We start from the raw sequence: 72089 nt of genomic DNA on the forward strand, positions 1-72089 counted from the left end.
GGAACAGTCTAAGGATGTGGGTTATATTCACCAGGCAGTGGACTCACTGATGAAACTCATGTGTCTTTGATGAAAGTGCCAACATGCAGGAGGATAGAACTGCTCAGTGAATGACAGCTGCTTTAGCACTGACATTGGCCCACAGTCAAATCTTCTCACTTCACTTTTCAGAGGTGAGAAGTTCAGAATCACAATTGAAAGAAAAAGGTCAATGTTTTATTGCATTGATAATCAAGCAGAAAAACTATACAATCCCTGAGGGATTTAGCACAGAGACAGCAGAGGGCTGACAGCCAACTACACAAAAAAAAATTAATAGGAACAGAAAAACTCTCAACCCAGCTCTGTCATCCTGCAAGTGGATGACTGTAAGACTGTCTCTGGCCTCTCCTACTTGGTGAACTCTTGCCCTTTTTCCTCTCTTTGATGGTCATCCTTTCCAATCTCAAAGTCCACACCCTCACCCTCCTCCTCAGAGGTTTTCTCAGACTCCTGTAAGTCCTCCTCAGCCAACAAGCTTCCACCTTCTAGTGACCGTACAGACTGGGAGGACACCAGCATGATGTGAGACCTCTGTCTGGGGTATACAGCATGGAATTCCTGGACTGGTCTTCAGGAGGACCCTATGGTCTGTTCAATAATTCCTCTGCTCAAAGTGTGGGTAGTGCCAGTACCTCTACTAAGGGGCAATCTGAGAGTTCTGAGAGGTCACGTTAGCTATTTATAGAGTCATACAGCACAGGTACAGACCCTTTGGTCCAACCAGTCTGCGCTGTCCAAAATCCCAAACTAAACTAGTCCCACTTATCTGTGCTTGGTCCATATTCCTTAAAACATTTCTTATTCATGAACTTATCCAAATGCTTTTTAAACATTGTAACTGTATCCACACCTATCACTCCCTCTGGAAGTACATTCCACACACGTGCCACTCTCTGTGTAAAATAATTGCCCCTCATGTCTTTTTTAAACCTTTCTCATGTCACCTCAAAAATATGGTCCTCTGTTTTGAGTTGTGGAGGGAGATGTCTTTTGTTGCCCAGCAACCATCCTTAAAATTGGCTGAGAGCTTTTGATAGAGGCTGGCCGTTGTGAGAGCTCCAGAAGGTGGGAGTCACAGCAATTCCCTGGATATCTGGCACAGACCTTCCAAAAAAACCCTAAATCCATGCTGGAGGTTTACTGGCCATAGCCACTCCCAGGAGTGAGCTAGCAGCTGGTAGGAGTATGGGATGAGGAAGGCAGAGAGGGATGGGGGCAGTTTGTTGGAATACCAGTTGGAATCACCTGGTAGGTGCAGTTGTCTCCCCTGTGCTACTTTGATCTTATCAGGAGGAGAAGGCTCACATCGCTTGTTCCCCCTCACTCAGATGATGCCCTGAAGTCACCAAAACGTTACAGCTGTCTCCCACTGCTGGGGTGGGTGGTGGGGAGAGGGGCAGGGATGGGGGGTGGGGTGTGGGTGCGTGGGGATGTGGGGGGGGGGGGTGGAGACAGGGTGCAGGGGGATTGAGGGTGTGTGGGGAGATGGGGGTGTGGGGCCAGAGTGGAGGCACAGTTTGGGTGCATGGGGATGTGGGTGTGTGGGGGCGGGTTGGGGGCTGTGGGATGTTGGGGTGTGGGGGCGTGGGGGTGGGGTGTGTGGGGGAGATGGGGGTGCGGGGGTATGGAGGCGGGGTGTGGGTGCATTGGGAAGTGGGGGGGTGGGGTGTGGAGGTGGGGTATGGGTTCATGGGGGGGTTGGGGGCTGGAGGTGGGGTATGGGTTCATGGGGATATGGGGATGGGAGTGTGGAGGTGGAGTGTGGGTGTATTGGGATGTGGGGGTGGAGAGGTGGAGGTGGGGTATGGGTTCATGGAGATGTGGGGGTGGGGGTGTGGAGGTGGGGTGTGGGTGTCTGGGGATGTGGGGGGTGGGGGTGCAGGTGGAGTGTGGGTGCATGGGGATGTGAGGGTGAGGGGTGGTGGGGTATGGGTGTATGGGGATATGGGGGTGTGGGGGGTGGAGGTGGGGTGTGGGTTCATGGGGATGTGGGGGTGGGGGTGGAGGTGGAGGTGGTGTATGGGTGTGTGGGGTGTGGGGGTGTGGGGGTGTGGGGGTGTGGGGGTGTGGGGGTGTGGGGGTGTGGGGGTGTGGGGGTGTGGGGGTGCGTGGAGCAGGGTGGGGTTTTGGCCGTGGTGGGTGGTGGTGGTGGAAGGGTGGAGATGAAGCTGACTGATGAATCCTGGGGCTTGTATGTTCACTCAGTTTGTGGGGCTGATGGACTTTGGACATTTTTATTCTGGTGGTACAGCCTCCCAGGGAAAAGGCCTTGCTGATCGTGCAACCGGCCTTCCACTTGCTGCACTCCCACCCACGTACTCGTACCTCGAGCCTGCCTGCCTGACACTGGTCTGTGTCAGTCAGGGTCAGCAGCTCTTGGTGACAACTGTGGAAGACCTGACCTTCAGAAAGTAATTGTGTGATCACTATAAAATCCAGACATAGCGTCCAGCGATGGAGAAGGCAGGAGTCCCACTATCTCCCCATATGTCAGAGATAACATTAAAACAGATCAAGACAAAGAACAGGAGGAGGCCATTCAGCCCCTTGAGCCTGTTCTGCTATCCAATGTGATCATGACTGATCTGTGGCCCCAGTCCATATACCTGCTTTTGACCCTTATCCATTAATGCCTTTGCTCAATAAAAATTTATTCATCTCAGATTTAAAATTAACCATTGATCCAGCATCCACTGCCATTTGCGGAAGACAGTTCCAAGCCTCTCCCACCCTTTGTGTGCCGACGTGCTTCCTCCCATCTCTCCTGAACTGTCTGGCCCTAATTCTCAGACTATGTCCTGAATTCAAGAATCTCCAACTTTCAGAAGACAGAAGAGGAGCTTGTGTTAATATGTGCGGAACACTGAGTGTTTGCAATGAAAATAGAAACTGTATTACTTAAAGTTGGGAATGTACCATGTTACATTGATAATCCCCTTCAGTATGAATTAGTGAACACTGTACTAACAATGTGTAGGCCACTGGTCAGACTACATCACAGTCCACTGGCTTTGATCTCCTGACAGAGTCAGTGATAAATTGCTGTTTTGGCAAAGGTTCAGAGAAGAGCTGCTCAAGGACTTTGGTCTATTTACTTTAAACCATCCTCAATTCAGGGGCAATCTTGTAATGATGCAGATAATAAAGATTAGATTACATTCCAACTGACAGACTATTCAAGTTTAACAGCTTTGATAGAATGAGAGGACATGAGTTTAAATTCTTTCAGAGTAGCAATAGACTGGATGTTCAGCATTCTTCTTGCTGTAGTAAATTATGGAGTCATAGAGATTTACAGCATGAAAACAGACCCGTCAGTCCATTTTGTCTATGCTGACCAGATATCCTAAATTAATCTAGTCCTATTTGCCAGCATTTGGCCCATATCCCTCTAAATCCTTCTTATTCATATACCCATCTAGATGCCTTTTAAATGTTGCAATTGTACCAGCCTCCACCACTTCCTCCGACAGCTCATTCCATACACGTACCACCCTCTGCGTGAAAATGTTGCCCCTTAGATCCCTGTTAAATCTTTCCCCTCTCACCTTAAACTTATATCCTCTCATTTTGGACTCCCTGACCCTTCCTTCAGAGTCGATTATGATGGTGTCTCCCCAAGGTCCCCATATGCAATTCCTATCGATGTTGGGATTAACTACTCTCTGGCCACCAGGAATTCAGTGGTGGAGTTAGCTGCTGTCTGTACTGCAACAGAAGCCAAGATGTCAGTCAAATGCTGCACTATGGATCATCCACAAATGACAACACGAGATTCCACTGCACTTGTTAGCTTGGATTCTAACTAGGAGAAAGTGAGGACTGCAAATGCTGGAGATCAGAGTTAAGAGTGTGGTGTTGGAAAAGCACAGCAGGTTAGGCAGCTTCCGAAGAGCAGGAGAATCGACATTTCAGGCATAAACCCTTTATCAGGAATGCCTCATTCCTGAAGAAGGACATTTTCCCGAAACGTCGATTCTCCTGCTCCTCGGATGCTGCCTGACCTGCTGTACCTTTCTAGCACCACAGTCTCAAGCTTGGATTCCAAGCTGTACCCAAAGCCTTGTCCCAAGGACTCCATCATTCTCCTCACAGAGGAGAATGTTAGCACTGCTGCCTCACAGCACCAGAGACCAGGGTTCAATTCCTGTCTCAGGCAACTGACTGTGTGGAGTTTGCACATTCTCTCCATGTCTGCATGGGTTTCCTCCCACAGTCCAAAGATGTGCAGATTAGGTGAATTGGCTATGCGAAATTGCCCGAAGTGTTAGGTGAAGGGGTAAATACAGGGGAATGGGTCTGGGTGGGTTGTGCTTCAGCGGGTCGGTGTGGACTTGTTGCAGGTAATCTAATCTAAACTGTAAAACCAAAGAGCAGACTCTCTGGAATGTCTGTTGATACGCCAAACGTCCTCTTTGTGCCTTCCCTTTAACAACACCCTGCTGCGACAAAGATCCCTCTCTGAATTCTCAAGTGTGATCTCACTCTCTGATTTGCTGACTCCTGCACTCTCCTTTCACTGGGTCCTGTCTGCTCACCACATGCACATGCTGCCCTATACCATCTTCTAAAGTTCACACAGTGCAAGGATCTGAGCGGCTAAGTGCATCGGTGAAGGGCTTCCCCTTCTTACTGGGCTCTCAGTGCTGCTGTTGACCAAGAGGCAAACCAAAAAGGTAAGAAGAGAGCAAACAAAAACCACAAATACTGGCAAACAAACGTACTGGCCTTTTTGATCCTCCACTTTGAAGTACACGTGGACAATGTCAGCCTAATATATCTAATTTACCAATTTAACAATTGTTTGTTTCCTTCTAGGAAGTCCTGTATCCAAAAGCATCCTAAAAGGATAGAGACGAGAGTTAGAGGTGATTGATGAAAAAAGTGACTTGGAAAATAACAGATGCAAGGTTGCTATTTGTAGATTGTGAATCACGTTAGATTATGGGACGTGGGGTTAGCAAACTATAGGAAACCAGATGAAGTTGTCTTCTTCTGTGGCTTAACCCACCTGCACTGTACTGCTCTGAGAAAGGGTCACTGATAGACAGAAAGAGAGAGAGAGAGAGAGAAGAGACGAATCAGTGAGTGACATGAAATGCATGTGGGTGATATGACTGTCATAGCTGATGAGCTGACCACACATGTAAGTTGAGAGATATGGGCTGAACCTTGAAGCAGAGCCAAATGAGTGACAGTAAATTAAAACAATAAATCTAAGGTTGAGTCATAATGGATGGGAATGTTGGTATTCAAATGAAGGGAATGTGATAAACAGAATAGTTTATTTGTAAGGAATGGTATGTAAAGCTGCAGTCACTAACTTTGACCACTCAAAAGGAGATCATTGAGCATCGTTATTCAGGCCTTTGGTGAATCTCTGCTGGCGTTGACACCTTCCCTTTCTCATTGTCTCTTTCAATTCACCTAAAGGACCTTCAAGCTCCCTGACAGAAGAGGACCTCATTTCTCGGTACATATCCTGAACCAAGGCCCCCAGTGTTGCAGTGAACAACTTGGTGTGCACCCTCTGGCCTATGGTTTTCATCCTCATTAGTCCACTTGTTTTAATAAATGCAGGCTAGTTTTAAGAGGTACTGCACAGCCTTTTAGGATGTGCAGTCACTCAGTGAGTCTTGGCTGTTTGCCACTATTCTATAATTATTCTGTATGCTGCCAGCATTAATTGGAACAGCTGCACATTAAATTGTGCATCACACTTGCTGTTCCAGCTTTTGGTAGACAGTTAGGTTTCTACAGCCTTTTAAATTCAATAGAACTTTGCTGTTGTCTGTAAGAAATCGAGGCAACCTTTCCAAAAAAACAAAAATGCAACATGCATATCCTGTTTGGTGTTTAGACTAATTTAATAATAATATTTAATCAGAAATACACATTTGCGTTCCCATGCCTTCCTTTTTTAACGTAGCTGTCTTAATTGGATTCAGATGTATAAACATGGCTGTTTAAAATAATATAAAATAAATTAAATTAAACTAAACTCCGGTACACTTATTAACAAAATAATAATTCTTTGGAGAAAAATTAACAAATATCATAATTCAGTAATAAACATCATAAAATAATTTTGAAAAATTATTGAATTTGGGAATGTGAGAAACTCACTTTAGAGTTTGTGTATTCAATAAGATAAAATGGAAAGAAGAAATTTGAGACTTCTTCCATAGAAATTAAGGATTTGGCTGACAAATGTTAATTAATTTTCCTATAATTATCAGGAGACCAATGTTCAAGAGATAAATAAATAATCTTCAGTAAAATATACATTATCAAAAGGCCACACAAGTTATTGCAGCAGGTTTCCAATTCAAACACAGGAAGGAGTTCACTGACATTGCTCCATCCCGGGGTAACAGCAGGGATACTGCAAATGACCCGCGTGTACTGGAACTGGGAAGGTGAAAGGTTAGCCACTGTTCCTGGCTCTTATCACTATGTAGTGAACTTTACTGAAATCTGTGTCTGTGAGTGTGGGATATTGGATGAATGATGAGATTTAGCTCTTCACAGTTTAACCAGTTATCTCATAACCTAAGTTGTTTCTTTAGTTTTAATCCTGACAATTACAAATTGACATGCAAACCTGTCAGAGTGACCATTATCGCAAGGCAAGACAAAATCTGAAGGGGCAAAATTGCTTATGATAGAAATTTAAGTGTCAATCCAGGAAAGAGATTGCAAAATATCAGAATGGATTTCAAAACTGTAACAGGATTAACACCATAAATACAAATAAAGGATCCACTAAGACCAGAGCAGATGTTAATGTTCATTACTGTATTCATTCCCTCCACAAGGTCCAGGAAAACTTATGCAAATAGAGAATTATGATGAGGCAAAGCCACAATTTTGGCGCTGCATAAAACATTCTGGTTTAAATATTGATATGAACCCTTAATGCTCAGTAGAACAGGGAGGATAGCAGCTTAAACTTCTGTTTTGACCCTGCCATTTTGAATCATCTTTGGGACAGGTGTCCACTCCAAAGAAAAACAGGATCCTAAGGTCAAAGTTCCATCCTGATGACATTATTTTATCCTCTCTCCATTTTAAACCAAAATCAGTCAAGGTTTGCACAGTCATGACAGTGAGCCTGAGCAAAATAGCTGATTGAAAATGTATCTGCCGAGTGCCTGAATGATGATAGGAGAGTCACACAAGATCAGCAGTGAGGAGCATCCTATCATTGAGAGCAAAGGGTCCCACTTTCCGAAGCTTTGAATGGAGAGGGAAGCTTGTCAACAGCGAGTGGTAGCAGAGCTCCTGCATGTCAGTGTGTTTTAACATCCTCATTATTATATCACCTGGTCTCACTGATGTGCAGCTGCCCACTCTCCCACCTGCCACACAGAAACCAGACGGCAATAATTCCTGATGTGAAAGTTGGGACAAAACCAGGTGACTCCAGCTCACCGTTTACTCCTCTGGAGTCACCATTGTCACAGAGTGTGCTCCACTGGCAGCAATTGCATGCTCCAATGCCTCTCCCAGTCCCTACTGACCAAGCAGGATGCTCATTACATTCTGTCGAGGTAGCTGCAGATTGTCAGCATGTCACCAGCCCCACAGCTGGGCAGCACGGTGGCACAGTGGTTAGCACTTCCTGCCTCAGATGACTAACTGTGTGGAGTTTGCACATTCTCCCAGTGTCTGCGTGGGTTTCCTCGGGGTGCTCCGGTTTCCTCCCACAGTCCAAAAATGTGCAGGTTAGGTGAATTGGCCATGCTAAATTGCCCGTAGTGTTAGGTGAAGGGGTAAATGTAGGGGAATGGGTCTGGGTGGGTTGCGCTTTGGCGGGTCGGTGTGGACTTGTTGGGCCAAAGGGCCTGTTTCCACACTGTAAGTAGTGTAATGCAATAACACTGTGAATTCCCCAATGTCGTGGCAGTGGTCAGTACATCCACCCTGTGGAGGTTGTGAGAATAGAAGTGTGGCACCTTAGGGGTGTGCTGCATGGTTTTAAGTTGAGTCTCGAATGACAGCACAAGAAACCCTCCAACAAACTCACCAAAAGTGTTAATAAGACAAATTTGATTAAATTCAATCCAATCTAAAAGAGGACTTTGAACCCCCAGCTCACTGTATCTGAGGAGAAACTACAAGGCCATGGGTTTGAGCTTCCACTTTGCTATTACCATCTTTTTTAGTCTTTCCCTACTTCAGGTGCTATTATAGATTTTCAATTTGATCCAAATGACGTAAAACTTGGAAGAGGAGGATCAGGTTCAGTATACGCCACCATAAACACCTGCCTCTAAGAAATAACAGGTCAGGCAGTCCACATAGTTGAGGTTGTAACAGTGCCGACAGTCAACAGGCCAACAGTCAATGTCTCTATCCTCTCTAGGCAGACTCAGTCAGAACTCTGCAACCTCCTATGTCTGTTGGTTTTTCAGGAAGGGGTTGGCAGGGAGTGCCCCTCAAATTCAGAACCCTAAATTTGGAAACACTCTGGATTAGTGAGGCCAGTTCCCACTCTGCTGTTTACAGCTGCAATAGGCTAGTAATTCCAAATAGTACCTTTTCCACTGACCTCAGCAGTCAATAAGAACAAACAATATTTCATTTCACTTTGAAGTGGGAATTGACATGGAGCACACAGACACAAGATGGCTGCTGAGCTATTCCATGGAAACGTACAGTGAAGCACACATAGATACTGCCCGAGGCCAACAGAATACCAGCTCAATAGACAGAACATAGATAATTAGTTTAAGGTGGGTGGGGGAAGAGAATACACATCAGTAATGTCTACTGCCTGCCAAAGTGTCTGAGTCCAGCCACCACCTTCAATAGAAATGTTAACTACTCAAGACTGTTTTGTAGTGATGGAAAACAATCTTACTTCTCAGGAAGAATGATCACGAACAATTACTGCAGTAATGGACTTGTGTAGCAGCTGAAACTGACAATGACTCAGTAACATTCCTCTGAAACTGACAATGACTCTGCAATGTTTTCTGTCAACAAACCATGCTGCACAAAGACCTGATATCTGGACCATTATACCATGAAATGTACAAAATACCATGATCTGTGCTCTGAGGGGGAGAGAAGGCCCACAGCTGACACTAATGCTGCCAGACATCTCTCTCCCCCTGGAATTCCAGTTTCTTTGTTGAATCCCGATTCTGACTCGGAGACTGGTGATTTTCTCCACAACAACTTCCTAATCATTTGCTGTACCTGCTCGCTAATCTCATGTGATTACTGTACCAGAACAGCTTGCTCCCTCTGTACCACAAGAGTTCAGCAATCTCCCTGCATTTAAAATGAATTTTTTTCCCTACCAAAGTGGGCACATTCACATTTTTCCACATTACATTCCAATTTTTGTTCATTCTTCAGCCAATTTAGTTCACTCCACATAATATCAACAATTAGAGACACTGGATACTGCAAAGTCTATGGGCCCTGACAACATTCCAGCAACATCACTGAAGACTTGCACTCCAGAGCTTGCTGCTCCCCTCACCAAGCTGTTCCAGTACAGTTACAGCACTGGTATTAACCTGACAATGTGGAAAATTACCCAGGTATGTTCTGCACATAAAAATCAGGACAAATCCAACCTGGCCAACTACTACCGCATCAGTCTACTCTCAATCATCAGTTACAGTGATGGAAGATGTCATCAATAGCTCTATCAAGCAGCACCTGCTCAGCAATAACCTGCTCAGTGACACCCAGTTTGGGTTCCTCCAGGGCCACTCAGCTCCTGACCTCGCCTTGGTTCAGATGTGGACAAAAGGGCTGAATTCCAGAGGGGAGGGGAGAGTGATAGCTTTTGATATCAAGGCTGTATTTGACTGGGTGTGGCATCAAGGACCCCTAGCAAAACTGGAATCAATGGGTGTTACTGGCTTGTGTCATACCTGGCACATAAGAAGATAGTCATGGTTGTTGGAGATCAGTCATCTCAGTTCCAGGACATCTCCGCAAGAGTTTCTCAATGTAGTGTCCTAGGCTCAACCAGCTTCAGCTGCTTCATGAATGACCTTCCCTCCATTATAAGGTCAAAAGTGGAGATGTTCGCCAATGATTGCACAATATTCCACACCATTCCTAACTCCTCAGACATTGAAGCAGTCTGTTCAAATAAAACAGGATCTGAATAATATCCAGGCTTGGGCTGACAAGTGGCAAGTAACATTCACACCCCACAAATGCCAGGCTATGACCATCACCAATAAGAGAGAATCTAACCATTAATATTCACTGGCGTTACTCGTACTGAATCCCTCATTATCAACACCCTGGGGGTTAGCATTGACCAAACTCTCAGACTAGCCACACAAACTAGGCTATAAGACGAGGTCAGAGGCTAGGAGTACTGTAGTGAGTAACACGCGTCCTGACTCCCCAACACCTGTCCACTATCTACAAGGCATAAGTCAGGAGTGGAATAGAATATTAGCCACTGCCTAGATGAGTGCAGTACCAACACTCTAAATTTCACACCATCCAAGAGAAAGAAGACCATTTGATTAGCATCATATCCACAAGTTTCCTCTCCCTCCACCACTAATGCTCAGTAACAGCAGAGTGAAATATCTACAAAATGTACAGCAGAACTTCACCAAATATCCTCAGATAACACCTTCCAAACCCACAGCCACTTCCATCTAGAAGGGCAAGGGCAGCAGATACATGGGGAACACCACCCCCTGCAAGTTCCCCTCCAAGCCACTCACCATCTTGACTTGGAAATATATCATAGTTCCTTCATTGTCACTGAGTAATAATCCTGGAATTCCCTCCCAAAGGGCATTGTGGGTTAATCCACAGCACATGGACTGCAGCGTTCAAGAGGCAGCTCATCCCCACCTTCATGACAGCAATTTGGGATGGGCAATAGTGCTGGCCCAGCCAGTGACACCCACATCCCACAAATGAATTAAGCAAAAACACTTATTTAATGTATCCAAATCGCTTTGCAGATTCCTTATGTCTCTTCAAAACTTACTTTCCTGGTTACCCTATCAACAGCATCCTTTCATCGAAATCGTTGATATATATTGTCAACACTGAGGTCCCAACTTTGATCCCTCGAAATGTTAAATCTCTACTGATGCATCATTATCTGCTGAGTTTCTCCAGCACTTTCCATTTCTGTTTCTGTTTCAGATTTTGAGCATCTGCAGTTCTTTGTTTTGATTCTGGCATCAGACAAATATGTTCAAGGCACTCAGGAAGCTGCCAAGATGCTTTTTTGACAGACAATCTACCACACCCTCCTCCATTTCACCTACCCGCCCAGCTTCACCACCTCACAGTAATGAGGGCAGTAAACAAATAGTTGCTACAGGGCAGGAGATACACTTTGTAAAAGAAACTTCACACAACCATGCCACACCTAGCAGAATGATACTTTAGCACCCAATAAGAATGTTCAAGCAGTGATTCCCATTATCTGTCACACTAAAGAGATGTCAGTATTTGAAATAGGCAGCACAACATTTGTTAACGATTTTCATTAGGCAAGGAAGAATAAAAGGAAGAAGCAGAGGAGGGAGGGCCTTGTTAGTTTATTGCTGTGGTGTTGAATATCTAATTTACCTCAGAACAATGCAAAGATGACTCCACTTCTAAAATCAAATAACTTCAAGAACTTTAAAGCATCACTAAACTTACAAAGGTTTCAACAAATGCAGATCCACGACTCAAAGTCCAGAGCCATTCTGGAACATGATATGAAGTCAGTAACTTGACTTTGTAGTTCTACTCACAGGCTTAAGCAATCAACCCAGTGAAACAGATTAACTAGTCAAACATAGAGCAATTAAAGCATTGGACACTGCTGGCTCAATTTAAAATTTTGCACATACAGTGATCAAGTCATAGCTTAACAATTTCAGTCTGTTTCTCACAACTGTAACCCGAGAGCTAACAAAAAGCTCTTCTAAACAAGTCTTTGTTACATTCTACACTCTCTCATCAAAAGGATAATCAAACAGTTCAGACAACTTTTATATCAACAACCTTCTGAAAATGCTGACTCAGCAGATGCTGTGACACAGCACTAAAAACCCAAATGAATCTGAAAAATTGAATGAATTTTATGTCTATCATAATGTGCTCAATACTGTTCTTACTCAAGTAATCAGCACTTTCTGTCTTTGTTTTAAAAATGCGATCAGAATAAAGATCAAATCATAACACTGTGAGAGACAATAGCCCAGAGACTGAATGTGGTCACCCCTACAATTTTGGCCATAGTGTCCAAATGCCCTGAGACATGATTAAAGACCTCACACAGCTGCTGTGGAAGATCAGCAGTGCTCATTTTATGCCTGAAGTTTTAACACATTCATCTTATTCCTTCTTAGAAAAGCTGGAGGCATATCTCAGTCTCTGGTGAAATGTCTCTTTGGATGTTCCTGTCATTTCTTTATTCAAATGCTGAAAATCACAGCCTATACCAAAGCTCATTAACTGTTAGGAATGGAATGCCAGTGTATGAGCTGCTACATGGGAGGGGTGGGGCACGTGAAAGAGCATTGTCAGTAGGATTGTGTCCGTTTGAAGCCTGTTTTTCAATGCTGTTAAGAAGGACCTATAGAAAGAGAAAAGGATAATGATAGGATAGAAGTTACATAAGGCAAGGTCTTGAGAAAATAGCTGAAGATGTGAAGCTTGCCGCATGGATTCAGAATTGAAAGACAAGATAAAAATGTAAGCACTGTTACAAATATGAGGTTTAAAAGATTGTTACATTTTGGAACTGTTTATTTAAAGTAAATTTAAGGTAAACATAGTAAATAGAAGCAGGAGAAGGTCATTCAGCCTATCAAGTCTGCTGCATCATTTAACATGATCATGGCTGATTCTCTATCTTAACATTAGACTTCTTGACACCATAAGCCTGCAGGTATCTACTTCTTCTGAAGTATATTCAGTGACTTGTCCTCCATAACCTGCTGTAGTAGAGAATTCCACAGGTTCACCACCTTCTAAATGAAGAAATTTCTTCCTATTTCATTCGGAAATGGCCTACTACCAATCCGGAGATCATGACTTCTTTACACCATGCTCAGTTTCAAAGAACCTCATTCATGGAGATTCACAGTGAGCCTGGAAGATTTGCCTAGCTTGAGCTACTGGGAAAATCACCAGGAAAAAATAGATCAGCAAGAAAGACAGTTCTGGGGTTAAAATCAGGCTGGGAAAGGAAATGAACAGAAATGACTTCTTAAGAGTTAAGCTTCACTTTGTGATAATTCCAGGAGAAGTGAATATCTAGTAAAAGGACAGTGTGAAGTATAATCACGATATTTTTCATTCATGACAGTAACAGGGTAAATTTTGTCTGCAGTTCAAAGTGTACATGCCTATGAAATAATATTTAATGTTGCTCTTTATTTGTGCGTCTTAGTTAAGGTCTTCAAATGTAACCCTGTTGCATCATCCTTTCAGCTATTCATGAGAAGTTCAATCTTTTAGCGAGTTTTGAGAAGATTTGTAGCTCAGGTTGAGGTTCTGAATGTAGGTTTGCTCGCTGAGCTGGAAGGTTCATTTTTAGACGTTTCGTCACCATACTAGGTAACATCTTCAGTGAGCCTCTGGACAGAGCACTGCTGATGTTTCCTGCTTCCTACTTGTCTGTTTGCACCAACCTAAAAAACCCAAACATGTAAGTAGAAAACAGGAAACATCTGCAGTGCTCCATCCGGAGGCTCACTGAAGATGCTACCAATATGGTGATGAAACATCTGAAAGTGAACCTTTCAGCTCAGTGAGCAAGCCAACATCCAGTTAAATTTTTCTTTGATATAAGAAACCTGTCTCTGTGGGGAATTGAATCAAAACAGAAGATGGTAAAAAATATTCAACATATCAGGCATCTGTGAAGAAGGAAACAATTAACATTTCCGATTAATAACCTTCCATTTGAACTCAGTAATTCCCTTTGCACAGATGCTGCCTAACTTGCAGAATATTTTGAGCAATGTCTGATTTTATTACAGATTCGCAGTATCCATTGTATTTTGCCTTGTAGGAAAGAAAGGCAAACAGGGAGCATCTCTTTCCCCAGAGCTCATGACTGTCCCTGACCCAAACTTATCTGGAGCTGGTTGTTCTGCCTGCACAAGGCCAAAATGTTAGGAACTTTTGGCAGTCTATTCCCTCTCTCTCGCATTGTTCATTGCTTTGTCACACACAGAGAAGCTGAGTTTGATGAATATGTGCTGAGAACATGGCTAGAGATTTATGCATTTGGTGTTCACATGTTCGGAAATATAGAAGAAACGAGATAGGTTTAGTTGGTGAATACAAAAGGTAAAGTGTGTGAGCTATAAATGAGGGAATAGTGGTTGGTCATTGTGCAAGAGATGTTTGAAAACAGAATTATGTTTATGAGGGAAGAGGAAAGGAAAACATGGATCTGATTGAAACATCTTGTTCATTTATTCCTGTTGGATGGTAATTGAAAGATGTTCTGGAGAGGAGTTAATTATTAGGATGGATGGATGGAATGCTGGGGGTGTCAGGGAAAATTGAAGAGCTCCACTCACCCTTCAGCTCTTCTGTGTTAAATAAACATAGAACATAAAACAGGCCCTTTGGCCCACGATATTGTGCCAAGGATTAATCCTAATCTAAAATATAATAACCTAATCTACGCACCCCTCAACTCACTGCTATCCATGTGCATGTCCAGCAGTCGCTTAAATGTCCCCAATGACTCTGCTTCCACCACCACCGCTGGCAACGCATTCCATGCATTCACAACTCTCTGTGTAAAGAACCTTCCTCTGACACCTCCTCTATACCTTTCTCCTAATATCTTAAAACTATGACTTCACGTACCAGTCAATTCTGCCCCAGGGAAAAGTCTCTGGCTATTGACTCTACCCATGCCCCTGATTACCTTGGATAGCTCGATCAGGTCACCTCTCTTCCTCCTTCTCTCCAGAGAGAAAAGTCCGAGCTTAGTCAACCTCTCTTCATAAGACAAGCCCTCCAGTCCAGGCAGCGTCCTGGTAAACCTTCTTTGCACCCTCTCCAAAGCCTCTGTATCTTTCCTATAGTAGGGCGACCAGAACTGGACACAATATTCCAAGTGTGGTCTCACCAGGAACTTGTAGAGCTGCAGCAAAGGGCTCTTAAACTCAATCCCCTGTTAAAGAAAGCCAAAACACCATATGCTTTCTTAACAACCTGATCCACTTGGGTGGCAACTTTGAGGGATCTATGCACTTGAACACCAAGATCCCTCTGTTCCTCCCCACTGCCAAGACTCCTGTCTTTAATCCTATATTCAGCATTCGAGTTTGACCTTCCAAAATGCATCACTTCGCATTTATCCAGGTTGAACTCCATCTGCCATTTCTCAGCCCAGCTCTGCATCCTGTCTATGTCGCGCTGCAGCCGACAATAGCCCTTGATACTATCAATGGCAACCCCAATGTTTGAGTCATCTGCAAATTTATTAACCCATCTGTCAACCTCCTCATCCAAGTAATTTATAAAAACTACAAAGAGCAGAGGCCCAAGAACAGAGCCCTGTGGGACCCCACTCACCACTGTCCTCCAGGCAGAATAATTTCCATCTACAGCCACTCTCTGCCTTCTGTCAGCCAGCCAATTCTGAATCCAGATAGCCAAGTCTCCCTGTATCCCATACTTCCTGACTTTATGAATGAGTCTACCATGGGGTACCTTATCAAATGCCTTGCTGAAGTCAATATACACCACATCCACTGCTCGACCTTCGTCGACCTGTCTCGTCACCTCCTCAAAGAACTCAATAAGATTTGTGAGGCATGACCTGCCCTTCATAAAGCCATGCTGACTGCCTTTAATCATGTTATGCTTTTCCAAATAGTCCTAAATACCATCCCTCAGAATTCTTTCCAAAACCTTGCTGACTACAGACGTAAGACTGACTGGTCTGTAATTGCCAGGGATTTCCCTATTACCCTTCTTGAAAAGAGAAACAACATTCACCTCCTTCCATTCCTCCGGTATGACTCCCGTGGAGAGTGAGGAGGCAAAGATCTTCGCCAGTGGCTTAGCGACCTCCTTTTTCACTTCCTGGAGCAGCCTGGGATAAACCTGGTCTGGCGCTGGGGACTTATCAATCTTAATGTTTGCCAAAATTTCCAGCACATCAACTCCATCAATCCTGATCTGTTCAAGCCTGTTTCCCAGTTCCTCAAAGTTCTCATTCACCACAAGCTCCCTTTCCTTAGTGAAAACCAAAGCAAAAAACTCATTTAGGGCTTCCCCTATCTGCTCAGACTCCACGCACTAGTTCGCTACACTATCCCTGATCAGCCCTACCTTCTCCCTGATCATTCTCTTATTCCTCACGTGCGAGTAAAATGCCTTTGGGTTTTCTCTAATCCTTCCTTCAAACCTATTTCATGACCCCTCCTGGCTCTCCTCAGTCCATTTCTGAGTTCCTTTCTACCAAGCCTGTAATCCTCTATAGCTGTGCTAGATCCTTGCTTCCTCAACCTTACGTAAGCTGCCTTCTTCCTTTTGACGAGAAGCTCCTCTGTTCTCGTCATCCAAGGTTCCTTAATCTTACCTCTTCTTAACTGTCTCAGAGGAACAAATTTATGCATCACTCGCAACTACTGCTCCTTAAACAGTCTCCACATGTCTGCTGTGCCCTTTATGTGGAACAATTGCTCCCAGTCTGTACTTCCCAACTCCTGTCTGATAGTGTCATAATTTCCTTTTCCCCAATTAAATATCTTCCCTTGGTAACTGCACTTTTCACTCTCCAAGGCTATGTTAAATGTGAGGCAGTTGTGGTCACTGAACCAAAGTGTTCTCCCACCGCAAGATCTGACACCTGTCCTGGCTCATTGCTGAGCACCAAATCCAAAATGGCCTCTCCCCTCATCGGTCTGTCTACATACTGAGTAAGGAAACCCTCCTGAACATACCTGACAAGAACGGTTCCATCCAAACCTTTTGGACTAAGGAGGTTCCAGTCGATATTGGGAAAGTTGAAATCACACATAACTACAATCCTGCTACATCTGCATTTTTCCAAAATCTGCCAGTTTGTGAGTTCTTCAATCTCTCTCCTGCTATTCGGGGGTCTGTCGAAAACCCCCAATGCGGTGGCTGTTCCCATGCTGTTCCTAACTTCCACCCATACTGACTCAGTAGACAAACCTTCCTCAACAATCTTCATTTCTGTAGCTGTGATGCAATGCCACACCCCCTCCTCTTTTTCCACTCTCCCTGTTCTTTGGGTATTTCCCCTAGTCTGACAGATAATACAGCTGACATTGATTCTGTCAGTAATCTCTGTCCTGTTTGGGCCAAAAAGTAACATGGGGAGGCACCTGCTGGTTCAGTCAGAAAGTACCTACTTTCTTGCGTTCACCACCTCAACTAGAACCCTCAGGCAAGTATCAGAAAAGCAGGAGAAGTAGGAGGCAAGTCTATGTGATGCCAACTTCCATTGTATCTCATTAACAAATGCAAGCATGACTTTAAGAAATGCATCCATGTTTAAAATTGTCCTATAAACAGCAGGTGATTAATAGGGCAGCATGTCTTTCAAATATCAAAATGGCCCAAATGTTAAAATAACTGTGGCCTCATGCCAGTAATGTCATGTTGGCTTACTGCTCTCACTGACCTTCACTTCGTCAATTCCCATGCCAATTTACCATCAGGGCCTTCGTCTCTGTATGTTTGAGGTTGGTGATTATAATTGTTACATTGTGAGATGAATAAATCAGATACACTTCTGTAATTTAAATATTAACACAAGCTAAACTGAATGAGAGAAGAAAGTGAGCCAAAAAAATTATACACAATAATAACTTTTTTCTCATCATTCAAAAGGTTTATTGTTAGAAAGGTGATACCCATCAGAGAGGCTAGCGTTAGGTAACCCCCAGTCTGTTTACATTTAGGGATCTGTGTATGGTTCAATTGATTTTGCTTTTAATTTTTAAAAAACTATATTTTAAAGTTAACAGCACACTTCAGTTTCAAGTTTAGACAGTATAATGTTTCTGCTCCCTTTCCATTTCAGGCTTAGTCATTATGCCATTATTGAGATTATTGCTCCAACCTTTCAAATGAAAAAAAAACTAAAATTGAGAGGAAAGCCCTCGTGGTTTTGTGTTGCAAATACCATGCCTGCCAGAGTAAGTCAGGACTCAGTTGCTTTAACAAAAATAATCAGTTTTACCAAAACAATTTTCTGTTCCTTTTCCAACTCTACTGGGTAGTTTATTCCTTTCTGCAGATCCTTGGGTGCCAGACGCTCTATTCATTGACTGAAATGTGGTAAACCTTCATTCATGAGTTTTAGCAAGAAGTGTTCGTAAAGCACAGCAGGTCAGGCAGCATTGAGTAGCAGGAGAATCAGCATTTTGGGCAAAAGCCCTTCATTAGCCCTTCCTGATTCTCCTGCTCCTTAGATGCTGCCCAATCTGCTGTGCTTTTCCAGCACCATACTCTCGACTCTGATATCCAGCACCTGAAGTCCTCACCTTCACCAACAAGTGTGAGTAAGCAATAGAAAACTGCAGGAGATCTCAAATATGGGCCCAATCCTAGGACAGAACGCCCCTGGTGCTCACCTTCCACCCTACCAACCTTCGCATAAACCAAATCATTCGCCGACATTTCCGCCACCTCCAAACAGACCCCACCACCAGGGATATATTTCCCTCCCCACCCCTTTCTGCCTTCCGCAAAGACCGTTCCCTCCGCGACTACCTGGTCAGGTCCACGCCCCCTTACAACCCACCCTCCAATCCTGGCACTTTCCCCTGCCACCGCAGGAACTGTAAAACCTGCGCCCACACCTCCTCCCTCACCTCTATCCAAGGCCCTAAAGGAGCCTTCCACATCCATCAAAGTTTTACCTGCACATCCACTAATATCATTTATTGTATCCGTTGCTACCGATGCGGTCTCCTCTACACTGGGGAGACTGGGCGCCTCCTAGCAGAGCGCTTTAGGGAACATCTCCGGGACACCCGCACCAATCAACCACACCGCCCCATGGCCCAACGTTTCAACTCCCCCTCCCACTCTGCCGAGGACATGGAGGTCCTGGGCCTCCTTCACCGCCGCTCCCTCACCACCTGACGCCTGGAGGAAGAACGCCTCATCTTCCGCCTCGGAACACTTCAACCCCAGGGCATCAATGTGGACTTCAACAGTTTCCTCATTTCCCCTTCCCCCACCTCACCCTAGTTCTAAACTTCCAGCTCAGTAACTGTCCCCATGACTTGTCCGGACTTGTCCCACCTGCCTATCTTCTTTTCTACCTATCCACTCCACCTTCTCCTCCCTGACCTATCACCTTCAGCTCCTCCCCCTCTCACCCATTGTACTCTATGCTATTCTCTCCCCACTCCCACCCTCCTCTAGTTTATCTCTCCATGCTTCAGGCTCACTGCCTTTATTCCTGATGAAGGGCTTTTGCCCGAAACGTCGATTTCGAAGCTACTTGGATGCTGCCTGAACTGCTGTGCTCTTCCAGCACCAATAATCCAGAATCCTCGTCCACTGTCAATCCGTTGCACTGGTTAATAATGATTAACAATCAGAATACACCTTCCAGACTCTGAAACCCATCATTGTACCCTGGCAAAAATCAGTTAATTTAATGCAGACCACAATTCGAGTTTGGAAATCTCCTAATCTTTGAGGCTTATTTGTTCAGCGTCTTTGTAAGTTGAAGCATTAGGAAAGCATGTCATGTTCTTTTTGGAGCACAAGAAAAGCTGCAGGAACCCAGCAGATTGATGCAAACAGAAACAGAGTTATTGTTGTGAGCCTGAAATGACTTCTTCAGAACTGTAAAGGGTTGTAAAATGGTGGTTTCATACTTTTGACAGAGGTTTAGCAGAGGCAAAGGTTACAGATAGTTTGGAGTTCAATGACAAAAGGGAGTTCCTGATTGGGGATGAAAGAAAAATTAAGACATAAAACAGATGTAAATTAAAGGTGCGGCAGGAGGGTGTAAGATTGGTCTACTTGCCTATAAGTAAAATAAACAAAACAAGAATAAGGGCAGCCCAGGATACGGAGGTGAAGAACACAAGAAAAATGAGAGATAACATGAAGTCAAGATTTAAAGATGTGAGGTTCAATATTGAGACCTTAAAGCTTTAAAGTGCCAAAGTGGAAAATGAGGTGTTGTTCCATGAGCTGGTATTGTGGTTTGTTGGAACATTACAGAAGGCCCAGGATAGAAATGTTCGCTTGAGAGTAAGGGGGTTCTACTAAAATGGTAAACAACTGGGAAGTCAGGGTCAAAGAAGAGAGGTTCATTTTGGATTTATATACAATTTTAAGTTGCAAGAGGTATGTTCTCAAAAATAGACACCAAACAATTATTTGAAACATCCATTGTCTTAAATTTAGTTGTCTAATTTAGTGGCAAATCATAAAACATTTGCTGGTGAAGTGACAGATACCCACACAGTCATAGAGTCAGGGAGACAGAGAGCCATACAGTCAGAGAGTCAGAAAGACAGGCAGTCATAGAGTCAGAGAGTCAGAGAGACAGATAGCCATACAGTCATAGAGTCAGAGAGTCATAGAGTCAGAGAGACAGAGAGACAGAGAGACAGATAGCCATACAGTCATAGAGTCAGAGAGTCAGAGTGACAGACAGTCAGAGAGTCAGAGAGTCAGAAAGACAGACAGTCATAGAGTCAGAGAGTCAGAGAGACAGAGAGACAGATAGACATACAGTCATAGAGTCATAGAGTCAGAGAGACACACAGTCATAGAGTCAGAGAGACAGAGAGACAGACAGTCATAGAGTCAGAGTGACAGTCATAGAGTCAGAGAGTCAGAAAGACAGACAGTCATAGAGTCAGAGAGTCAGAGAGACAGAGAGACAGATAGCCATACAGTCGTACAGTCAGAGAGACACACAGTGATAGAGTCAGAGAGCCATTGAGTCAGAGTCAGAGAGCCATGCAATCGTAGAGTAATAGAGATGTACAGCATGGAAACAGACCCTTCGGTCCTACTTGTCCAACTAGATATCCTATTTTAATGTAGTCTCACTTGCCAGCATTTGACCCATATCCCTCCAAACCCTTCCTATTCATATACCCATCCAGATGCCTTTTAAATATTGTAATTGTACCAGCCTCCACCACTTCCTCTGGCAGCTCATTCCATACACGTACCACCCTCTGTGTGAAAATGCTGCCCCTTAGGTCCCTTTTAAATTTTCCCCTTTCAACCTAAACCATACGCTTCCCCTATTTTTCTACAAGAAAAATAGGGAAAGTAATAAACCATTTTATCACTCATACCTGTTATTGACCTGCATTTAGATTATTTCTGATTTGTATCGTAATGCCATCCACTTGCTTTAGTTCCATAACCCTTAGGGCTTTTGCATTTAAAAAATCTATTTCAGTTTGACATTTTCAATTTTTGAAGCCTGGACAGATTTTTGAGGAAGTGAGTCTTAGATTTCTTTCAGTTCTTAAACTGTTACATTTGCAACTTTCCAGTTTGTGGGTACCATTCCAGTATGAGTACAATGGTGAAAGATGAATACTAATGCAATCACTATCTGTGCAGCTATCATCTTCAACACTGTACAGTGAAGATAATCAGGTCCTGCAAATTGGCAACTTTCTATCCTATTAATTTCTGCAATGCTACATTTGTATTGATACTAATTGCTTTCAGTTCATCACTGTACCATTGGGTCTCAATTATTTCAGGGAGACTTGTATGTTTTTTTCAAACACAAAATTCATATTTCACTTCTCAATCAATTCTTATGTTTCTCGATATTTTACAATTATATTATATTCTTTCTATTTCTGTCATCTTGATCCTCCTTTGCTAACATCTATAATTATCCCAGTTCTTAGGTTTACAATATGGACAGGGAGTGATGCCCATGTCCAACAAGAAAATGTTTAAAAATAAGCCTCTTCCTTTGATCTAATATTTCTTTAATGTTTTTTTGTGTTAGCTATGGCTCTATTTTCTGTTTTCCCTTAAAAAACAAGCATGTATTCTGTAAATGCCAGCCATTATGCACAGTCAAACCTTCTAATGTATTTTCCAATCCACCATCCACCACTTCTTCCTCACAATTTCATACTCCCCTTGTTTAAATTTAAGACCCTAGTTTCAGACAGAACAATATTTTTTGAGCATGCCAGAGCATTTTGTTCCAATAGAACGCAACCCAGCCCAACTTCCCAATATCACTCGAACCGAAAGGATTCAATTTAAATTTCCACTTTTATTTCAGTTATCATTCTTGAAGCTTCAGGGTGCCCCTCATGGTCATTGTATACAAGGAAACATTGTCAGCTGACAGAGTTCAAGCTCTGGGACCATAGAATCAGACAGTATAGAAGAGGAAACTTTGACATATTGAGTCTGCGCTGACAAAAAGCACTATTCTAGTCCCACTTTCCTGCACTCGGGTCCATAGCCTTGAATGTTATGACAGTTCAAGTGTACATGGAAGTACTTTTTAAAGCTTGTGAGGTTTTCCACTTTGACTACTCTCCCAGGCAGTGCATTCCAGATCCCCACCACTGTCTCGGTGAAACATTATCTTTTCTTCATTTTCCTCTCTAAACCTCATGTCTTTCACCTTAAAATGATGTTGCTTGTTATTGTTCTTCAACTGTGGGGAGCAGCTGGTTCTTCTCCACCCTGTCTGTGCCTTCAGAATCTATCCTTTGCTATCAGGACTCTCTCTAACTTGTCTGCTTCAGACATAATCCTTCCATATCCGCCACAAATTCACCTGCACCTCCACACACATCATTCATTGCATCCGCTGCACCTGATGTGGCCTCCTCTATATTGGGGAGACAGGCTGCCTACTTGCGGAATGTTTCAGAGAACACCTCTGAGACACCCGGACCAACTAACCCAACCACCCCGTGGCTCCACACTTCAACTCCCTCTCCCACTCCACCAAGGACATGCCGGTCCTTGGACTCCTCCATCGTCAGACCATAGCAACACGACGGCTGGAGGAAGAGCGCCTCATCTTCCGCCTAGGAACCCTTCAACCACAAGGGATGAACTCAGATTTCTCCAGTTTCCTCATTTCCCCTCCCCCCACCTTGTCTCCGTCCCAACCCTCGAACTCAGCACCACCTTCCTAACCTGCAATCTTCTTCCTGACCTCTCCGCCCCCCACCCCCACTCCGGCCTATCACCCTCACCTTATCACCCTCACCTTAACCTCCTTCCACCTATCCCATTTCCAATGCTCCTCCCCCAAGTCCCTCCTCCCTACCTTTTATCTTAGCCTGCTTGGCACACTTTCCTCATTCCTGAAGAAGGGCTCATGCCCGAAACATCGATTCTCCTGCTCCTTGGATGCTGCCTGACCTGCTGCGCTTTTCCAGCAACACATTTTCAGTTCAGACACAGTAACCCAAGCTCATCCAGCCTCTCTTCAGAGCTAAACTGCTCCATCCCAGGCAACAGCCTGCTTTCATAATCTATGCCATGGACTGATCAAGGCAAGTGTCCCATATGCCTTCTTAAATACCCTATTAACCTTAAGGGATCTGTAGTCAAGAATCCCAAGATCCCTCTGTTCCTTTGAGCTTCCTAATGTCCTACCATCCATTGAGTACTCCTTAATTTGTTCCTTGCACCAAGTGCATCATCTCACATTTATCAGGGTTAAATTCCCATCTAACCAATCTGTTGATATTCTCCTCTAACTTAAGACATTCTTCCTCACTGTCAACCACATAACCATGTTTATGTATATCATAAACAATAAGAGATCCAGCACTGAGCTCTGTGGTACCCCACTGCACACTAGGCTTCAGTCACAGGTAGAGCCTTCTATCCTCATCCTCTGACTCCTGCCACGAAGCCAATTTGGATCCTACTTGCCAAGTTACATTGGATCCCCTGGGTTTTTCCCTTTATCAGACTCTTGTGTAGGGGCGGAGGGGGGAGGAGGATAGTTTAAAGATGAAAAGCAAGAGGTTTACAGGGGACTGAGGAAAATGTCTTTCACTAGCAGGATGGTGAGGAGTCTGGAATGTTCTGTTTGGGAGGGTAGTTGAAGCAGGAAACTGCACAATCCTTATAAAAGTACTTAGACAAGCACTTGAAATGTCATAACTTTCAAGGCTATGGACCTATTGATGGAACTCACGTAGATTTAGTGTATTTTTGTTGACACAGACTTCTTCAGTACTGTATGGTTCCATCATTCTAACCCTATTGATGCTGGAGAAGTTGAAATCCCCTCATATAAATCAATGTTATTGTTTTTACATACCTCAGTGAGTTGTCCGTATATCTGTTCTTGTTTCAGGACCTATAATACACTCTACAATGTGTCTGTCCCCTGTTTTGTTTCTAAGCTTTACCCACAAAACCTTATTTGAAGCCAAGACATTGTCCTTCCTTACTGCAATAACAAACTCCTTAATTAATAATGCAATACCAGTACCTCTTTTACACCCTCCCCTGTCCCACCTGAGTATCCTATACCTGGAAATGTTAAATTGCCAGTCCTGTTCCTCACTGAAGCATGTTTCTGTGATTCCAACAAAATTGCACTTCCATGAGTCAACCCATGCCTTTAACTTGTTTGTCTTCCTTATAATACTCTTCACATTAAAGTAGAGGCCATCCAGCCTAACCTTGTTCCCTTGAAACTCGACATGGCTGTGCTAACTCTACTTTGGCTCATTTATTAAGGTATGCTGTGTCCCTACTTCACTAACACTGTGTTTCCCCCTTCCCTGCCCCCGCTGAACTATTTTATATCCCGTCCAACAGTACTAACAAACCGACCTGCAAGGATATTGGTGGCATTCTGGTTCAGCTAAAGACTGTCTCACCTGTACGTGTCCCACCTTCCCCTGAAACAGTTCCCATGATCCAGTAATCGAAAGCCCTCCCTTCTGCACCAACTATTGGGTCATGCACTCATCTGCCCTACTCTCCTATTTTGGGAGCTTGAGCAAATATTGGAATCATCTGAAGTGTACCTATGAGTTTGGAAGCATATTACTACCGGTGGCCACTGTGCAGCTTACAGGCTTCAGTCAGAAGGGGAGGGACTGAGAGTGGGGAATATGTTGGTCATACAATTACCAGCTGAGTACACCTTATAATCCAAACAGCATTGAGTTCTTCAGTTGTCTACATTAGTCTTACTGAATTTCTGCACTGTAGTCACTGTGTATGTTCACAACAGGTGACCTTTGACCTCAGTTTAATTGTTGATATTCCACCTTCCAATTGCCTTATTCCTGATAATGGTGATATTTTTCTTTTCAAGTGTATGTCCAATTTCCTTTTAAAAACTAAAAATGTTTCTAACACCCTTTCAGGTGTCAGATTCCAGCCTGTTTCCATGTGAGCCATAGTGGAAAGGTTTATTGTAGCTGCCATAGCCTCGATATATGTTTTACATGTAGCAGCTATCCATGGAAGGATACCCACAAGCGAGGTGCCAACTTTGCCTTCATTTTAACTGAATTTATTGAGATTCCTTTTCTAAATCTTTTTGAGTTAGGGTGTTGGAGAAATTCCCTTGGTGATTACATTTGTAAACTCTTTGTATGTTGATAGTTTCAGCAGCCCAGCACCAACAAACTTATACTTGAAATGATAACGATCTCACAACAAAATGATTCACTCAATTACTTATGCAGTTCAGTGACTTTTTATTCATTTAGCAATTGCTATGTAACAACCCACAATGTTGTAGCAGAAGACTTAAAGGTTTAGCTTTGTAAGTAATTGCGATGGCAGTGTTTCACTATATGATAGCAATGATTAAGTTAAAAATCAGGTTATAGTCCAACAGGTTTATTTGGAAATACTAGCTTTCAGAGCACTGCTCCTTCATTAGGTAACTAATGGGGACAGGATCAGAAGACACAGAACTTACAGCAAAATAAACCTTTTGGACTAGAACCTGGTGTTGTGTGATTTTTAACTTTGTACACCCCAGTCCAATACCAGCACCTCCACATCATAGCAATGATTAAGACATCACATATGTAAACGAACAGTTACAACTGTATTACCTGAATATGACAAATACCTGCACTAGTGTTATGCCAAGATGAACATTACACTGTTGGTGCTAATACTATGTCATATTTTCCACCATTAGTTTTTCTCATCATCAAGTATTTACTGCTGAGCCAATTGTTTGGGAATTCTTCAAGTTTCCAGAATTTCAGACCCTTATGCCGCTAGAGTTATAAGTCATGCTTGAACAAAGTTTATTACTGCCAATATACTGATTGTTTTATATATTGGAAAGAATTTACCGTATGTGATGTGTGGAAAGTATTCTGAAGCAATATGATATACTGGGTAAAAAAATTCTAAATTTTTTACAATGTGCTTCTTCTTTGTTCCAAAAGGGTAACTGGGATATACCTATCGCAGAAAATCTCCATGTCATTTTTCTGGTCACTAAATGAAATCCATTTCCAGAGTAGGTATATTAAAAAGAACAGGTCCAAGCTACTGGGAAAATTCACGACTCTGTTAGGGGATAGGCAAATGTACAGCTTTTCATTTATTGGAAAAGGTCTGAAAATATTAGACTTAATATTTTTGCACTTTGATTTCCAAATGCACACACTACAATATCAACAGCAAAAGCTCTTAAAAAGTCAAGGTTCAGCTATGGGCCTCCACTAATTAAACTTACTGGTCCTGCTTGATTCAGATATGTCACCTTAAGTCTGGTAAAGATATACGCCTGACTTCACGTCTTCTTCACTTCTTACTAACTTGACGATGTAGTAATTGTCCAAATAGATGAAATTCCTTTCTTTCTTCTGAAATAATGTATTTATTTTAAGTGGTTATCAGCCAAGTGAGACCATAGAACCATCAGAAATAGGAACAGGAGGAGGCCATTCTGCCCCACAAGCCTGTTCTGCCATTCAATAGCATCACAGCTGATCTGACATTCCTCATATCCCCTTTCTTGCATTTTACCCATTACACATAATTCCCTGACTGATCAAAAGAATCCTTCTATCTCAGTCTTAAATATACACAAGGACTCTACCCCACAGCTCTCTGTGGCAAAGATTTCCAAAGACTCATAACCCACTGTGAGAAGACATTCCTCCTCATCTCAGTCTTAAATTGGTGCCCCTTAATTCTGAGACTGTGTCCTCTAGTTCGAGAATCTCCCATGAGGGGAAAGATCATCTCAGCATTGACTCTGTCATGCTTTTAAGAAATCTATATGTCTCAATGAGATCACCTGTCATTATTCCAAATTCCAATGAGTAGACTCCCAACCTGTTGATTTTTGCTCTAAAGACAATCCCTCCAGAATGGGGGGTCATTGAACTGTAATGAACGTTCTACATTGCTGATCTCTACCAACCTTCGCTGTACATCAGGAAAGATGGCAGCATATTGGTCAGGTTCCATTTTAAAATTCTGAGCAACTGGCCACTCTTCATTGCTCTGTCATTGAACTCAACGAGCAGCCTAATTGGAACTAATAACCACTTAAAAAAAATAAAATGTTTCATAAGAAAGAAAGGAATTTGCATCTACATGGACAATTACCACATCCTCAAATTAATAACAAGTGAAGAAGACATTAAGTCAGGTAAATCTCTTTGTCAATACGTGTTACACTCCCTAATTTATGTCTATACATTGTAGGTTCTCAAACACAGCTTTGTATTGAAGAGAGCCTCTCTCTCTCTCCACAAATTCATTCAAAACTGGTGTCTTCCCACATCGTGTCAGAGTCATGTGATCAACTGCATCATTGTGAATTTAAAGAAGTGCCATTATACCAAAATCGCTAACTTCAAAACTTTCATTAAAATAAATTCCGTCTCATCTGGCTTCAGTCCACATCCACCTTAAACAATCTGATCTGCAACTGTGCTCACCTTTTGATAACTGTGACAAATTTTATCATAGCAACAGAAACAATCCACAATGTTCACTCGAAGCAAAAGTCAATTCACCCAATCCTTCAATTTAACAGATCCTTTGAAAAAAAATCAGGAATCTGAATTCACATTGTCACTGAAAAAACAATCAGTTCCTCCTTGGCAATATCCATCTATGGATCAACTTGTGTTGAACAATCCATTTGTATTTGGGTATATTCTGTACAAATAAAGAAACTAACAAACAAGGGCAAACATTTCCTCCTAACATCCTTGAAGACTGAGGTAATAATGGAATTTTAGTTAAGTAAACTGTATTCAGCACAAATGCTGAACATTGTAACATGCATCACAAAATTCATTTACAAACTAAATAATCAAGTTAGAAAGATGAAAATGTAACAATCATGCATTAATGAAAATAGACAAACAAATTTTCTAACAGGAAACCGTTGGATAGGCAGCTCACCACTACCCTCTCAGCACAACTGGAGGGAGGCAATAATTGCTGGCCCAGTTCGCGACATCAACATCCCTCAAGTGAATAATAAACAAGAAGATTGTATTGAAATGATATTAAATTTATAAACAATTCATACAAAACAAGCACTGAAGTACATACAGATTTCATCAGGTAGAAGCACGGAACACCATAGTCCATTCCTCAACCACAAATACCAATCCCTACTTCACACAGCAACTTCTCATGTAACCACAGAAGGTGCAACACCTGCCTCTTCACCCCCTCCCTATTCACCATCCAAGGGCCGAAGCAAGTGAAGCAGCATTCCATCTGTACCTCCTATAATCTTGTGTATTGTATTTGCTGCACTCAATATGGCCTACTCGACATTGGCAAAACCAAACGCAGACTGAGTGACTGCTTTGCAGAACACCTCATGTGCACATCCATGACCCTGGCCCTCCTGTAGCCAGTCATTTTATCACAGCGTCCTGCTCCCATGCCCACATGTCTGTCCTCAGCTGGCTGCAGTGTTCCAGTGAATCACAGCGTAAACTGGAGGAACAACATCTCATCTTCAGATTAGATTTGGAGATGCTGGTGTTGGACTGGGGTGTACAAAGTTAAAAATCACACAACACCAGGTTATAGTCCAACAGGTTTATTTGGAAGCACTGGCTTTCGGAGCAATACTCCTTCATCAGGTGGTTGTAGAGGACACAACTGTAAGACACAGAATTTATAGCAAAGGTTTACAGTGTGATGTAACTGAAATTATATATTGAAAAATTCCTTGATTGTTGAGTCTCTCATCTGTGAGAATGACCATGATAGTTTCACTTCTTTCATATGTAAATCACAAAACCTTTTTAAAAAGTTACATTCTCAGGTTAACTTTAACAATTGGTGTCTGCCCAGGTAATATGTTAAAGGTGTTAGCCCCCTGTGTGCTGTTGTCTGTGCCATAATGTTTAGACTGATTCTAATCTTAAAAATGAGTTAACAGAGTTTTATATGGATTCATGCAGCTTTTGAGCAAAGTACAATGCAACTCTGCAAGTACAAATTCACCCCACAAATGTGTTTGTGTGTGTGCGTGCATGTCTGTGCATGTATCTGGGGTGGGGGGCTGTGAGTGTCTGCCAGAGAGAGTGTACATGTATGTGTGTGAGTGCAAAGGAATATGTCTGTGAGAGGGTGCATGTGTGAGTGTGGGACTGTGTGTGTCTGTAGGAGTGTATGTGGGTGTCTGTGTGTAGGAGTGTCTGTGTGTGTGTGTACATATAGGAGTGCATGTGTGTGTGTATGTCTAGGAGTGCGTGTGTGTGTGTACATAGTGCAATGGTGGTCACCTGTAATGTGACACGAACCCAAGGTCCCGGTTGAGACCCTCCCCCTGGGTACCGAACTTAGCTATCAGCTTCTGCTCGGCCAATTTTCGCTGCTGCATGTCCCGAAATTAGCCTTGGAGCTTGGCCACTCAAAGGTCCGAGGTCGAGTGTCCTGGACCACTGAAGTGTTCCCCAACTGGGAGGGAACCCTCCTGTCCGTTGATTATTGTGCGGTGCCCATTCATCTGTTGTTGAAGCCTTTGCTCGGTTTCCCCAATGTACCATGCCTCCGGGCATCCTTGCCTACAATGTATGAGATAGACAACGTTGGCTGAGTCACATGAGTACCTGCCACATACATGATGAGAGGTGTCCCCACGTGTAATGGTGGTATCCATGTCCACACTCTGACACGTCTTGCAGCGCCAACAGTGACAGGGTTTTATGGAGTTGTCCTGAGCCAGGCAATTTGCAATGAACAATGATCTGTTTGAGATTTGGCGGTTGTTTAAAGGCAAGTAGTGGAGGTGTGGGGAAGGTCTTGGCGAGCTGCTCATCTTCATTGATAATGTGTTGCAGGTCACGAAGAACATGGTGTAGGTTTTCAGCTCCTGGGAAATACTGAATAACGAAGGGTACCCTATCGGTCTGTCTCCAGAGGAGGTCATTACGGTTTCTTGCTGTGGCATGTCAGAATTGGCAGTCGATGAGTTGGGCATCGTACCCCATTCTTATGAGGGCATCCCTGAGTACTTCCAAGCGCCCATCACATTCCTCCTCATCTGAACAGATCCAGTGTATGCGTAGAGCTTGTCCATAGGGGATGGCTGTTTTAATATGTTTCGGGTGGAAGCTGGAGAAGTGTAGCATTGTGAGGTTGTCTGTGGGTTTGCGGTAGAGTGTGGTGCTGAGGTGTCCATCCTTGATGGAGATACATGTGTCCAAGAATGAGACAAATAGTCGAGAGTAGTCCATGCTGAGTTTGATAGTGGGATGAAACTTGTTGATGTCACTGTGTAGTTTTATCAGTGACTCCTCACCATGGGTCCAGAGGAAGGAAATATCGTCAATGTACCTGGTGTACAATGTTGGTTGGAGATCCTGCATAGAGAAGAAGTCTTGTTCGAACCTGTGCATAAAAATGTTGGCATATTGGGGTGCAGATTTGGTCCCCATGGCTGTTCCATGTGTCTGGATGAAGAACTGGTTGTCAAAGGTGAAGACATTGTGATCGAGGATAAAGCGGATGAGTTGTAGGATGGTGTTGGGAGATTGGCAGTTGTTGGTGTTGAGTACTGAGGCTGTTGCCACGATGCTGTCATTGTGGGGGATGCTAGTGTAGAGTGCGGAAATGTCCATTGTGACAAGGAATGTTCCTGGTTTGATTGGTCCGTGTGTGCTGAGTTTCTGTAAGAAATCTGTAGTGTCGCGACAGAAACTGGGGATCCCCTTTACAATAGGTTTCAAGATGCCTTCAACATAGCCAGAGAGATTCTCACACAGGGTCCCATTGCCCAATACGATGGGACACCTTGGTGTGCTGCCTTTGTGTAACTTTGGAAGGCAATAGAGGTCACTTACATGAGAAGTACTTGGGATGAGAGCACATAGGGAACTCTGAAGGACTGGATTCAAAGTCCTGATCAATGTGTTTAGTACACGGGGGTGTGTTCTTTGGTCGGATCGGCCGTTTGTTGCCTATAGTGTTCCTGGTTGTTCAGTTGTCGGTACACTTCCTTGCAGCAATCTGTTCTATTCTGAACCCACAAGGTACAGCAAAACGTCACCCGTTCACATGCTCTCAAACCCAACCACAACATTGTCATCAAACCAGCAGATAAAGGAGGAGCATTCAGAATTGTTACAGTTAACCTGAGAATGTAACTTTTAAAGAGGTTTTGTGATTTCCATATGAAAGAAGTGAAACTACCATGGTCATTCTAACAGATGAGAGACTCAACAAACAATCAAGGTATTTTTCAATGTATAATTTCAGTTACATCACACTGTAAACTTTTGCTATAAATTCTGCGTCTTACAATTGTGTACTCCACAACCACCTAATGAAGGAGCAGCGTTCTGAAAGCTAGTGCTTCCAATTAAACCCGTTGGACTATAGCCAGGTGTTGTGTGACTTTTATCTTCAGACTAGGCACTTTACAATCTTTTGGACTTAATATTAAGTTCAACACCTTTGACATGTAAGCCCATGCCTTTCCTTTCTTCTAGCTGTACTTGTTACATTCTCTGTCATCCTCTCTCCCCTCCTCTCACCCCAGTGGGACTGTTCTTTCCAGTTAGACACACCATTGTTCTGCCATTCTGACATTCCAATCACTTAATCTGAACTATCACTATCTTTTCTCCCCAGCACTCTACACCCCAACACCCCAAGCCCACCTATTGCATAAATGCTGTCCCCTCCACACTTCACTTCAGCTCTGACGAAGAGTCATCTAAACTTGAAATATTAGCTTGATCTCTCTCCATGGATACTGCCTGACCTGCTATTTTTGTCTTCAGTTTAGATTTCATCAGTACCTATTGAGGACCTGAATCATACAGGGAACAAGGTACCTTTCCTTCCAGCATTTTCTGGGTTGAATTCTGTTGAATTTCTTTGACTTCTCTGGATGTGCAGGTTGTAACCAGTTCTGAAATGGGTTGGATTGCATACATTTTCTAAACTTAGTAAAAATCCCAGTCCTTCTTGTTTATAAAGTTTTACGTTTTGTGGCATGACAGATATCATGGGAATAATACTGAAGAGCGAAGATCAAACCCAGTGTTCACTTCTCTGTTTTCTCAATGTGTCAAAGGAATTAAATTCTTGTTGCTATGCAGAATAAAATAATTGACTCGATCGTTAGCTCTGCCACTGGACTCAATGTCTCAGTTTTGCTGGAGCAAGGCAGCTCGTTTGTTTAACTTCCTTGGCCACAAAATTGCGGAGTTACACATTGTTAATGGTGTGAATAGAGTGGTGAGAGCAATGGGGCACCTACAAGCCTATGGAGCAATGGGGTAAACAATATACCTCATTGACTTAAATAAAAGACTAAACGTAAACTAAAAAGGAGGGAAATAAAAGAATAGAATTGTAGAATCAAGGAATAACACAGAAGGAGGAGATCAGTCCATTAGGTCTATGTTCACTCTTTCTAAGTGCCATCCAATTAATCCCATTGTTCCACTGTTTCCCCAACATCCTACAAATGCCCCCTTTCCATATATTTATTCAGCTCTTATTACACTGAATCTGCTTCCACCACCCTTTCAGGTGGGATGTTCAGAATCACAATACACTGTATAAAAACTATGTTTTGTTATCCTGCATTGGTTGTCTGTGTCAGCATTTTAAATCTGCACCCTGTGTTTTCTGTTTTAACAGGGCTGCAGGAACAGTGAGGTGTGTGTAAAACAAACGTCTTTGAAGTTGGCAGGAGACATTGAGAGGGGTATTAAAGGGGATAATGGAATCCATGGATTTATAAATGGAGGCTAGGAGAACAAAAGCAAATAGATGAAACTAAATCTTCATACAATACTGGTTAGGCCCAAGTTGGCTTCCTATAACCAATGTTTACAGTCAGGAAGGATTTCAAGGCCTTACCCAGGGTTAGTGACTCTTCTGCCACTAGAAAGTTTTTCCTATATTCATTCAAGACACAACATGATTTTAAACCCTATCAAATCTCCTGTTAACCACCTCAGCTCCTCTGAGAACAAACTCAGTTACTCCATTTTCCCTGCAAATCAAAGTCTGTTATAATAGCACAATTTTATTAAATCTCCTCTGGCCCTTCTACAAAGGAAGCTGCTAAAGGATTGATACATATTTAATGAGTGGATATAAAGACAGCAGTGGAATACAACACAAGGAAGTGGGCAGTTATCCACTTTCAAAAAAATAGGGAAGGACAATGTTCATTAAAAGGCAAGAGGCTCGGAAACATTGGGGTATTCTACTCAAATCATAGAAAGTTAACTTGCAGGTACAGCAAATAATTCTGAAATAAATGGCCTGATAGTCTTTATTAATGGACTGGAATATAAGAATGAAGATGTTTTAATGCAAATATAATGGATCTTGGTGAGACCACACCTGAAGTACCATGTATAATTTTGATCTCCTTATTTAAGACACAATGTATTTATCTTTGGATTGTTATAATGAAAGTTCACCACGTTGAGTCTTGGGATGATGGGCTTGTGCTATGACAAGAGATAGACTAGATCCAGCCTTTATTTCTCAGAGTTTAGATTAATGAGACATGATCTCATTGCAACATATAAATTCTTAACAAGCTCAATGAGTGAGATGTAGGAGGAGACTTCCCCTCGTTGTAGAATCTAGCATTAAAGGTCAGAGTCTCAGAGTAAAGTGACAGCCATTTAGGAGTGAGATGAAAGGAGACTGTTTCACTCTTAAAGCTGTGAAACACCCCAAAACATGGGAATGCTCACTTGTTGAATTTGTTTGTGACATATTCAATATATTGTTGTTCAATTCATTATTGGATGCTGAAAGAAATCAAAGAACATGAAAACAGCATTGGAAGATAAAGTTAAAGAAGATGATCAGCTTCTTATTAAATGGCAGAGCAAGCTCTCATAATTGAATGCCTATCATCCCTCCTAGTTCTTCTGTCCTTTTGTTAAAGAGAAACTTTGTGCCCTTTTATGTGGTGCATCTTTTATGCCTTAATCAAAGAATGGTCTAAGCAGAACACTGAACAATTTTCCTTAATTGCATTATGCTGTTTTAACTATACAGTTCAATATTCACTTGTTGATAGTAATGCTAAAATGAAGCCAGAACGTAGTCATTACTAGGTATTACTGTAAGAGACCTAACTTTAATAGGGACAAAAAAATACATGTTGGAAAGGAATAGAAAAACATATAAGAATTTCTCAGACTAGAAAGAATTCAGTCAGCAGCTGTTTTTTATGTACTACACTGAGACATACCAGCTTTCCTGTAGAGATAAGGTCTGAGCTAGATTTGTTGCTGTCTCTGAGTTAGTTCCACACCACTCTCCATTTATAGTGTAGGCGACCACCCACTAACTGACATCCTTGGCACAGTTAACTGTGGAAGTGAACAGGCTACATAAATGGGAGATGAGGGAAGATTTTGACATTTGTAGAGTCACTTCAGTTCCCTGAATGACTCAGTTCAGAAGTCTTTTGTGAAACTAAGTCAGGAAATTTGCAGTGTAACTTCACTCAATAACAACGATTAGTATCTGATGATGGAACAATGCTCCAAAAGCTAATATTTTCAAAGAAACCCATTGGAGGACAACATGAGGTCATGTGATTTTTGACCTTGTCCAACCTGGCACCTCCACATCATAAATATGACCTTACATTAGCACATCTTAGCTGGAACAGATGTAGTTTGTTGCAATTATTCCTGATAACACCTGAGGTAAAGGGTGAGAAAGTCAATCAGGTTCTCACTCCAAATCACTATCCAGTGACTTCTACGATTACATAGCAAAAGATAGACGTTAGGTAAGGTCAGATCAGATTCAGCTGGTGACTCCTCCTCTTCCCATTATCAGAAAACCGACTGACACTAATCGCTTAACATTAACTAGGAAATACATTGAGGACAAAACCATAATGGCCCAGTATTGGATGAGAGTCTTGAAAGTAAGTTCAATGTGACTATCTGTGAATTTTTGCAAAGCCATTTCATTGGCAATTTCCTTCTGATCTGAGAAAAATAATACTGCAACAGCCATGACGCAGGTATCAACACAGGAAAGATGTTCCCGTGACTGGACAGTCTGGAATCAAGGGTCATGGGACAGAAGCATATGGGGTAGGACACACAGGCCTGTGATTTGAAGAAATGTTTGCACTTATCAAGCGTGGTGAGCCTGTGGAATTGTCTCCAACTCAAAATGGCTCCGGTCAAAATATTGAATGTTTTCAAGAAGATGTTAGATAATAATTACTTAGACTATAGAGATCAAAAGGTATGGGGAGAAAGTAGGAATAGGGGACTGAGTTGGATGAGCAGCCGTGATCACATTGACTGGTGGAGAGCTAGCTTGAAGGGCCTTTGCTAATTCTGTTGGTGAGGTTTTAAACGAGGATGACAGGCTGATGGAAACTAAAGGTTTAGATGGGTCAGACTCCAGTTAGGAAACAGGAGGGAGAATGGAGTCAGTGACCTGGAAAGACAAAAGAAATGAGGATTAAAAAGCAACTGGTGAAGGAATTTTTACAGGATTGAGCTGTTGGTATTTTAATGTGGGAAGCATGACAAAAAAAAGGCAGATGAATTAAGGGCACAGACAGACACATGGCACCATAATGTTGTTGTTATGACAGAAACAAGGTTGAAGGAGGGGCAATAATGGCACCTCACATCTGGCTCTAGAGTTTTCAGGTAGGATAGAGTGGGTGATAAAAAAGGAGGGAGTAGCTGTATTGGTTAAAGAACCAATTACAGTTGTGAGCAGGGATGGTATATGAAGGAGGTTAACAAATGAGGCTTTCTGGGTTGAGCTGAAGAATAAAAAGGGAGCAGTCACATGAGGAATATACTACAGACCCCCAAAAAGTGCAAGGGAGATAGAAGAACACACAAGAAGACAGATTTCTGCCTGTAGGGATAAGAGGGCAATAACAGCAGGAGACTTTAACTATTCCCAATATCACCTGGATTTCAAACAATATAAGGAGCACCATTATATGTGGGGACATGTCCCACCATGTACGTGGTAGGTACTCATGCAGCTCAGCTAATGTTGTCTATCTCATTGGCTGCAGGCAAGGTTGCCCTGAGGCATGGTACATTGGTGAGACTGAACACAGTCTATGGAAACAGATGAATGGACACTGCACAAGAATCAACAGACAGGAGCATTCTGTCTTAGTTGGAGAACACTTCAGCAATCCAGGACTTTCGACCTCGGACCTTCAGGTGACCGTCCTCCAAGGTGGACTTCGGGACAGGCAACAACGAAAAGTGGCCGAGCAGAGGCTGATAGCTAAGTTTGGTACCCATAGGGAGGGCCTAACCGGGACCTTGGGTTAATGTCATACTACAGGTGATCACATTGCACTATACACACACACACAGACACAGATACAAACACACACACACACACACATAGACAGACAGACACACTGACACTCCTACACAGATACACACACAAACTCCTTTAGACCAATACATTCATGCAGACCCTACCTCATATGCTCAGACATTGACTCCCACACTCACACACACACCCTCTCACAGATACATACCCCTTTACAGTCAAACACATACACATACACACACTCTCTCACAGACACTCATACCTCCAACCCCCACTCCCAACACACACACACACACACACACACACACACACATATAAGTTTGTGGGGTGAATTTGTACTTGCAGAATTACATTTTATTTTGCTCAAAAACTGCACAAATGTGTAGAAGATTCTGTAAATCTGTTTTTAGATTAGAATCAGTCTGACCATTGGGCACAGACAGCCCCACACCTTCGATGCGTTATCAGGGCCGACATGACACCTATTGTTAAAGTTCACTTGAGAATGTAACTTTTAAAAAGGTTCTTCAATTTACATATGAAAGAACTGAAACCAACATGGTCATACTAAAAGATGAGAGCCTTAACATCAATCCAGGTCTTTTTCAATAGGTAATTTTAGTTGCATCACACTGTAAACTTTTGCTGTAAATTCTGCGTCTTACGATCTGATACTCCACAACTACCTGATGAAAGAACAGTGCTCTGAAAGCTAGTGCTTCCAAATAAATGGACTATAACCTGATGTTGTGTGATTTTTAATTCAACACTCTAGATAGCCGAGGGGAGTATATGGAAAGTATAGAGATCAAATTAAAAAAAGAAATAAGGAAATCCAAACAAAAAGACATGGGAAAATATTAACAAGCAAGATAAAGGTAAATGCAAAGATATTTTACTTGTATATTTTTAAAAATTTATTCACAGGACATGGATGTCACTTGCTAGGGCAACATCTATTGCTCATCCTTTATTGCCCACAGGATAGTTAAGAGTCAACCACATTGCTCTGGAGTCACATGTAGTCCAGACCAGTTGGGAATGGCAGTTTCCTTCCCTATCAAGGACATTAGTGAACCAGACAGATTTGGTTTGATAATCAATTCATAATCATTGTTAAACTCTTAGTTACAAAGTTTTATTAAATTCAAATTCTTCCACTTGCATGGTAGGGTTTGAACTTAGTTCCCCAGAACTTTACCAAGGTGTCTGGATTAACAGTCTAGCAATAATACCTTGCCTGTCTCAAAGATGGATTCCTTCATGTGTTACAGGATTTCCTGAAGCTGCAGTTTTCAACAGCTTGGAGATAGAAGGATTTCAAAAATGAAGGCAGGATAATGAAAGGCCATATTCTGTAATAACACCATGGTTTATAAGTTCTTAAGATAAAAGAGCAGAATTAGGCCATTCGGCTCTTCAAGTCTGCTCTGACATTTAATTGTGCCTGATAGGCTCCTCACCTCCATTTTTCTGCCCCCTCCCATACCCCTTCAACCTATTACCAATTAAAAATCTGTCTGACTCCTTCTTAAATTTATTCTCTGTCCTAGCATCCCCGCCCTTTGGAGTTGGTGTTGCAAGGGCCAGAGAGCAACTGGAGAAAGGTATTCTTCTGCAAACCAGGAAGAATGGATCTGTTCCCATACACAGGATACAGATAAATGGTGTCTTTAGCAGATGGACTGCTTCTGAGGTCAGTCTAGAAAGTCTTCAATGGGATGATCAGATCAGGAAAGGTGAGTGTGGTTGTGTTTTCACCTTCAGCATGTTTCCATTTTGTCACTCAGCCTTGTCAAGCCAACTCCATTCTATCATTCCCCACACTCACTCATGTGGCATCTGCATCTATGCAGTGCTTTCTATCTTCATCAAACCATCCACCAATAGCACACACCCACATCATTCATCAATGCCATGCCATTCGCGGAACGTCATCCTCATCAAATATGCTGCACCTGTCAGGTCACGACATGGCATTGCAGTCTGTGCTTTTCCCCATTACAGCAGAAGGGAGAGGTACAGGACTGAAGGTTGGGGTATAAGAGTGGGCAAGTCTTACTGCAACTGTTCAAGGTGCTGGTGAGACCACATCTGGAGCACTGTGAGCAATTTTGGCTCCTTTATTCAGGTGAGATATCATTTCATTGGAGACAATTCAGAAAAGGTTCACTCAAATGATCCCTGGGATGGAGGGACTGTCTTATGAGCAAAGGCTAAACAGTTTGGGACTCGAAGGAGTTTACAACAATGAGAAGTGATCATTCATGAGAGGGTCAATGGTGAGAGGGATGCTTCCCCTCATGGGAGAGCCTACGACGAGAGGGCACAGTCTCAGAATACAGGGGACACCAATTTAAGATTGAGATGAGGAGGGATTTCTTCTCTCAAAGGGTTGTGAGTAATTGGAATTCAGTGCCACAGAGAGCTGTGGGCCCAAAGCCCCTCAGCATATTTAAGGTTGAGACAAATAGAATCTTAATCAGTTGTGGAATCAAGGGTTATAGAGTCATAGAGTCATAGAGATGTACAGCACGGAAACAGACCCTTTGGTCCAACCTGTCCATGCTGACCAGATATCCCAACCCAATCTAGTCCGACCTGCCAGCACCCGGCCCATATCCCTCCAAACCCTTCCTATTCATATACCCATCCATGTGCCTTTTAAATATTGCAATTATACCAGCCTCCACCACTTCCTCTGGCAGCTCATTCCATACACGTACCACCCTCTGTGTGAAAAAGTTGCCCCTTAGGTCTTTTTTATATCTTTCCCCTCTCACCCTAAACCTATGCCCTCTAGTTCTGGACTCCGCGACTCCAGGGAAAATATTTTGTCTATTTATTCTATCCATGCCCCTCATAATTTTGCAAACCTCTATAAGGTCACCCCACAGCCTCCGACGCTCCAGGGAAAACAGCCCCAGCCTGTTCAGCCTCTCCCTATAGCTCAAATTCTCCAACCCAGGCAACATCCTTGTAAATCTTTTTTGAACCCTTTCAAGTTTCACAACATCTTTCCGATAGGAAGGAGACCAGAAATGCACACAATATTCCAACAGTGGCCTAAACAATGTCCTGTACAGCCGCAACATGACCTCCCAACTCCTGTACTCAATACTCTGACCAATAAAGGAAAGCATACCAAACGCCTTCTTCACTATCCTATCTACCTGCGACTCCACTTTCAAGGAGCTATGAACCTGCACTGCAAGGTCTCTTTGTTCAGCAACACTGCCTAGGACCTTACCATTAAGTGTATAAGTCCTGCTAAGATTTGCTTTCCCAAAATGCAGCACCTTGCATTTATCTGAATTAAACTCCATCTGCCACTTCTCAGCCCTTGGCCCATCTGGTCAAGATCTCATTGTAATCTGAGGTAACCCTCTTCGCTGTCCACTACACCTCCAATTTTGGTGTCATCTGCAAACTTACTAACTGTACCTCTTATGCTCGCATCCAAATCATTTATGTAAATGACAAAAAGTAGAGGACCCAGCACCGATCCTTGTGGCAATCCACTGGTCACAGGCCTCCAGTCTAAAAAACAACCCTCCACCACCACCCTCTGTCTTTTACCTTTGAGCCAGTTCTGTATCCAAATGGCTAGTTCTCCCTGTATTCCATGAGATCTAACCTTGCTAACCAGCCTCCCACAGGGAACCCTGCCAAATGCCTTACTGAAGTCTATATAGATCACATCTACTGCTCTGCCCTCATCAATCCTCTTTGTTACTTCATCAAAAAACTCAATCAAGTTTGTGAGACATGATTTCCCACACACAAAGCCATGTTGACTATCCCGAATCAGTCCTTGCCTTTCCAAATACATGTACATCCTGTCCCTCAGGATTCCCTCCAACAACTTGCCCACCACCGAGGTCAGGCTCACCGGTCTATAGTTCTCTGGCTTGTCCTTACCACCCTTCTTTAACAATGGCACCACGTTAGCCAACATTCAGTCTTCCGGCACCTCACCTGTGACTATCGATGATACAAATATCTCAGCAAGAGGCCCAGCAATCACTTCTCTAGCTTCCCACAGAGTTCTAGGGCACACCTGATCAGGTCCTGGGGATTTATCCACCTTTGTGCATTTTAAGACATCCAGCACTTCATCCTCTGTAATCTGGACATTTTTCAAGACGTCACCATCTGTTTCACTACTTTCTATATTTTCCATGATTCTTTCCACAGTAAATACTGATATTATTGGGAAAGACAGAAAAGTGGGTGTGAGGAATGTCAGATCAGCCATGATGCTATTGAATGATGGAGCAGGTTCGAGGAGCTTGGGGGAGGTGAAGGCCTAGTGCTATTATCACTAGTTGTTAATGCAGAGATCCAGTAAATATTCTGGGGACCTGGGTTCAAATCCTGTCCACGGCAGACGGTGGAATTTGAATTTTTTTTAAAATCTGAAATTAAGAGTCTAATAATTGCCATGAATCCATCTTTGATTGTTGGAAAAACCCATCTGGTTCGCTGATGTCTTTTAGGGAAGGAAACTGCCATCCTTACCTGGTCTGGCCTACATGTGACTCCAAACTTGACCTTTAATTGTCCTCTGGATAACTAGGGATGGACAATAAATGTTGGCCTAGTCAGCAAGCCCTCATCACATGAATAAAAAAAACTGAACAGCTTACTCCTGTACCCATTTCTGATGAACTTATGTCTGCAGATTCTTCAGCTCGGAAATGTAGAGGAGGAGTGGCTAAACATCAGTGGTATTTTAGTATCTCAGGCTGTTGAAGTTGAGGAGTTTGGAACCATTCAGTGACCTATTGAGACAATTAAATGATGATTATTTTGTAGCACTCTTTAACTCCTCATTTATCTTAGTTCACAGAGTTTATCTGGGTCAGGGCCTTCATGTTTACAACATGACTTAACAAAGGTTGTGAACAATAATAATTCCTCAGAAAGACTGATTCATGCTAAGGGTCTAGTCATAGGACTCAAGTCTAGCAGGCAATCATCCTTCAGTGGGAATGGTGAGTTGGCTTTTTACCTGGTGACTCACATCGTGATCACAAGTGAGCAAAAGCTGATCGAGTTCAGAGGTACAGTAATGGAAACTCTGCAACAGAGAGTGTAACGTTATCTGTCCTCTGCACAGTTGGGTATTGATGCAACTTCCCAGGCCTGTTAATGGAATAGAATATCTTCCAGAGAAACAGATAAGACTTCAAAGCACTTACTGGAATTGTCTCCCTTGGAAGGCAGTAGACAGGGGAGATAAATGATTTCAAGATGAAATGTGATTGGTATGTAAGCAAAATAAACTAACACAGCTCCACCGGATTTCACAAAAACACGATAGGATGACATTCTGAGCTGTAATGACTTCTACCTATAATTGCACAGATGCTGTATGACATCACTTCAAGCACAAATGAGGTTAATATTGGAGAGCATTGCTCTGATGCCTTCTTTAATGGATAGATTGGTTCACTGTGTAGAACATCAATCACATTAATCAACTGAATCTATGCAGCCTGTTCAGATGCCGGATCATTGCAGGATTGTTCCTTTAAAAAGCATAGGTGCATCAACACAGGGAATCCAGATCATACCATCGAGATAATAACAGACCATGAACAAGCAATGCTCACTTTAAGATAAAACAAAGGACTGAAGATACTGCAGATCTGAAACAAACATAGGTTGGTGCTGAAACTCAGCAGGTCTGGAAGCATCGGTGCACAGAAAGCAGAGTTAACATTTTATGTATAGTGACTCTTCATCAGAACCTTTAAGATGTCCCTTTAAGATGTTTGCCTGCAGCAATCTCAAAGGGCAGCCTTAGTGCAACCAGCAGGCAATATGGGGGAACATTGGGTGACAGGTCCATTAGTTTGGAATCTCCAATCAGTACAGCCTGATCTGCACCAATGTACCTGCAGCAGAATGGGAGCAGTGAATTGCAGCTTAACCATGAGAGGGAAGATAAGGAAAGGGGACATGGGAGTGGGGCTCCAATCAAAGTTCTTGCACTCCTCACCCTTGCCCAACCTCCCGATGGCCAATGTGTCTCTGCACAAAAGCAGTTAGAGTAGTCTTTAACAGCACTCTCCTTCTCTCCAGAACTCAGGGAACACACCAAAATAATTCAGTTGTCAAAGCAGTGATTTGAGAGGCCAGTCGGTACTTCAGCTGAAGCCACATTTGTTGTTTTGTGTTGGAACCATGTAGGTGGATGAGAAACTTATATATTCCTTAAATTAAGTTATGTAAAGTCAACATTGCAGCTATGATCCATCTACTTGCTCACTTACTTTTGAGTGTAAAGGTTTTGGTTTTGAGTTTGAGTCCAAGACTTGAACGCAGAAGTTGAAACTGAGACTCTGGTGCAATACAAAGGGAGCACTGAGTTATTAGAGGGTGGTCTTTGAAAGATGCACCCACGCAAATGTCCTGTTTGCACTGTCAGGTGGATATAAAAGATCTCACAGCATTGTTATGAGGACATTATCCCAGTTATCATGGCCAATACTTATCCCTCGTTCAAAATTGTAAAACCATCTATTAGCTAGGACTTTGGTGTGTGCAAATTGGTTACTATATTCTTACATTAATTACCACAATAACCACATTTCAAAAGGCAGGGCAACTTCAATGACCCGAATGACACTGGTGGGGAGCATTTTGTTTGGATAATCGATTGTTTTGATAACACAGTTTGCCCAAGCATCGGGATCTTGCGATCTTGTTCAGATAATCGATGTTTGGATAACCAAGGTTGTACTGTATTTCTTTTTAAAGGACTTTGGGATGCCCTGTTGTGAAAGTGCTAAAACAAAAAGTGGGAGTCTTTTACACTTTCCTACATTGCCAATTCTTGATTACTGGACTGCAGGTCACTTTTGGATTTAATCGGTTATTAACAGTTAGAAATGTGTCAAGTAGTGCACCAGTTGGAGGACACTCAGGTGTGCGGTGGGATCCCGTCCGCGCTCACCCCAGCCCAGACGGAATTTCACATTGGCCCCAAGGTCCCGTACTTCCCGTGGAGCCTGTGCCCCACAACCTGAGCCGCCTCCGGAATTTTAATTTTGTCCCTTTAAAGGATGTAAAAAGGCGGGCCCTGTATCGACTGCTGCTGCACACCGTCCACCTCTTCTCCCTCATCCACCGTCCGGACACGCCTTGGCATGCCCATTTGCCACCGGGCGGTGGGGATCCCCAGTGGAGGGCTCTCTACGCGGGAGTCCTCCCCCTTTCTCTCGGGGATCTGGGGTGGAGGGTGCTGCACGCAGCAGTCCCCTGCAACCGCAGATTGCGGTGGTTCACGGACTCCCAGCCCAACTGCTTGTTCTGTGGCGCTGTGGAGTCCGTGGACCATGTATATATTGGGTGGGGGCGTTTGCACTCCCTTTTTGATTTTCTCAAAAACCTCCTCCTCTGCTTTTGGCTGCACTTCAGTCCCACACTCCTGATCTTCGGGCACCCGGTACGGAGCAGGGAGGGCAGGTCTGAGGACCTCCTCGTGGGTCTGCTCCTGGGCCTGGCCAAACTGGCCATCAACAGGTCCAGGCAGCGGGCCGTGGAGGGGGTCGTTAGGACCGACTGCCTGCCCCTCTTCCGGGGTTACGTTAGGGCCCGGGTCTCTCTGGAAAAGGAGCACACGGTGTCCACCAACACCCTGGAGTTGTTCAGGGAGAGGTAGGCATCACAGGGAGTGGAGTGTATTAGTTCCCCGTCCAATTCTATTTTGATTTAGTCCCTACCCTCCCCTTCACTGTTTTGATCACACAGCATTGCCCTTTGATGTGAAGGGCAGGGCTTGTCACTGGCCCCTCGGGTGTTTCCTTCTTCCTGGTGGTGGAAATTGAATAAAGATTCATGCACTTTGTGTCTTTCACTGTGTCTCACACCTGCACACACACACCATGGGTGCTAGGGAAAAATAAGCACTACCGCAGTTAGGTGGTAGTGTAGGGAAAACAAAAGGAGAAAAAGAAGGAAAAAAAGAAAAGTAAAAAAAAAAGAAATAAAGAAGTGTATCAAAGTGTGCTTTGGTTATTTGCAAAACTGCTTTTGTGGATGTGGCACTGGGTGAGGATAGGGAAGAGTGACCATTGTGTGTGTTTCTTACATCAATCAATTGGTGCAGTTTAGGTAAACCTTCCATTATAAGGGACATACCTGTAGCCCAGGCCACAATGTTAGCAGCTTTTGGGACATTGTTGTAAATACTTTTCCTCTTCTCTTCCACTTCCTCAAAATCATTTGGAGATAATTTCCGCTCTGTACATTGTTCCTCTTGCAAATCCATACTTTGTTGCTGATGGTTATATACTGAGCACAGCCAGCTAGCTAAAGCCTTCTGGACAGCGGCTGGTGTGCTCTGTCAAGGTAAATATGGGATTCAGGGTGAGCTAGCCAATTGGATATAAAATTGGCCTGATGGTAGGAGACAGAGGGTGGTGGTGGAGAGTTGTTTCTCAGACTGGAGGCCTGTGACTAGCGATGTTCCTCAGGGATTGGTGCTGGGTCCACTGTTGTTTGTCATTTATACAAACAATTTGAATGAGAATATAAGAGGCATGGTTAGTAAGCTTGCCAATGGCACCAAAATTGGTACAAAGTTAAAAATCACATGACAGCAGGTTATAATCCAACAGGTTTATTTAGAAGCACTAGCGTTCAGAGCACTGCTTCTTCATCAGGTGGTCATGGTGAATAAGATTGTAAGACATTCTCCACAATCAGCTGACAAAGGAACAGCACTCCAAAAGCTAGTGCTTCCAAATAAACCTGTTGGACTATAACCTGGTGTTGTGTGATTTTAAATTTTGTACACCCCAGTCCAACACCGGTGTCTCCAAATCATGACCAGAATTGGTGGTGTAGTGGACAGTGAAGAAGGTTATCTGAGATTACAAAGTGATTTTGATCAATTTGGTCAATGGACTGAGGAGTGGCAGATGGAGTTTAATTTGGATAACTGCGAGATATTGCATTTTGGTAAAACGAACAAGGATATGACTTACACAATTATTGTTAGGGCCCTGGGTAGTGTTGTAGAACACAGAGACCTAGAGATTCAGGTACTAATTCTTTGAAATTTGTGTCACAGGTAAGCAGGGTGGTTAAGAAGCCATTTAGCAAACTTGCCTTCATTGCTCCGCCCATTCAGTATAAGACTGGGTGCATTATGTTGAGGTTGTACAGGACGTTGGTGAGGCCTCTTCTGGAGGATTGCGGGCAGTTCTGGTCTCCCTGTTATACAATATCATTAAACTAGAGAGGATCTGGAAAAGATTTACCAGGGTGTTGCTGGGAATGGAAGGTTTGACTTAAAAATATAGTTTGGATAGGCTGGGACTTTTCTCACTGGAATGTAGAAGGCTGAGGAGCGACCTTAGAGAGGTTCATAAAATCATGAAGTACACAGATAAAGTGAATAGTAAAGGTCTTCTCCGTAGGGTGGGAGAATTCAAAACATGAGACATACTTTTAAAATGAGAAGAGAAAGATTTAAAAAGGATGTGAAGATCAACTTTTTCCACAGAGTGCCAAAGTGGTGGGTGCAGGTATAACTACAACATTTAAAAGACATTTGGATAAATTCATGAATAGGAAAGGTTTGGTGGGATATGGTCCAAACGCAGGCAGGTGGGGCTAGTTCAATTTGGGAACAAAGGTTGGCGTGAATTGGTTGGACCAGTAAGTCTGTTCCCATGCTGTATGATGTATGACTCTATAATAACAGGCTCAGGGACTCCCAGCTTGGTTCCAGCAGTTCAACTCAGCTCCTGGCTTCATTTCAGATTTGGTGTAAATATGGTCAAAAGAGCTGAATTCCAAAGGTGAGTTGTGAGTGAGTGACAGCCCTTGACATCAAGGCTGCATTTAACTGAGTGGAGCATCGCGAAGTGCAAACAAACCTGGAATCAAGGGGGAATGCTGGGCAAACGCACGACTGGTTGAAATCATATAGAACATAGAACATAGAACATAGAACAATACAGCACAGAACAGGCCCTTCGACCCACGATGTTGTGCCGAACTTCTAACCTAGATTAAGCACCCATCCATGTACCTATCCAAATGCCGCTTAAAGGTCGCCAATGATTCTGACTCTACCACTCCCACGGGCAGCGCATTCCATGCCCCCACTACTCTCTGGGTAAAGAACCCACCCCTGACATCTCCCCTATACCTTCCACCCTTCACCTTAAATTTATGTCCCCTTGTAACACCCGGGGAAAAAGTTTCTGACTGTCTACTCTATCTATTCCTCTGATCATCTTATAAACCTCTATCAAGTCACCCCTCATCCTTCACCGTTCCAACGAGAAAAGGCTCAACCTATCCTCGTACGACCTACTCTCCATTCCAGGCAACATCCTGGTAAATCTTCTCTGCACCCTCTCCAAAGCTTCCACATCTTTCCTAAAGTGAGGCGACCAGAACTGCACACAGTACTCTAACTGTGGCCTAACCAAAGTCCTGTACAGCTGCAACATCACTTCACGACTCTTGAATTCAATCCCTCTGCTAATGAACGATAATACTCCATAGGCCTTCTTACAAACTCTATCCACCTGAGTGGCAACCTTCAAAGATCTATGTACATAGACCCCAAGATCCCTCTGTTCCTCCACCTGACTAAGAACCCTACCATTAACCCTGTATTCCGCATTCTTATTTGTTCTTCCAAAATGGACAACCTCACACTTGGCAGGGTTGAACTCCATCTGCCACTCCTCAGCCCAGCTCTGCATCATATCTAAGTCCCTCTGCAGCCGACAACAGCCCTCCTCACTGTCCACAACTCCACCTATCTTCGTATCATCTGCAAATTTACTGACCCACCCTTCGACTCCCTCATCTAAGTCATTAATAAAAATTACAAACAGCAGAGGACCCAGAACTGATCCCTGCGGAACTCCACTTGTAACTGGGCTCCAGGCTGAATATTTACCATCTACCACCACTCTCTGCCTTCGACCGGTTAGCCAGTTTTCTATCCAATTGGCCAAATTTCCCTCTATCCCATGCCTCCTGACTTTCCGCATAAGCCTACCATGGGGAACCTTATCAAATGCCTTACTAAAATCCATGTACACTACATCCACTGCTCTACCCTCATTCACATGCTTGGTCACCTCCTCGAAGAATTCAATAAGACTTGTAAGGCAAGACCTACCCTTCACAAATCCGTGCTGGCTGTCCCTAATCAAGCAGTGTCTTTCCAGATACTCGTAAATCCTATCCCTCAGTACCCTTTCCATTACTTTGCCTACCACAGAAGTAAGACTAACTGGCCTGTAATTCCCGGGGTTATCCCTATTCCCTTTTTTGAACAGGGGCACAACATTCGCTACTCTCCAGTCCCCTGGTACCACCCCCGTTGCCAGTGAAGACGAGAAGATCATTGCCAACGGTACTGCAATTTCCTCTCTTGCTTCCCACATAATCCTAGGATATATCCCTTCAGGCCCGGGGGACTTGTCTATCCTCAAGTTGTTCAAAATGTCCAACACATCTTCCTTCCTAACAGGTATCTCTTCTAGCTTAACAGTTCCTTTCACACTCTCCTCTTCAACAATATGGTCCCTCTCGTTCGTAAATACTGAAGAGAAGTACTTGTTCAAGACCTCTCCTATCTCTTCCGACTCAATACACAGTCTCCCACTACTGTCCTTGATCGGACCTACCCTCGTTCTCGTCATTCTCAGGTTTCTCACATATGCATAGAATGCCTTGGGGTTATCCTTGATCCTATCCGCCAAGGATTTTTCATGCCCTCTCTTAGCTCTCCTAATCCCTTTCTTCAGGTCCCTTCTGGCTATCCTGTATCCCTCCACTGCTCTGTCTGAACCCTGTTTCCTCAACCTTATGTAAGCCTCCTTCTTCCTCTTTACTAGACATTCAACCTCCCTCGTCAACCAAGGCTCCCTCACACGACCATTTCTTTCCTGCCTGATCGGTACATACATATCAAGGACACGTCGTATCTGCTCCTTGAATAAGTTCCACATTTCCACCACATCCTTCCCTGACAGCCTATGCTCCCAACGTATGCTCCTCAAATCCTGTCTTACAGCATCGTAATTTCCCTTCCCCCAATTGTAAAATCTACCTTGTTGTGCGCACCTATCTCTCTCCATAACCAAGGTGAAAGTCACAGAATTGTGGTCACCATCACCAAAATGTTCACCCACTAACAAGCCCATCACTTGTCCCGGTTCATTACCGAGTACCAAATCCAATATGGCCTCCCCTCTGGTTGGACACTCTACATACTGCGTTAGTAAAGCTTCCTGGACACACTGCACAAACACCGCCCCATCCAATCTACTTGATCTAAAGAGCTTCCAATCAATATTTGGGAAGTTGAAGTCGCCCATGACTACGACCCTGTGGCTTCTGCACCTTTCCAAAATCTGTTTCCCAATCTGTTTCTCCACATCTCTGCTGCTATTGGGGGGCCTATAATAAACACCCAACAAGGTGACTGCACCTTTCCTATTTCTGACTTCAGCCAATACTACCTCCAGAGGCAGATCCCCCTCAAACTTCCTTTCTGCAGCCGTTATACCATTTCTAATTAACAATGCCACCCCCCCTTCTTTTTTACCACCCTCCCTAATCTTACTGAAACATCTGTAACCAGGAACCTCCAACAGCCATTCCTGTCCCTCATCTATCCATGTTTCCGTGATGGCCACAACATCGTAGTCCCAGGGACCGATCCACGCCTTAAGTTCACCCACCTTATTTCTGATACTCCTTGCGTTGAAGTATACGCACTTGAGCCCATCTCTGTGTCCGCAAGTAGTCCCTGTCAGTGCTACCTTCTCCACAGCCTCCCTACAGTCTTGGGCATCCTGACACACAGCTAGCTTACTTGCTGGACTACAAGTCCGGATCCCATCCCCCTGCCAAATTAGTTTAAACCCCCCCGAAGAATGCTAGCAAATCTACCCCTGACACATACAAAGATGGTTGTGGATGTTGGAGGTCAGTCATAAATAACCCTTCTTCCATTAGTAGGTCAGAAGATGGTGCAATCTTCAGTAAAAAAATGTCCAGTACCATTCACAACTCCTCAGATACTGAAGCAGTCCATGTACAAATGTAATAAAATCAAGGCAATATCTAGGTTTGGGCTGACAAGTTGCAAATAACATTCACACTACACAAATGCCAGGGAATGACTATCTCCAATAAGAGACAAACTAACCAATGTAGTTAGTAAGGTTGTAGATGACACCAAAATTGGAGACGTAGTGCACAACGAAGAAGGTTACCTCAGATTACAAGGGATCTTGACCAGATGGGCCAATGGGCTGAGAAGAGGCAGATGGAATTTAATTTAGATAAATGTGAGGTGCTGCATTTTGGGAAAACAAATCTTAGCAGGACTTATACACTTAATGGTAAGGTCCAAGGGAGTGTTGCTGAACAAAGAGACCTTGGAGTGCAGGTTCATAGCTCATTGAAAGTGGAATCGCAAGTAGATAGGATAGTGAAGAAGGCGTTTGGTATGCTTTCCTTTACTGGTCAGAGTATTGAGTACAGGAGTTGGGAGGTCATGTTGCAGCTGTACAGGACATTGGTTAGGCCACTGTTGGAATATTACGTGCAATTCTGATCTCCTTCCTATCGGAAAGATGTGAAACTTGAAAGGGTTCAGAAAAGATTTACAAGGATATTGCCAGAGTTGGAGGATTTGAGCTGTAGGCAGAGGTTGAACAGGTTGGGGCTGTTTCCCTGGAGCATCAGAGGCTGAGGGGTGACCTTATAGAGGTTTATACAATTGTGAGGGAAATGGATAGGGTAAATCGATAAAGTATTTTCCCTGGGGTGGGGGAGTCCAGAACTGGAGGGCACATGTTTAGGGTGAGAGGGGAATGATATAAAAGAAATCTAAGGGGCAACTTTGTCATGCAGAGCATGGTACATGTATGGAATGAGCTGCCAGACGATGTGGTGGAGGCTAGTACAATTGCAACAGTGAAAAAGCATTTGGATGGGCATATGAATAGGAAGGGTTGGAGGGATATGGGCTGGGTGCTGGCAGGTGGGACTAGATTGGGTTGGGATATCTGGTCAGCATGGATGAGTTGGACGAAAGTTTAGATTAGAGTGATGTTGGAAAAGCACAACAGGTCAGGCAGCATCCGCAGAGAAGGAAAATCAACATTTCAGGCAAAAGACCTTCATCAGGAATGAGGCAGGGAGCCTCCAGGGTGGAGAGATAAATGAGAGGGGGTGGGGTGGGGAGAACGTAGCAAAGAGTACAATAGGTGAATGGGGGTGGGGATGGAGGTGATAGGTCAGAGAGGAGGGTGGAGTGGATAGGTGGGAAGGGAGATTGGCAGGTTGGACAGGTCATGGGGGCGGTGCTAAGCTGGAAGGTTGGACCTGGGGTAAGGTGGGGTGAGGGGAAATGAGGAAACTGGTGAACATCACATTGATGCCCTGGGGTTGAAGTGTTCCGAGGCAGAAGATGAGGCGCTCTTCCTCCAGGTGTCGGGTGGTGAGGGAGCGGCGGTGAAGGATGCCCAGGACCGCATGTCCTAGGCAGAGTGGGAGGGGGAGTTTAAATGTTGGGCTACAGGGTGGTGTGTTTGATTGGTGCGGGTGTCCCAGTGATGTTCCTTAAAGCACTCTGCGAGAAGGTGTCCAGTCTCCCCAATGTAGAGGAGACTGCATCGAGAGCAACGGATACAATAAATGATATTGGTGGATGTGCAGATGCAACTTTGATGGATGTGGAAGGCACCTTTGGGGTCTTGGATGGAGGTGAGGGAGGAGGTGTGGGCACAGGTTTTGCAATTCCTGCAGTAGCAGGGGAAGGTGCCAGGATGGGAGGGTGGTTTGTTGGGGGGCATGAACCTTTGCCGAGTTGGCCAAAGGGTCTGTTTCCGTGCTGTATATCTCTAGGGCTCTATGACTCTATTCACTGAATTCCCACTATCAACATCCTAGGGATTACAATTGACCATAAACTCAAATGGACTTGCCACATATAACAGCGATTGCAAGAGCAGGTCATAGGCTAGACATACTGCAACTGGGAGCTCACCTCCTGCCTCCCCAAATCCTGTCCACAAGGCACAAGTCAAGAGTGTGATGGAATACTCCCCAACAACACTCAAGGAACTTTACACCCCATCTACAAGATCCACTCCCTCCACCACCGATGCTCAGGAGCAGCAGTGTGTACTATCTACACAATGTACTGCAGAAAATCACCAATGGTCCTTGGATAGTGCCTTTCAAGCTCACAACTATGGCTATTTTGAAGGAGAACGTAGAAGGAAAATGAGACCATCAGTCGCTACAAGTTTCCTACCAATCCATTGACCATGCTGACTTGTAAACCCATCACTATTCCTTTCCCTGTCTCATGGTCACAATCCTGGGGCTTCCTCCCTAACAGTACTGTGGGTGGACCTGCACTCCAAGGACTGCAGCAGAAGGTCATAACCCCATCACCTTCTTAAAGCCAGTTAGAGATGGGGAATATCTGCCAGAGCAGCCAGTGAAACCCTCCACCCCAGGAGTGAATGATTACAAAGACACCTGGCAGTGTCCTCCTCAGTGAGATAGGTGCGATGGTAACATAATTACTCCCTGAATTGATGTGGTTGTGAGCCCTGGGATGGGAAGTGGACAATAGCTCTGGAGAATTCATCATGGATGAATTAGTAATGGGGCAGCAGGAAGAGTGTGCTCCTGTGGGGAATCAGGGACACATCCAGCATCCAGCCGGTTACATGTACAGGAAGTGTCTCCAACTGCATCTCCCATAAATCCATGTTTTGGATCAGGAGCAGAGATTGGAGTGTCTGTGGAATGTCCAGTAGACTGGGACCTTCATGAATAGAATGTCCAGTGGTGTGGTCACACAATAAGGTAGACAATAGACAATAGACAATAGGTGCAGGAGTAGGCCATTCAGCCCTTCGAGCCTGCACCGCCATTCAATATGATCATGGCTGATCATTCCTAATCAGTATCGTCTTCCTGCCTTATCTCCATAACCCATAACCCATGACTCATTCAAATTCAATATTTCAGAACCATCCACCTTTTCCTTAGCTTACATGTGGAAACATTGCTGCTTTCTGTCATTTCACAATTTCTTTAAACATGGTGGAGTGGAGACTGAATCTCACTGATCATGTTCTATGCAAAATGGGACTCAGTATTGTGGCCCAATGTCCTGCATCCCAAGGAATCCTCCAACTTGACATGGGTCACAATCTTTGTCAGGTATCTGGACTGGTTGTCAAATATACTATAACGAATGGCAGTTTTAGGGTTGCCTCCATCAGATTGAATGGGGGAGTTGGTCTGCTGCTTATTACACCTGGGTGCAGAGTAGACAGTGTCACCATGGAAAGTTAAGTGCAATTTTTAAAATAATTATTGCTCAGCTGAGAGGAACACCAATCCTCCCACAGGTTCTGTAGTGCTCTCATTAATCACTGTCAAATTTGACTAGTTTCCCTCCACTCTCTTCTTCCCAACTTACCTGAGGACCACTGCCAGCAAGGTCAAAACTAGATTCTTCGCAAGACCTGGTTATGTCGCTGAAGCCCAAAGGGGATCAATTCTCTGAATTTAAGCACAAGGATCATTCCCTGCGTGCAAATCACTTCAACATGATTTCTACACCGCTGTTAGGTTCATATAAATATTTATGAGACCAGAGGAAGCTCACCTTACATAATACAGTCTGATGACGTCTGCAAAAGAATTTTTTCAATTTTTTAAAACACACCATTTACATTTTTGATCTGTCATTACACATTCTCATATGTTTCATTGATATAATGAAACATGTAAAAAAATTAATGGAGTGTCTCAAAGTTGTCACAAGTAACCGTCCTGGGATCTTTATAATCCAATGATTCTGTGACAGGTTTATGGACAGAGATTTACAGGAGAGAAGGTCTTGATAAAGTGTGAAAAACAAGCGAAGGTATCTCAGGAATGATGAATAAATCACCTCATTGAGCATCTACATGATGTCAGAGTGAATCCATTGCCCCAAGTCGGGTGTCCTACTGAGGTGGTTAATTAAAAGTAACAATTGCTTTTCATAAAAATTAATTATTAAAATACATATTAAACAAAGTTTTTCTTGAGTCAGAAGTATAATGAATTGTATATCGCATGAATCGAACTGAAAATAAATAAGTTAAAACTCCATAAATTATTTTAATTTTTTTGAATTAACATATTTCTTTTATAAGTAGAGAGCTCCCTCTCCTGTTTCACTGCATTTAAAAAAACGGAAATTTCACGTGAGTCCATTTTCAGCAGGAACCCGAACCAATTGTCCAACTGTAACCCAACATTGGACCTCAAGCTTAACACAATTAAATACATAGGGAGCCAGTGGCTATTACACTCCCACAGATACCTTATGGATTGTGTGACTATGTGTGGATCATACTGCTAATGTCACTGGACTCATAATCCAGAGTCTAGATTAGAGTGGTGCTGGAAAAGCACAGCAGGTCAGGCAGCATCCGAGGAGCAGGAATGGGCTAATGCTCTGGGGTTAGGCTCTCGAATCTTGCCATAAACAGCTGGTGATATTTAAATTCTGGAATTACAAACTAGCTATGAATCATTGTCTGTTTCAACTACGCCCCTAGCAAAGAAAGTCTGCTGTCTTTCCTGGGCCTGTCTAACATGCAACTCCAGATTGGTTCGTCCTCAATTTTGCCTGAAATATGGTTGACTTTTAAATACTTTATTTAGCAAGCCTCTCAGTGTTCTCACACCATGACAAAGTCTAAAAAAAAGAATGAAACTGGACAGGCAACCTGGGATTGACCATAAACCAGTGATAAATTGGCAAAAAATTATATACCTCAAATATCGGAAGTTTACTGTATTATCATGGTCTCCGTAATGCCCGAGTTGTCAGCTGAGGATATGAATGGGAAGGCTGACCACTGGTAAGTTTCATTTAAGGGAAAGTTGCATTATTATTTGAGTGGTTTATGCTCAAATAATAGCACACAAGTGATGTGTATATCCCTTTATTTCTTAGTGAGTGTTTTTACATTGATTATGTGGATCTCTTGATTATCCAGAATATTTGGAGAAAGTGAGGACTGCAGATGCTGGAGAGTCAGAGTCAAAGATTGTGGCACTGGAAAAGCACAGCCGGTCAGGCAGCAGCCAAGGAGCAGGAGAGTCGATGTTTCAAGCATAAACTTACCCATGGGTGCTAGTTAATAAAAGATTTGCTGTATAATCAAGAGGTAGCTGGATTAGGAGTCTTCCATATTGACTCCAGAGCCCCTGACATGTACCATTCACCATAATTTGCCTCAATGATAGCAAACTCATCTGTTAGTCAGAGGGTTTGAGTTGAAGTTTTATTTCAGGATTCAAGCACAGAATCGAGATTGACGCTTCAGCACTGAAGGAACATGGAAATCTCAAAGGTACTGCCCGGAGATTGAGGCTGCCATCAATCCCTCCCCACACCCAGACAATTTGGCCAGTTGGGAAAGGGGAGGGGAATCACTATGGGAAGCAGCACTATGCCTGTTTCCTACCCACCCCGTGGCTATATTCACCATGGAGGAGTACATGGTCTACTAGTTCACCCCTTGAGGGACAACTTAAGGGTCTCCACTTACCTGCTGGGATTTCACAAATGGTGGATTTCATCAATGCTGAATTTCAACGCTGCCACGTCAGAAGGGTTGGTCAGTTTTGGGTGGAATGTAACCCTGATAAATGTGAGGTGATGCACTTTCAAAGAAGGAACAAGACAATGGAGTACTCAATAAATGGCAGGTCACTAGGAACTTGGGGTGCTTGTCCACAGATCCCTGAAGGTGGCAGTTAAGAAAGCAAATGGGACACTTGTCCTTATCAGTCATGCATAGATTATAAGAGCAATATGTTTGAGTTGTATGGAACTTTGGGTTGGCCACAGCAGGAGTAGTGTGTGCAGTTCATGTCTCTGATCTATTGGAAGGATGAGATTGCACTGGAGAGGGTGCAGGGAGGATTCAGAGGAGGATCTGGAATGCACTACCTGAGAGGGTAGTTGAGGCGGGAAACCTCACAGCCTTTAAAAAAGTATTTGGATGAGCACTTTGAGTTTTATAATGTTCAAGGCTATGGGCTCAAGCTGCAAAGGGGGACCAGTATAAATTGAGAGTATTCTGGATGTAGGTTTGCTACATTGGCACTGCTTGAAAGCAGGATTCATCAGCATGGCTTTGCCCGGAGGCCCACTGAAGATGTTACCTAGTATGGTGACGAAACGCCTGGAAATGAACCTTCCAGCTCAGTGAGCAAACCTACATCTAAAACCTCAACCTGAGCTACAAATCTTCTCAAAACTCATTGAGGGTATTCTTGTTGCTGCAGATTCGGAGGGCCAAAGGGCCTCTTCCATACTGTGTGGTCCAATTAATGTTGGGGAAGTTGAAATCCCCGAAAGTAATTTCACTTGGTTAACTCTGAACATCCTTGATGTGATTATATACGTGCACCTTCTTAACCCTTCCCTGTTGCTGTGTTGTACCATTTTGTGGATGTCTAGGTTTTGGTCTGGGGTCTGCTTGCTGCTTGAAACCACAAACCTGAACATAGCCATCCAACATCCCTTGGTGTCACCTACTTTGCAGATATCAAGAAAATCTGGACAACCTTTGGGTGGTTGTGGCAAACCGCATCTGCTATAGATTTTGTTGGTGACTGTAGCAAAAATGTTGCCTGTACGTAACATATGTCATTGTGGTTAGTCCTTCACTATGGTTTCATCCTTGTGAGCATCTTCAAGTAAAGTGTCAATGGTACAGCCTTTTCTTTTGCCAAAAAATCCTTTCTAAAGGCTTTATTTGGTGTAGGGGCAATGGCTAACTCAAAGAGCTTTTGTGACAATTTTCCTTTGGAACAGTCACACTCATGCTCTTTGCTGTGACATCTTCCAATAAACTGGGTAATAGACACTGTGGGAACTGTCCAAATAACATGGGTTGGAGTCTACAAATCCAGAATTGACCTTAAGCAATTCATTCAGAACCATCCAATTTTTACTGGGCCCTTCCAATCACTCATAGGAAAATTGGATATGCTAATCCTTTGAAGCCCTTGATTTGGAGATGCTGGTGTTAGACCAGGATGGACAAAGTTAAAAATCACACAACACCAGGTTATAGTCCAACAGTTTAATTGGAAGCACTAGCTTTCGGAGCACTGCCCCTTCATCAGGTGAAGGAGCAGTGCTCCGAAAGCTAGTGCTTCCAATTAAACTTGTTGGTCTATAACCTAGTGTTGTGTGATTTTTACCTTTGAAGCCCCTTCTTCTTTATGGTAAGCAAGATTTTTCGGGCTCTCTTCTCAGGATCATCTATCACACAACAGCATTGCCTATGGTGTTTGAACAGTTGTGATTCAGTATAGATGTCATTGGATAGCCAACTCACAATGAAATCCTGCTACCCATCATTGGGCTGTAAAATTTTCAGTGTACCACTTTATGGTCTATGCTTCTGAAAAATGATTCTTCCTTACTGAGAGAATTTGCAGCTGCTGTAATGAGAAACTTCTTAAGTAACTGTTAAGAACAGAGGTGTTCTCACTTTCCAGATTTCTATGTTGCAGTGTGTGGCCTTAAGTGTACATCAGGATTTTTATTTTAAATTAAGACAATCTTAGAAATTTCATTTACCTTAAAAAAACTTACATTCAAATCATAAGGAAATGTACATAGAACATAGAACATAGAACAATACAGCACAGAACAGGCCCTTCGGCCCACGATGTTGTGCCGAACTTCTATCCTAGATTAAGCACCCATCCATGTACCTATCCAAATGCCGCTTAAAGGTCGCCAATGAATCTGACTCTACCACTCCCACGGGCAGCGCATTCCATGCCCCCACCACTCTCTGGGTAAAGAACCCACCCCTGACATCTCCCCTATACCTTCCACCCTTCACCTTAAATTTATGTCCCCTTGTAACACTCTGTTGTACCCGGCGAAAAAGTTTCTGACTGTCTACTCTATCTATTCCTCTGATCATCTTATAAACCTCTATCAAGTCACCCCTCATCCTTCGCCGTTCCAACGAGAAAAGGCCGAGAACTCTCAACCTATCCTCGTACGACCTACTCTCCATTCCAGGCAACATCCTGGTAAATCTTCTCTGCACCCTCTCCAAAGCTTCCACATCTTTCCTGAAGTGAGGCGACCAGAACTGCACACAGTACTCCAAATGTGGCCTAACCAAAGTCCTGTACAGCTGCAACATCACTTCACGACTCTTGAATTCAATCCCTCTGCTAATGAACGATAATACTCCATAGGCCTTCTTACAAACTCTATCCACCTGAGTGGCAACCTTCAAAGATCTATGTACATAGACCCCAAGATCCCTCTGTTCCTCCACCTGACCAAGAACCCTACCATTAACCCTGTATTCCGCATTCTTATTTGTTCTTCCAAAATGGACAACCTCACACTTGGCAGGGTTGAACTCCATCTGCCACTCCTCAGCCCAGCTCTGCATCATATCTAAGTCCCTCTGCAGCCGACAACAGCCCTCCTCACTGTCCACAACTCCACCTATCTTTGTATCATCTGCAAATTTACTGACCCACCCTTCGACTCCCTCATCTAAGTCATTAATAAAAATTACAAACAGCAGAGGACCCAGAACTGATCCCTGCGGAACTCCACTTGTAACTGGGCTCCAGGCTGAATATTTACCATCTACCACCACTCTCTGACTTCGACCGGTTAGCCAGTTTTCTATCCAATTGGCCAAATTTCCCTCTATCCCATGCCTCCTGACTTTCCGCATAAGCCTACCATGGGGAACCTTATCAAATGCCTTACTAAATGTAATTCTATTTTCTTAGTGGTCAACAGCCTATCCATATATTGTAAAAAGGAATTTGTACTCACAGAAACTGATGCTGCTTAAGGACAAGAAATTCTTCCTTTGTTGGAATTCTCTTATCTGAAGCTGTGTTTAGTTGGTGTTCATTTATTTTTCCTATTGTCTGCTGCCACGTACTGGAGACTTATATGGGTAGCTACTGTTACGAATGTGATGTGAAATTGCTCTAACAGGGTGTTTTACCTGATGGGGCAATGCTTATATTATCATTCCTGATAAAGGGCTTGTGACCGAAACATCGACTGTCCTGCCCATCAGATACTGCCTGACCTGCTGTGCTTTTCCAGTGCCACATTTTTCAACTCTGACTCCCCAGCATCTGAGAACCTCATTTTCTCCTTATATTATCACCCGTTACATAAGAAGTAGGTGTGGATATTGTTCTATCAAAGAAACTAATAGATGTTTATTACAACTAATTATTATGTATAACCAAGCACACAGGTATCTGGGCCAACATTAGCCTATGAGACTACAACAGAGCCATGGGCTTCCAGTAGAATGTCATGCTTCAAGTGAGTAAGATGGAGCATGAGAGCTCTAAACCCTGAGGTCATATGCTAAGCTACAATGATCATATCACAAGCATGTCTGCTATAGGCATGCTGACATAGTAACCATGAGACATTACATGACAGCAACAATCCCTGCTCTTGGGTACCTGTGTGCAAAACTCTATAGGGGAGTTTGGCGTGAGGGAAGAAATTTGATTGGAATGCAAGAGGCCTGTGATCGTATTGTCAGCAGCTTGTAGCTCCTGCCCGAAAGTAGGATGAGAATGAGGATGAGTTGAGATGGTATTTGGGTGGGACCATGCTGAATTTTCATCATGACTGTTCTCAGTAACATTAGCTGTGGTGAGCTCTGTCTCCTCCAATGGGCTGAGGTATTGTTGGTGAACCTGCCCCATCCATTTCTGTTCCATTCCCTGACTTTATGTGCCACCTTTTCCAACAAGGTAGAAGGAAGAATGTCAGTGATTTTATTGCATTGTTTTATAGCATTGTGCCTGTCATAACCAGTTGTTAATAAGTGCAGTGATGTGGAGGCATTTGAGAAAGAATGTGTGTGGCTGGCAGCGTTGGAGGGTGTACAGGGGGGAGGTGACTGACTGTCTGAATTTTAGTTTGGATTCATGTTTGCTGGATTATTGATGGGTGAGTGATGTGGGTGTAGTGCCTTGAGCAAGGTGACAAGATGCTGGAATGGAGTCTGGTGTCGACCACCTGATGAAGGAGCAGCACTTTGAAAGTGAGTGTTTCCAAATAAAGCTGTTGGACTATAACCTGGTGTTGTGTGATTTTTAACTTTGGCACCTCCCCCCCCCACCCCAGTCCAACACCGGAACCTCCAAATCATCACTGACCTTGATCACTTCAGTGAAACCATTGAACTGATGAGCAACACGGCCATCCATGGGGCCAGTCACTGTGAGTTGACATCAGTTGACACGAGGTTTCAGATTTCTGTTGATTCTGTAGCAGAAAGACAATCAAAATGTTTACAGAGAAGCAGGTCCAGATCCATTGTATTGAGTTACAGTTCTATATCTCGCATTTAATCAGAATATTCTGGAAATAAGCAACACATGCATCAGCATTTCAAAGAGAAAAATATGTCTTGATATTTCATGTGTATGTGTCACATTCATAAAAAAGGTTTGCAGCTTAAGCAATAATTATTTTTTAGATGCTGGTCTCCTGCATATTTACACCAGTTCATAGAGTCATAGAGTCATAGAGATGTACAGCATGCAAACCCTTTGGTCCAACCCGTCCATACCTACCAGATATCCCAACCCAATCTAGGCCCACCTGCCAGCACCCGGACCATATCCCTCCAAACCCTTCCTATTCATATACCCATCCAAATGCCACTTAAATGTTGCAATTGTACCAGCCTCCACCATATCCTCTGGCAGCTCATTCCATACACATACCACCCTCTGCGTGAAAAAGTTGCCCTTTAGGTCTCTTTTATATCTTTCCCCTCTCACCCTAAACCTATGCCCTCTAGTTCTGGACTCCCTGACCCCAGGGAAAAGATTTTGCCTATTTATCCTATCCATGCCCCTCATAATTTTGTAAACCTTGGCCCATCTGGTCAAGGTCCTGTTGTAATCTGAGGTAATCCTGTCCACTACACCTCCAATTTTGGTGTCATCTGCAAACTTACTGACTGTACCTCTTATGCTCGCATCCAAATCATTTATGTAAATGACAAAGCTGCCCTTGCCTCGTTGGTACTAATTTATACAAATTCAGAAATTATAAAACACTCTCCAGGACATTGAACACAACACACTACACTGTCATTTCAGTGCAGAGTTACGGGAGTTTATATTTTACGTAAACTGTAAACCCACACACTTTTAAATGTAATACTGTTGGATCTTGGATCCTTTGTACATGGTGTTAAACTGAAGAGTCTATCTACGGTACTATTTGAAAAACACAGCACAGTTTCTTGGATATCTTGCCCTGCAATAAGAAAATCTTTAATTGGTACCAGTTAGATTATTTATTTGTTAATTCAGTATTGGGCATTGTACCGTGAAGGTAATTTTGAAGACAGTAATAGTGAAATTTAAAATATAAAACAAGCTATCAAATGGTTACCACATGGATTGCATTTTAACACAAAGACCAACTTAGCCACCCCATGTGACAATTGGTTGCAACATTTCCCAAGGGTACAGTGACTGCATTTCAAAAGTACATGGCCCTCAGGTGTGTTTCAGGATTGTAGGATATCCTGAGAAAACTAAATGGTGAACTATGAAACCAAGTTCTTCTTCCTGTATAACAACAAAAACTCACCCATTCGAGCAGCATCAGTTGAGAAAGAAACAGAGTTTGTATTTTAACATATTCTTCTTTCAGTCCTATTTTCATCTTTTCTATTCAATTTATTTTATTTATACGTATTCCAAGCTTTAACCAGTTAGTTGTGACCCTTGCATGCTACAGTGTTATCACAACTTCTTTGAAAATGACAGATTTCTGAATTCTACTTCTGAATGTGCTGTAAAACAATAGCCCCATCTATAGAAAAGAAAATATAGTGCAAGCTGCATTACGGTTATTGGTATTGAAGCGGTTCTCAATCCTACCTGCTTCAAACAGTACCCTCATTCATGTTATAACTGATACCTTCTGTAACACAATATGCTTTTACTTTATAAAATTAATTATACTATTAAGTAATTGTTTTTATTTACAGAATGAAGAACCTGTTCTTGGAGTCATAGAGCCATAGAGTCATCAAGATGTACAGCATGGAAAGAGACCCTTCGGCCAAATTCGTCCACACCAGCCAAGTATTTTAACCTAATCTAGTCCTATTTGCCAGCACTTGGCCCTTATCCCTCCAAACCCTTCCTATTCGTATACCCATCCAGATGCCTTTTAAATGTTGATACTGTACCAGCCTCCACTACTTCCTCTGGCAGCTCATTCCAAACACACACTACCCTCTGCATGAAAAAGTTGTCCTTTGGGTCCCTTTTATGTCTTTCCCCTCTTCACTTTAAACTAATTCCCCTTAGTTCTGGACTCTCCTACCCTGGAGAAAAGACTTTGGCTATTCACCCTATCCCTGCCCCTCATGATTTTATAAACCTCTATAATGTCACCCCTCAGCCTCTGATGCTCCAGGGTATATAGCCCCAACCTATTTGGCATCTCCCTATAGTTGCAACTCTCCAACCCTGGCAACATTCTTGTCAGTCTCTTCTGGACTCTTTCAATTTTCACAATATCTTTCCTCCAGCAGGGAGACCAGATGTGAATGCAATTTTCCAAAGTGGCCTCACTGATGTCCTGTATGGCTGCAACATGACCTCCCAACTCCTGTACTCAATACTCTGACCAATAAAGGCAAGCATAGAAAGTACGTTTTCGCTATCCTGTCTACCTGTGACTCCACTCTCAAGGAGCTTTGAACCTGTGCTCCAAGATCTCATTGTTCAGCAACACTCCCTAGGATCTTACCATGAAGTGTATAAGTCCTGTGCTGATTTGCCTGAGCTGAATAAATGGTCTGTCAAAACAAAAACAATTTCTATTTAATGGTGCATTTAAATAGTTTATTGTGTTCCTTCCAAGTTTTCTTTTTTACTCTATTTTTCCCCTTTTATTCAATCTCTTAGTTACCGTTCTCTGGTTTATAAGCTGTTCCTAGTCCTCAGATTTGCTATATTTCTACCAACTTTATATGACTCCTGTTTGGATCTAACACCACCCTTATGTCCTGGTTTGAACATGTCCTATTCTGTTCTTTCACCCAAAAGCAATCCAGAGGTGCAATGCATGCATTTGCTCCTTAAATGTTAACCATTGTTTATTATTATAGACCAGAGCAAACACCCTCAACAAGTGTCAAGGAGATAACCCTAACTTTTTCTTATTTTAAAGACATGTGCCAGGTGTCTTGTTCCAGATGCAATCCAGTTGGTCAAACTACCAGGCTTGCAGCAAAATACTGGAAAAGCGCAGCAGGTCAGGCAGCATCCGAGGAGCAGGAAAATTGACGTTTCAGGCAAAAGCCCTACTCCTCGGATGCTGCCTGTCCTGCTGTGCTTTTCCAGCACCACTCTGATCTAAACTCTGGTTTCCAGCATCTGCAGTCCTCTCCTTTGCCTTGCAGCAAAATACACTTTATTCATACACTATTGTTAAAATACAACAAAAGAAAGAAACGCTGGAATAACTTAACTCTATTGGAAAACTTAACAGAATAATTGATTCTTTTTAACAATTAAACAGCAACTGTTTCAAGACAGTCATACTCCACTCTTGGCAAAGGCAAACTCAGTAACAATAAAAATATTATCCCATGTAATCCACAGGTCTAGGAGGAAAGAACATCAAGAGAAAATTCTGAGTAAGAGAGAGAACCCAAGCATCTTGCTGTCTCAGGGTGAGATGTATAGCAGCTTCCAAACCCCAACTACTGAAAGTTAAACTAAGATTCTGGTTCTGTGGGAGCGTGAGCCCACCCATTTGTGCTGCTTCTATTGTTCCAATTAAAAAGAAAATACAAGGCCTAATTCTAATTAGATTCCCCACAGAATGGAAACAGGCCATTAGGCCCAACAAGTCTACACCAATCCTCCGAAGAGCAACCCACGCAGACCCATTACCCTAGGAGAAAGTGAGGACACCAGATGCTGAGATCAGAGCTGAAAATGTGTTGCTGGAAAAGCGCAGCAGGTCAGGCAGCATCCAAGGAGCAGGAGAATCAACGTTTTGGGCATGAGCCCTTCTTCAGGAATGAGGAAAGTGTGTCTAGCAGGCTAAGATAAAAGGTAGGGAGGAGGGACTTGGGGTAGGGGCGTTGGAAATGCGATAGGTGGAAGGAGGTTAAGGTGAGGGCGATAGGCCGGAGTGGGGGTGGGCGGTGAGGTCAGGAAGAAGATTGCAGGTGGTGCTGAGTTCGAGGGTTAGAACTGTGACAAGGTGGAGGAAGGGGAAATTAGGAAACTGGAGAAATCTGAGTTCATCCCGTGTGGTTGGAGGGTTCCTAGGCGGAAGATGAGGTGCTCTTCCTCCAGCCGTCGTGTTGCTATGGTCTGGCAATGGAGGAGTCCAAGGACCTGCATGTCCTTGGTGAAGTGGGAGGGGGAGTTGAAGTGTTGAGCCACGGGGTGGTTGGGTTGGTTGGTCCGGGTATCCCAGAGGTGTTCTCTGAAATGTTCCACAAGTAGGCGGCCTGTCTCCCCAATATAGAGGAGGCCTTATCGGGTGCAGCGGATGCAGTAAATGATGTGTGTGGAGGTGCAGGTGAATTTGTGGCGGATATGGAAGGATCCCTTGGGGCCTTGGAAGGAAGTAAGGGGGGAGGTGTGGGCGCAAGTTTTGCATTTCTTGCGGTTGCAGGGGAAGGTGCCGGGAGTGGAGGTTGGATTGGTGGGAGGTGTGAACCTGACAAGGGAGTCATGGAGGGAGTGGTCTTTTTGGAACACTGATAGGGGAGGGGAGGGAAATATATCCCTGGTGGTGGGGTCCGTTTGGAGGTGGAGGAAATGACGACGGATGATATGATGTATACGGAGGTTGGTGGGGTGGTAGGTGAGGACCAGTGGCGTTCTGTCCTGGTGGCGATGGGAGGGGCGGGGCTCAAGGGCGGAGGAGATGTGGTGGAGGGCATCGTCGATCACGTCTGGGGGGAAATTGCGGTCGTTGAAGAAGGAGGCCATCTGGGTTGTTCGGTATTGGAACTGGTCCTCCTGGGAGCAGATGCGGCAGAGACGAAGGAATTGAGAATATGAAATGGCGTTTTTACAGGGGGCAGGGTGGGAGGAGGTGTGACTCCCACAGCTACCTAGACTACACCTCATCATCTTCCACCTAGGAACCCTCCAACCACAAGGGATGAACTCAGATTTCTCCAGTTTCCTCATTTCCCCTCCCCCCACCTTGTCTCAGTCCCAACCCTCAAACTCAGCACCACCTTCCTAACCTGCAATCTTCTTCCTGACCTCTCCGCCCCCACCCCCACTCCGGCCTATCACCCTCACCTTAACCTCCTTCCACCTATCGCATTTCCAACACCCCTCCTCCAAGTCCCTCCTCTCTACCTTTTATCTTAGCCTGCTTGGCAAACTCTCCTCATTCCTGAAGAAGGGCTCATGCCCGAAACATCGATTCTCCTGCTCCTTGGATGCTGCCTGACCTGCTGCGCTTTTCCAGCAACACATTTTCAGACCCATTACCATACCCTACATTTACCCCTGACTCATGCACCTAACTGCCCTCCAATGCATCTCGTCCACATCCCGCACCTCCGCCCTCAGACCCCACCCCTCCAACCGTAACAAGGACAGAACGCCCCTGGTGCTCACCTTCCACCCTACAAACCTTCGCATCAACCAAATCATCCACCGACATTTCCGCCACCTCCAAAAAGACCCCACCACCAGGGATATATTTCCCTCCCCACCCCTTTCCGCCTTCCGCAAAGACCGTTCCCTCCATGACTACCTGGTCAGGTCCACACCCCCCTACGACCCACCCTCCCATTCTGGCACTTTCCCCTGCCACCGCAGGAACTGTAAAACCTGTGCCCACACCTCCTCCCTCACCTCTATCCAAGGCCCTAAAGGAACCTTCCACATCCATCAAAGTTTCACCTGCACATCCACCAATATCATTTATTGTATCCGTTGCTCCCGATGTGGTCTCCTCTACATTGGGGAGACTGGGTGCCTCCTAGCAGAGCGCTTAAGGGAACATCTCCGGGACACCCGCACCAATCAACCACACCGCCCCGTGGCCCAACATTTCAACTCCCCCTCCCACTCTGCCGAGGACATGGAGGTCCTGGGCCTCCTTCACCGCCGCTCCCTCACCACCAGACGCCTGGAGGAAGAACGCCTCATCTTCCGCCTCGGAACACTTCAACCCCAGGGCATCAATGTGGACTTCAACAGCTTCCTCATTTCCCCTTCCCCCACCTCATCCTAGTTTCAAACTTCCAGCTCAGTTACTGTCTCCTTGACTTGTCCGACCTGCCTATCTTCTTTTCCACCTATCCACTCCACCCTCTCCTCCTTGACCTATCACCTTCATCCCCTCCCCCACTCACCCATTGTACTCTATGCTACTCTCTCTCTACCCCCACCCTCCTCTAGCTTATCTCTCCATGCTTCAGGCTCACTGCCTTTATTCCTGATGAAGGGCTTTTGCCCGAAACGTTGATTTCGCTGCTCGTTGGATGCTGCCTGAACTGCTGTGCTCTTCCAGCACCACTAATCCAGTATTTGATTTTCAGCATCTGCAGTCATTGTTTTTACCACCTAACACTATGGGCAATATAGCATGGCCAATTCACCTGACCTGTATATTTTGGATCATGGGAGGAAACTCACACAGACACAGGGAGAATATGCAAACTCCACACGGACAGTCACCTGAGGCAGGAATCAAACCTGAGCCTAGAGCTATGAGTCAGTAGTGCTAACCACTGAGCCACCGTACTACCCTACTGAAGCCCTCACAACATGTTTACTTTATTGGCTTGGAACAGACCACTCACTACCCCTTTTCATAAAAAAAGGACAAATATATACCTCTTGAAGCCATAGTATTGTCACATTATCCACTATTAGACTTTTTAATTAAGTTACCCAGCCAATCAAAGCCAACTCACCCTCCTATCTTATAATTTCCTTTATCTAGATTTTGAATTCTATGATGTTATTCTCACATTTTCCAAAAGGATGTCTCCCAGCAAGATTATTCATTAATCTCTTCTTACTGCACAATACCAAATCTAGGCTAGCTTGTTCTCTACCTTGTTCCCATCTTTAACACACTTTATCCATCACTGTATAATTGTTAATCTGGTTTGCTGAGTTTCTGTGTAGATTAAGGTAAAACAAGATTATGGCAACACATTTGTTGCATGCATCACTAATTTACTACTTAATGCCAAACTTTACCTGACCACCCAGTTTTAAGGCCCAAGGACAGCTCCTGTGAAATTTTACTGTGGCTTATAGCTTCTTAGCTCCACCTAAACTAATTTCACATTGAGATTTCCTGCACCATTATCCTTTCCCACTGTTGCATTGATTTCATCTTTCAATAATACCACCCCAGTCCTTTTCCTTTTTGCCCTACCTTCTCACCTGGATTCCCTTCCCTTCCACCATGCAACCGAACTTTTCCTACTGTTAGGGATATGGCTCTCACTGTCCAAGAAACCATCTCCCTGAGGAGTAACCCAAACAGAAAATCTGTTACTGAGAGGGAAGTACACTCGGGGAGTCTTACACTTCCTGCCTAGTTCTGTAACTGCTGCTGGCCATTCATTCCCTTTAGGTCTGTGCATTTTCTACCTGAGGTGTGACCACATCACTGTACATTTTGGACCCAGTCTACTGAACGTTCCACAGACACTCCAATCTCTGCTCCTGATCCAAAACATGGATTTATGGGAGATGCAGTTGGAGACACTTCCTGTACATGTAACCGACTGGATGCTGGATGTGTCCCTGATTCCCCACAGGAGCACACTCTTCCTGCTGCCCCATTACTAATTCATCCATGATGAATTCTCCAGAGCTATTGTCCACTTCCCATCCCAGGGCTCACAGCCACATCAATTCAGGGAGTAATTATGTTACCATCGCACCTATCTCACTGAGGAGGACACTGCCAGATGTCTTTGTAATCATTCACTCCTGGGGTGGAGGGTTTCACTGGCTGCTCTGGCAGATATTCCCCATTTCTAACTGGCCTTAAGAAGGTGATGGGGTTATGACCTTCTGCTGCAGTCCTTGGAGTGCAGGTCCACCCACAGTACTGTTAGGGAGGAAGCCCCAGGATTGTGACCATGAGACAGGGAAAGGAATAGTGATGGGTTTACAAGTCAGCATGGTCAATGGATTGGTAGGAAACTTGTAGCGACTGATGGTCTCATTTTCCTTCTACGTTCTCCTTCAAAATAGCCATAGTTGTGAGCTTGAAAGGCACTATCCAAGGACCATTGGTGAATTTCTGCAGTACATAGACCATCGACCATAAGACGTCTGAGCAGAAATTAGACAATTCAGAGCTGAGTGGCCCTGGCAGAACCCAAACTGGGCATCACTGAGCAGGTTATCATAGAGTCATAGAGTCATAGAACATGGAAACAGACTTTTTGGTCCAACCAGTCCGTGCTGACCCTATTCCCAAATCTGCTCCCACCATTCGATCATGGCTGATAGCTTTCTCTACACCATTTTTCTGTTTTCTCCCTGTAAACTTACATCCCTTTGGGAATCAGGAACCTATCTATCTCTGTGTTAAATATACTCAATGACCGGGCCTCCACAGCCTTCTGTGGCAGTGAATTCCACAGAATCCCCACTCTCTGGCTGTAGAAGCTTCTCCTTATCTCTGTTATAAAAGGGTCTTCCCTTTACTCTAAGGCTGTGCCCTTTGGTCCTTGTCGCTCCTGCTAATGGAAACATCTTCCCAACATCCACTCTGTCCAGGCCATTCAGCATTCTGTACCTTTTTGTCAGAATCCTGTAGATAGTACACATTGCTGCTCCTGAGCTTTGATGGTGGAGGGAGTGGATGCTTGTGGATGCTGTGTAAAGCTCCTTGAGTGTTGTTGGAGCCATACCCATCCAGGGCAAATGGGGAGTATTCCAACACACTCCTGACTTGTGCCTTGCAGGTGGTGGACAGGCTTTGGGGAGGCAGGAGGTGAGTAACCAGCTATACAAGATCTAGCTTCTGACTTGTTCATGCAGTCACTGTGTTTATGTGGGAGTCCAGTTGAGTTTGTGGTAAATGGTAACACCTAGGATGTTGATAATGGGGAATTTAGTGAATTTAATGTCATTGAATGTCAAGGGATGGTGTTTAGTTTGTCTCTTATTGGTGATAGTCATTCCCTGGCATTTGTGTGGTGTGACTCTTATTTGCAACTTGTCAGCCCAAACCTAGATACTGTCTCGATTTTATTGCATTTGAACATGGGCTGCTTCAGTATCTGAGGAGTTGTGAATGGTACTGAACATTGTTGGCTGAAGATTGCACAATCTTCTGACTGTATGATGGAGAGAAAGTCATTGATGAAACAGCTGAAGGTAATTGGGACTGAGGATACTACTCTGAGTAACTCCTGCAGAGATGTCCTGGAGCTAAAATGATTGATCTCCAACATCCACAACCATCTTCCAGTTTGCTAGACATGACTCCAAACAGTACAGGGTTTCCCCCTGATACCTGTTAATTCCAGTTTTTCCAGGGCTCTTTGATGCCACACCCGGTCGAATGCAGCCTTGATGTCAAGGGCTGTCCCTCTCCCCTCCCCTCTGGAATTCAGCTCTTTTCTCCTTGTTTGACCCAAGGCTGGAATGAGGTCAGGAGCTGAGTGGCCCTGGCAGAACCCAAACTGGGCATCACTGAGCAGGTTATCATAGAGTCATAGAGTCATAGAACATGGAAACAGACTTTTTGGTCCAACCAGTCCATTCTGACCCTATTCCCAAACTAAACTAATCCCATTTGCTTGTGTTTGTCCATATCCCTCCAAACCTTTCCTATTCATGAACTTACCCAAAGTCTTTTAAACATTGTCAGAAAGGTCACAAGGTCTCCGGGGAGCAGCAGATCCTGTTGAGACACACGAGTATACGGTTTAAATTTCTTTTAGTTCTGGTTTTTCTTCAGTTCCTAGATGCAGTCAGAGAGGTCATGAGGTCACATATTGGGCAGATGCTTTATCTGAAACACTACTCATCCTCCTCCTCTAATCAAAACAAAAAATGTTCTGTATGTCAGTTGTTTGGATGACAGGTGTTTTCTTTCATGTTTATTTGTTTTGTTTTTCCCGTCAGTTTATTTGGGAACAGAACAGTGAGAATGGACGTTCCTCCTGCAGGATGTTGGAGGTAAGGGTCACCACGAGTGTCCCTGCTGACTACATCTGCGGGCAGTGCACGCAACACCAGCTCCTCGAAAACCGCGTTAGGGAACTGGAGCTGGAGCTCGATGAACTTCGGATCATTCGGGAGGTGGAGGGGGTTATTGAGAGGTAGTGACTGCACAGCCACGTGCAGAAGTTAGTTGGATTACCATCAGGGTTTGGAAAGGGAACCGGCAGGCAGTGCAGGGATCTTCCCTTCAACAACAAGTATACCATTTTAGATACTGTTGGGGGGGGGGGGGGGGGGGATTTATGAGGGGTGAGCAATGGGATACAGGTCTCTGGCAAAGAGTCTGTCCTTGTTGCTCAGAAGAGAAGGGGGAAGAGGAGCAGAGCTTTAGTCATTGGGGACTCCATAGTTAGGGAGACAGATAGGAGGTTCTCTGAGAACAATAGAGACTCACGGTTGGTGTGTTGCCTCCCAGGTACCAGGGTTTGTAATGTCTCTGATGTTGTTTTGGGGATCCACATAGGCACCAACAACATCAGTAGGAAAAGGGATAGGGATCTAAGGTATAAATTCAGGGAGCTAGGGTGGAAGCTTAGAGCTAGAACAAACAGAGTTGTTATCTCTGGTTTGTTGCCCGTGCCACGTGCGAGTCAAATGAGGAACAGGGAGAGAGTGGAGCAGGACATGTGGCTGCAGGGATGGTGCAGGATGGAGGGTTTTGGATTCTTGGATAATTGGAGGTCTTTCTGGTGAAAGTGGGACCTCTACAAACAGGATGGTCTTCACCTGAACAAGAGGGGTACCAATATCCTGGGGTGGGGGAAGTTTGCTAATGCTCTTTGGGGTGGGGAGGCGGAGGTGTAAATTAATATGACAGAGGGATGGAAACCTGAATTGGAATTCTGGTGTACAGGAGGTTGAGGGTAGTGTGGTCAGGGATAGGTTTACAAGGTCACAAGAGGGCACTGGCAACTAGGATGTTGGTTTGAAATGTGTGTACTTCAATGCCAGGAGCATCCGGAATAAGGTGGGTGAACTTGCAGCATGGGTTGGTACCTGGGATTTCAATGTTGTGGCCTTTTCAGAGACATGGCTAGAGGAGGGACAGGAATGGTTGTTGCAGGTTCTGGGATTTAGATGTTTCAGCAAGAACAAAGAAGTTGGTAAAAGGAGGGGGAGTGGGGTGATGCATTGTTAATCAAGAGTAATATTTCAGCAGCTGGGAGAATGTTTGACGACTTATCCACTGAGGTAGTTTGGGCAGAGGTTCTAAACAGGAAAGGAGAGGTCACTCTGTTGGGAGTTTTCTATAGGCCTCCGAATAGTTCCAGAGATGTAGAGGAAAGTATAGCAAAGATGATTCTTGATAGGAGCGAGAGTATCAGGGTAGTTGTTATGGGGGAATTTAACTTCCCCAATGTTGGCTGGGAATACTATAAGGTAAAAACAATGACTGCAGATGCTGAAAACCAAATACTGGATTAGTGGTGCTGGAAGAGCACAGCAGTTCAGGCAGCAACCAATGAGCAGCAAAATCGACGTTTCGGGCAAAAGCTCTTCATCAGGAATACTATAGTTCAAGTGGCTTAGATGGGTCAGTCTTTGTTCAATGTGTGTAGGACGGTTTACTGACACAGTTTGTAGACAGGCCAACAAGGGTGATGCCATATTGGATTTGGTACTGGGGAATGAACCCAGCCAGGTGTTGGATTTGGAGGTAGGTGAGCTCTTAGGCAATAATGACCATAATTTGGTTATGTTTACAATAACAGTGGGCAGGGATAGGTATATACCGCAGGGAAAGAGGCATAACTGAGGGAAAGGCAATTATGATGCGATTAGGCAAGATTTAGGATGCATTGGATGGGGATGGATAACTTGAAATGTGGAGCTTATTCAAGGAACGGCTACTGCGGGTCCTTGATAAGTATTTACCTATCGGGCAGGGAGGTAGTTGTAGAGAGAGGGAGCCATGGTTTAGTAAAGAAATTGAAGCTGTT

This window comes from Chiloscyllium punctatum, chromosome 2 (genome assembly GCF_047496795.1).
Source record: "Chiloscyllium punctatum isolate Juve2018m chromosome 2, sChiPun1.3, whole genome shotgun sequence".
In the NCBI taxonomy this organism is placed as follows: domain Eukaryota; kingdom Metazoa; phylum Chordata; class Chondrichthyes; order Orectolobiformes; family Hemiscylliidae; genus Chiloscyllium; species Chiloscyllium punctatum.